The sequence below is a fragment of the Atractosteus spatula genome, chromosome 9 (genome assembly GCF_055471065.1).
Source record: "Atractosteus spatula isolate fAtrSpa1 chromosome 9, fAtrSpa1.hap1, whole genome shotgun sequence".
In the NCBI taxonomy this organism is placed as follows: domain Eukaryota; kingdom Metazoa; phylum Chordata; class Actinopteri; order Semionotiformes; family Lepisosteidae; genus Atractosteus; species Atractosteus spatula.
The window spans coordinates 29694377-29755324 of record NC_142714.1 but is presented as its reverse complement, the minus strand read 5'-3'; the positions used below and the strand labels follow the sequence as shown (position 1 = coordinate 29755324).

General features: G+C 37.7%; 1 protein-coding gene across 3 annotated transcripts; it reads left to right on the top strand.

Moving 5' to 3' along the window:
* Window positions 1-21623: 21623 nt before the first annotated feature.
* Window positions 21624-44096, top strand: ercc6l (excision repair cross-complementation group 6-like). 3 transcript variants are annotated; one of them, XR_016091678.1, is made up of 4 exons: window positions 21624-21807; window positions 33199-33240; window positions 38527-42750; window positions 43875-44096. XR_016091678.1 is itself a non-coding variant. In XM_088925864.1 (4 exons), the coding sequence occupies exons 1-4, from the start codon at window positions 21740-21742 to the stop codon at window positions 43928-43930; spliced, it is 333 nt and encodes a 110-aa protein (XP_088781990.1). In that variant the 5' UTR covers window positions 21657-21739; the 3' UTR covers window positions 43931-44096. The 3 variants fall into 3 exon arrangements, 2 of the variants coding, with proteins under 2 accessions (XP_088781989.1, XP_088781990.1); XM_088925864.1 differs by having other exon boundaries at window positions 21657-21807; window positions 38527-38693; XM_088925863.1 differs by having other exon boundaries at window positions 38527-44096.
* Window positions 44097-60948: the final 16852 nt, after the last annotated feature.

The following is a 60948-nucleotide window of genomic DNA, read 5'->3' as shown; positions in this document are numbered from 1 at the left end:
TGCTCAACAAAACAACCTGGACAAAATGATGGTCTCCTGTTCAACCAGCTAGTCCCTCCTGGTTACGGGTTGTTTGGCTTCCCTCCTCTTTAAGGCAGAGGTGGGGGCATTATTGTTATTTATAATCTTCTTTACCATTTACATCCTATTACTGTACCTTTTCTTTCTTTTTTTGAATGTCTTGTGCAAGATGACCAGGGGAAGGGTCATTCATGGCAGGTATTTCCGGAATGATATACTTAATATACTCGACATAGACTTGAGCAAAATGGCAGCCAAGAAGAACCAGCTGACCCGCATATGGAAAGGGCCTATTCAGAAAAAACAAAGAGACATGGGTGAGCCTCATCAGGAAACAAAATGTAAATGCCCCAGAAGCGATGAACCAGGGCAGAAGCCAGTGAGGTGAATACGTTTTGGAGGAGATAGAGGAATTGAGTTGGTGTTTACAGAAGGATTGAAGAATAGCGGACTGACGAAAGAAAAAAGGATTATGGATTGTGGCTTGGATATGGCATGTATTAGTGTTGAATTATGGACTTTGCACCTCGGATAGAATAAGGATTGAGAGAACAGATTACGGACTGGGTTTGGAAGATAAACGGATGAAAGAAACGAAGAAGAACTCCTGTAAAATTAAGAAAGAAAAGTGTGGTGTGAGTAACTCATCTCATTTACATAAAGCTTTCCCCCGGCGACACCACACTTGTTTTAAATATCTCTGTTCCCAGCTCTACCATCATTGCCACAGTTTATAGACCACCCAAATCTAATGAAGCCTTTTTAGGTGAGTTTGCCAATTTACTTTCATTTTTATGCATTAGATTTTTGAGGATCCTAATTCTTGGGGACTTTAAATGCATATTGACTCACAGTCTTTCAGTTTAGTTAAGGATGTTGGGATGAGTTTGTTTTTAGTCCCACACATAACAAAGGAAACACCCTTGATTGAATGATTGCAAATGACTCTTTTGTTTCTCACTTCTCTTCCCTTGAACTAAGCCTCTGTGACCAGCAATTCTTCTCAATCTGGATTTACCTGTTTCTAACACTTCCTCCTCATGCTCCATAAATTTTCACAACTGGCGATCACCCAGGTTCACAAATTCTGTTCTATTCTCTTTATATTTGTTCTCTACCTCTGATCCTCTAGAGACGTGATTCTCAAACTGTGGTACTCGTACAACTGCTGGTATGCTGAGCACCCCCAGGTGGTATGCCAGATGACACCGGAAATTTGTTGTGTGCACTGAAAAATTTGGATGGGTTTTCATATTTTCTATTTTAATAAAATGAGTTTACGTGCCTACATATTACAATACAACGAGCGCTAATACTTGAGTGGACACAAGAGCTACTAATTAATTCTATACCATTGTATAGGAATGCATGCTACGAACATAAGTGGCCAATTTTATTTTAAAGAAAGTTATCTCCAGCAAATAGGGAGGTAGGAGAATGTGCGTGATTTTGGAACAATGCCAATCTTGTGAGCACAGGAAAGCATGATAGATGTGTGGAGAAAAAGCTGCTAAATAGCTCGACTTGCTGCCCTTTTCAAATGACACAGTCACTCGCAGAATAATTTATATGGCAGATGATGCCAAAAGTATGCTGGTAGAGCAACTCCGACCACAACACTGTGCTTCTCAGGCCGATTTACCAGCCGCTGTTCAAGAGGATCAAACCGGAGACAAGAACAATAAAAGACTGGGACTAGCACTGAATGGCTTCGGGATCGCTTTGACTGCACGCAATGGGACGTGTTTAAAAACACATCAGAGGACATTCACAAACTTTCTGTTGTGGTATCAGATTATATTTCTTTCTGTGTCGACTCTATCATCCCTATCAAAAGCTTTAAAGCTTTTCCCAATAACAAACCCTGGGTTACAAAAAGCCTTAATCATGTCCTCCTAAAAAAGAAACAAACTTTTTCTCAAGAGGACATCCAGCTCATGAAGGAAGTGCAGAGAGGTGAAAAGGGAGATCAGGAAACCTAAGGAACAGTATAGGGTAAAAATAGAGAACAGGGGGCTTTGAGTTCAAATCTACAACCACCTCAACTCATAGTGATATTCACCCTGTATCTGGAGAGGTTTTCTTTAAAATTGACACAGCTTAGGTATGCAGACGTTTTAGGAAAAGTGCAGATCCAGGTAATGTGTGTGGTAGGGTCCTACAATCTTGTGCAGATCAGCTTTGCAATATTTTTAGTTTTCTCTTCCAGATGTCCTTAAACTTACAGATCATTTACTCTCTGTGGAAGAAATCCATCATTATTCCTATTCCTAAAGCTGCCAAGCCTAGTGGCCTTAACAGCTATAGGCCCGTATCCCTCACATCTCTCCCAACGAAAACTCTTGAGAGAATAGTGAAGCAACACATCACAAAGAGCACACAAGCCCTCATCGACCCCCTGCAGTTTGCATACAGGGAAAGGAGAGGAGTAGACGATGCAATACACACATTGTTAAATTTGGTCTATCAACATCTGGACCAACCAGGGACCTTTGTAAGGATTTTATTTGCTGACTTCTCCTCTACTTTCAACACAATACAATCATTGTTGCTTGCACAGAAACTCTCAAAATACTTCAATCTGAATGAGAACTTGATAAGGTGGGTGCTAGACTTCCTAACTAACAGGTCTCAACAGGTCAAATTGGGGAAGTGCTTATCTGACATTCGCTGAACATCAATTGGATACGGGGTTGTGTCTTGTCCCCTCTGCTGTACAGTTTGTACACTAATGATTGCATAAGCAAACACACAGAAAGACATCACATTAAGTTTGCTGGTGACACAGCCCTGGTCAGTTTATTAAAGGACACAGAATACCATCATGGGCCCATTAATTATTTTACTAATGGATGCAACAAGTTCTCCCTAAAGTTAAATGTTTCAAAAACAAAGGAACTGATTATTGATTTTAGGGAAAATACCACACACCCTCAACCCACTACAATTGATGGTCAGCCTGTTGAAGTTGTTGATGACTATAAGTACTTGGGACTGGTCATTGACAAAAACCTAAAATGGGACAAATGTTGTGACACTATCTATAAAAAAGGCCAACAGAGACTCTTCTTTCTTAGAAAACTCGGGTACTTTAAGGTAGATAAAACTACCCTTACACTTTTCTACAAATCATTCATTGAAAGTGTCTTAACATACTGCTTCACTTGTTGGTTTGGCAACATAAGTACTGGTAATTGTAATAGGCTGGGTAAATTAGTAAATATAAGTGGCAAAATAATCGGGAATAATCAAATCAATTTAAGCATCCTTTACAAACAGAGGGTGACTGAGAAAGCCAAAAACATCAGGGCGTGTGTCATATCCCCTCTAGAGCAGTGGTTATCAAACTTTTTGTACCAAATACTACCCCTGATCAAACCAAAGCATCCAAGTACCACCTACAAGTCATCTTCTCATAGGAACCCCAGAAAATCTCAATAATAATAATTATAATAATAAATTCTTACACTTATATAGCGATTTTCTGGACACTCCACTCAAAGCGCTTTACAGGTAATGGGGACTCCCCTCCACCACCACAAATGTGCAGCATCAATGAGCAACATAAGCCCACGTGCGTGCACACACTCACATACACATATGTTAAATATTATAATAAACTTTATTTGATATAGTGCCTTTAAAGGAGGCTTCTCAAAGCACTTTACACAATGACAACAGGAAAAACAACAATTAAAAATAATAAAAAAGCACCTTTTCAGTGAGAGGGGTGAGCATGTTTAGTCGAACAAAGCAGATGTGAATTCATTGGTTGAGCCTTGATACAATTCAATTTAATTCAATTCAATTCATTTCAATTCAATTTATTTTTATACAGCGCCTTTCACAACAAGGTTGCCCCAAGGCGTTTAACAATGCAATTGACGAGACATTTTGTCAATACAGAACAGAAGACCAGAAGACAACGGAGGAGAGGAACCAAAAACTCCTTAGTAAGAAGAAAAAAAACGGTTCCAACTGGTTGCCCAACACCTTTGGGCATGCTAACATTATATAATTTAAAAAAAAAAGAAACGATGATGGTATTAATCCATCCATCCATCATGTCTTCTGTGTATTAGTACTCCATGCAGATCTCTGTAGACCAGTAAATTCCTCCTAAACGATAGCTATATCCACGATGTCCCTCTTGGATCCATGGCAGTGATGCAGCATCCAACTCAGATGGTACCCAGCCCGGGCACCATGTGGACATGTGGGGAGGAGAATAGAATAGTTTGGTCAGTGGTGGGCCTACATAGAGACACACAATGGCATGTACAGCAGCACCAGCAGCCATGGTTGCAGCAGCAGGTTGCATACAATTCACAACAGAGTCTAAGAGATTTTAAATCGTCAGGCATTTTCTTGACGGCCAAGGCCTCGCGGAGGATGCTGCAGTGCGTCCCTTCATATCTGGAGCAACTTCTCTTAATTCGTGCAACTACACTGCTGTGTTGGCTTGTCATCGCTCTAGCACCATCTGTAAAAACTCCAACGCATTTTATCCAGTCGATGCCATTCTCTTCAATACATTCGTTAAGAAGCTGAAATATGTGCTCTCCTGTAGTTCCTGTTGGTAGCAGTCTACAGAACAGAAAGTTCTCATGGGACATACCCATGTAAACAAGCAAATTGGCCAAATCAAAGGCATCTACAGACTCATCTGATTGCAGTGAAAAGCATCTGCACATCTTAATGCGCTCTATCAGTGTACTTTTGACATCATCTGCCATACCAATAATTCTACGAGTGACTGTGTCTTTCGAAGGGGGCAGCAGGTCAAGCTGTTAAGCAGCTTTTTCTCCACACATAATACGTGTCAGCTCTTTTGCCAACAGTAAACAAAGTTCTTCACAAGTAGTGTGGGGCTTACATGCTTTAGCAATCAACAAGGTTGCATTTTTCCCCTTTTCTGTTTCAGAAGTCTGTCTCAGAAGTTAAAAGAAGTTTTTATTTCATGCACATGGGAGCGAAACACAAAGACGCTCTGTGTATTTTTTTCAAATTAACCTAGAACACTCCTTTCATGTTTAAATATTTTTCTGTTATCTATCATGCTTTCCTGTGCTCACAAGATTGCCAGTGTTCCAAAACCATGCACATTCTCCTACCTTTCTATTTGCTGGAGATAACTTTTTTTTTAAATACAATTGGTCGTTTACATTATTAGCACGCATTCCTATAGAATGGTGTAGAATTACATAGTAGCTCTTGTGTGTACTCAAGTACTAGTGCGTGCTGTATCGTAGTACGTAGGCTGCGTATTCGACACAAACTAATTTTATTAAAATAGAAAATATGAAAACCCATCCCAATTTTTCAGTGCACACAACAAATTTCCAGGGTCATATGGCATACCGCCTGGCGGTGCTCCACGTACCATAGTTTGAGAACCACTGCTCTAGAGAACAAAATACATTTGCTTCATAATGCTCTTTTATCTACCTTTGACATCTTCACTCCTCTAAAAACTGCTCGAACCATCTCTTTTTCTCGCTCTGCCCTCTGGTACAACAACCATCTGTGATTAATGAAGACATTCTCCTAGAAACTTGAACGTAGTTGATATCACTCTGGCCTAAACATACATTATCATTCTTGGAAAGATTAATTGTCTGAATATAAGGATATAATAGAGTGTGCTAGATCATTAAAAAATAAGCATAACAACCCTAGACACCTTTTTTCCACTATTAACAGACTGCTAAAGCCAAGTTGCCCTACCACATTACCTGCCTCATCTCAACTTGCAACACATTTTTAGATTTCTTTAGCTCCATTAGCATCACATTCTCTCCACAACACATATAATTTCCACACCTCCTTGCCTCATTTCAGTCCTGTTTCACTTCTCTTTTTTTCTCCTTTGTCCTCAATATAATAAACGAATCCTTGAGCCCCATTAATTTTAGCCTCATCTCCAACTTACCCTTTCTTGAAAAAATTCTAGAACTCGCTGTTACAATTCAGTTAAATAACCATCTCATTGCAAATAATTATTCCAAACCCCTCCAATCTGGTTTCTGACAACTTCACAGCACAAAAACTGCCCTGGTGAAAGTCACTAATGATCTTCTAATAGCTTCTGATTCTCCTTCTCTTTCTACCCTAATTCTTCTTGATCTCAGTGCTGCTTTCAACACATTTTTACAGCTTTAGGTGACTTAGATGTGTCTCTTAGATTTTAGATAAACTTTGTGACAATGGGAAGAGTAAACACTTCAAATTTCAAAGGAAAGAGGATGTTTGCTGAGGGGTGAGGGGTTCCCTTGAGCAGAAACAATTGTAAAGTTTATCTTAGGTAAGTTGTGGGTTAATGATTGCAAAGGAGCAGGACAAAAACAGACTATATAAGATCACATTAAGAGCAAGGAGGGGAGAGGAAACGAGGAGAAACAGTGAGAAAAGAGAGAAGTCCAGAGGAGTTGGGACTTGAAGCTTGCGTCAGGCGAGTGTCCCAACTTCTTGATCATCCAAGCAGGACAGGGATAGGGATATAGGTTCCCATTTATTTTATGGCATCTGGATTGCAGAGAGAGAGATTTAACTGCAGGTTGCTTTGTATTTAGTTAGAAGGCAGCTCATCTCTTGTGTGGCCTCTAGACATATTAAGAGTGTAATGCTTAGTAGCAGTCTGGGGTTTTCTAGGTGACCAGAATGTTAGGCCTCTGAAACGCCTTGTTTGTAAATACTAAGATAAAGTATCTAAAGTATCTTGTGTGTTGTATGTTGTGTGTAGTGTAGTTTGTGTTTTGCAATAAATAATAAATAAATAACAGCATCCAGGTGGATGCTGCACATTGGTGGTGGTGGAGGGGAGTCCCCATTACCTGTAAAGCGCTTTGAGCGGAGTGTCCAGAAAAGCGCTATATAAGTGTAAGCAATTATTATTATTATTATTATTATTATTATTATTATTATTATTATTATATTTGTTTAACCAAGTGTGCCTGGATTATTACTCCTCTCAACAAAGCTGTGCCAGAGAATAAAGAATTAATGTGCCTCTAACTATACCAGCCGCTCGGGTATATTGCTAGAAATCACTTACAAGTTGGGGGTTATGAATAATTCACTGATTGACTGAACTGCTCAGTCTGATTTTCACCAGTTTCATAACCCCCCATTTGTAACTATATCTTACTTACTCGTCTTGAAACTGTGTTTGGAGTTTCTGATACTGCTCTCAGATGGTTCAGGTCTTACCTCACTGATCACTGTCACTCTGTGTCTCTTGGCAGATTTAAGTCTGAAATTGGACTCATTAAGTCTGTTGTTCCTCAAGGCTCGATACTACTTTTCAGCATTTAAATGTTTCCACTTGGTCAGCTTTTAAGATCACATGGCCTCAACTATCATTTCTATGCTGACGATACTCAAATCTACATCCGAACCAAAACCTAAACAGATGTGGCTGTCTCTATTCAAATTGCATTCATCTAAACTGTAACATCAGCAAGATTGACATCATGCTCATTGTCACCCCCATCAACTTTGTAAAGCCAATGCTGTAACCCTATCTGTGCATGACCCTGCATATGACCTTCAGTCTAAATTGAAAAACCTGGGGGTGATATTTGATTTAGGCTTGACCTTCAACCCATATATTGTGACAATCAACATAGTGTCAAAATATCTTTTTTTTTTAATCTCAGAAATATTGCTAAACTACATCCTATGTTAACTCTAACTGTGGCTGAAAAGCTGATCAACAAATTTGCCGAATCTACTCACTGGGGTTTCTAAATCCACATTGAGCAAACTCCAGTATGTCCAAAATTTGGCAGCCAGAATCCTGACCAGGTCTAGTGCAAGTGATCACATTACTCCTATCCTGAAGTCCTTGCACTGGTTTCCTGTCATGTTTTGTCGACTTCAAAATCCTCATGCTCACCTATAAGACTCTGCATGGCTTGGCACCTCAGTACCTATCTGAGCTACTATCATCGTACTCCCCAACTCGCAACCTTTGCTCTTCTAATTCTGGTCTCCAATCTGTCCCCCAAGCCCATCTACACTCTATGGGTGAGAGGGCCTTCTCCTGTTATTCCCCAAAGCTCTGTAACTCTATCCTCAAGGATGTCAGAGGACGTCCTTCTCTAAAGAAGAACAAGAGCCTTTACTTAAATGGTTCTGTTCTTTACCCCCCTGCTACTACTGTATTCAGTACCCCCATCTAATGTCTCCTCTCATTGTGTATTATCAATGTGTATATCTTGTATATTTTTTATTTTTGTTTTCGTCGTTCTATAAAGTGCTTTGAGAAGCCACCTTTAAAGCCACTATATAAAATAAAGTTAATTATTATTACTTTCCTCAGTTAAACAGCAGATGGACCAGCCTTGATGTAAGTAAACCTATGTGTGTAAGTAATAATAATAACTACTTACACTTATATAGCGCTTTTCTGCACACTCCATTCAAAGCGCTTTACAGGTAATGGGGACTCCCCTCCACCACCACCAATGTGCAGCATCCACCTGGATGATGCGATGGCAGCCATATTGTACCAAAACGATCACCACACATCAGCTGTCAGTGGGGAGGAGAGCAGAGTAATGAAGCCAATTCATAGATGGGGATTATTAGGAGGCCATGAGTGATAAGTACCAATGGGAAATTTGGCCAGGATGCAGGGGTTACACCCCTACTCTTTTTGAGAAACGCCCTGGGATTTTTAATGACAACAGAGAGTCAGGACCTCAGTTTTACATCTCATCCGAAGGATGGCGCCTGTTTACAGTATAGTTTCCCCGTCACTTTACTAGGAAATTCGGACCCACATGAACCGCAGGATGAGCACCCCCTGCTGGCCCCACTAACACTGACATCTAACACCTCTTCCAGCAGCAATCTTAGTTTTTCCTAGGAGGTCTTCTATCCAGTTACTGACCAGGCTTACACCTGCTTAGCTTCAGTGGGGTTCCCTGTTGTGAGTTGCAGAGTGATTAGGCTACTGGCTAGAATTCCACATTTAACACATCTATTAGCACTCAGAACTCCTCATGATAAAGTACCAGATTAATTAAACCTCAACTCAGTTGATCCCATTTTAGTCAGTCCGCTATTTGGCCAGGCATCTACTTGGTGTAATCCTTCCTTTATTCACGTTTATCTTTTTTTAGGTATTGTTTTGTTTCTTACTGTAACCCTCATTGCAGTTTGGCATTTTTGGTGACTGGTGACTGCAAATAGAAAAAGGGAGTGTCCTTTTAAGAGAAATGTGGCTGCAGTAATGAGTTAGCTGCTCTCATTTTCAGTCGTGATTCAGTTTTTGTTAATGCTGTAAAAGGTATTACTGGAGTATACTGTATAAGTAGAGAAGAAAGTGCATCAAAATGCAATGAGCTAAGTTGTTGCTAGGAGGCTGAGAGGTATTGTGCTAAAGTTGCTAGATTAAATAGAGAAACTATTCTGCCTTCATCTGCATGAATATGCCTAAATGATATTACAAATAAGTTAAGAATCTAGAACTGAGGATCATCCTCAATGTGTTGAGGAGGATAGAAAGGAAAGGGAGTTGGTAAACTGCCTTGTCACTGCATACTTTTTCAAGGTAAGGTAACAAGAATTTCGTTCAGCATGTGACTATCCTGTCTGTACGCCATACCCAAATTTGTATGGTAATGTGATGATGGGTGATATTGTTTGGATGGGCCAGTTAATTAAATTTAATTTCCTTTAACCACCTGCTGATCTCAAACAATTTCTCATATTTCTCTAACAATGCAGGATGCATATCTCCCTGAAAGCTGAAAGCTGACACATTTTTGTCAGTTCTTCTGCTAATTTGAGCCCTTTTCAGTTCTTTTTAGTTTCTTCTTCAGAGTATTTACATTTTTTTCTGATTAAGATTCAATGATATGATGTAATTCTTAAGCCCTAGTGGAAAGGTACATGAGTTACAGTGGGTGCTATGTGCTCTGGCATGGTGTGAATTCTTTGTGGGAAAAAATCCTGTTAGTTTATGATATTAACCTCTTGTCAATGCACAACAATGAGAAAATATATACAGATATAGAACAAAACTACAGAACCCTGTATATTATTATTATTATTATTATTATTATTATTGTTATTATTATTATCAATTTTATTGAGTTATTACAATATAACATTGTATAATTCCACAATAACTACTGCATTTTAACTATATAGCATTATGTTGTTTCACAGTAAGTATGTTTTAACAACATGTCATAGTATATAACAAAGGATGAATGCTTATCTCAAACACACCATTGAAAATAATCCATATCTGTCATTGCTTGACTTGTTTAACTGTTCAACAATAAAATGTTTAACATTTTCACAATGCATAAGTAGGCAACTTTCATATAACACTAGGAGTGGATTTGTTTTGAGATTTTGCAATGTTATGAAATTTTACAGAGATCGCACTGACTGGGATTTGTTCATACTCATATTCATGTATGTGCAAACCACCAGTTGCTTCTTCCTTAAAATTACACCTTCTAGGAATATGTCTTACAGTTACAGTCATTATTAATGTTCTATGTTAACTGCTTATACAATAATGTATCTGAACGGGTCTGCAGTTTCACATTAAGAATAAAATTTAAAGGTTACACTATCTACTTTTTGTGAAACTATTGGGGAAGGGTCCAAGACAAAAGTTGTCATCTGATCCAACTGCCTACAAAAGACTTTATCTACAAAGATATCAAAAAGGTCAATTCATTATCAAAAATTGCACATGAATGTGGACTAGCATATTCTTTTGTGAATATAATTGAGAAAGACAAAGAACAAATAGTGAAACACACCAAAGGGTCTGCCAATGAAAATAAGTTTCTGAACATCATTAACATTATTAATTTATGTATAGAAATATATAGCTGGTGGTGGCAGAATATTCCAATTTCTTCATAAAAGTTCTTTAACTGTGTCACTTGTGGTTATTTTGGAAATGTTCAGACAAACTTCTTTTAACAATCAATGGAATGTAAAATTTAACTAAGCCAAATCAAGTGACGCTTTTAGAATTTTTGCCTGTCACTTAGAAGATCCTTGGTTTGATTCCTAATGCACCAGTTTTACTTTTAACAAATAAAGACTTTCTCTAATTGTATATTAAATATTAAAATAATATTATTAATAAATGAATAACACGAATAAACATGAATGAGTTAAAAGAAAATACACACACAAAAACCTCAATTATCATTTCAGTTCTAGGGCTTCTTTAATTTTCTGGTTCCCTTACTCTCTGGTGGTCTGGTGTTCAAATGACTGGTATGGCTAGTTTTAGTTCAATTCCTGGGGTGCTATTTGCATCCAGTTTGCATGTTTTCCCTGTGTTTGAATGGGTTTCCTCTAGGTGCTCCCACAATCCAAAGGATCCTGGTATCAGTGAAGGAGTAGCATCCCATCCAGGTTGTACCCAGCTTTGCGCCCTCGCTTTCCCATTACCCTGTACTAGATTAAGTGGTTACAAAATGTATGGGTGGATGTGTAATTGTAAAACATTCCAATTCCATAACAATACAGAATATATTGTCTTCCAAATTTGTTTATTTAACAAATGAAAATGTTTTCAAATATTACTGAAGTCTGTATGTGTGATACTGTTGCAATTCCAATTTTGTGTTGCAGATGTTATTAACTACAAAGGTCAACTTTGTACATAGTGATCCAATTTCCTTGTAATTTTCAATGTTTATGTATTTGTTTTGTATAAAATAGTATACGAATGGTCTTTTTATGCAGGGATATGCTCATTCCAACCTTTTAAATACATAGCTTGAAAGCATCAGGAAAGCTACTTTCAATGGTACAAACTGGCACAAATGCAGTTCTAACACATGGGATCAGTTCAGTTCTCTGCACTCTTGTAGAGGTTCTGAGTGACTGCACACACACCCAGAAATAAAGTACTATATCTTGGGGATGAAAGGAGCTGGAAAACTACTTCAACAGCACAAACACGGACAAACTCAACACTAACAAATGCTCTCCTTTGCTGTTGTAGGGGACTGAGTGACTGCTGAACAGTAATTCTCACAGTATGAACCAATGATTCTGCAAAAACAAAAAGCTTTCTAAAAATGCCATTTTTAAATATGTAAATAAAATCTGTGAAAATAATCACAAATGGTGGTCTTTTAAATATCAGTGGTATAAAAGAAAGCAAAACCGCAGAAGCATCAATAAAGATGTCCAGTTTACACACACAGAACACAAATTTTATTGGTTTATTTTACAACACTAGAAAAAAACATGAGATATGAGATATCACTGAGATCCTTTTTCTTGATGTAATTTTGGTGATAAAGATCAAAAAAACAAATGAATCAGCCTGTAGCGGTAAACTAAATCAAAGTAACTTACAGAAATCCAAAGGTTTCATTCTAACATTACTAAAACACAATAAATAAATTAAATGTGCTCTTACAGTAACCATTTATGGATTTATTCAGATGTAAGTGAACCCTGGGGTAGTTTCTTGGGCCCAGACAAGAATGATTAGCATGTCTGTGCTGCTTGAAAGTTTGTGAAGCCCTACTATACTTCTTTAGATGTCATGGTTGCCATCATAGCTGCTAGAGGATGTGACACCACATACTGATTTATCATATCATACTTACTTTTGCACACAAGGAGTATGGAGTTTCTCTTAAATATTTTGTGTTTAATATGTAAAGAGACAATATATATTTTTGTGTGTGTCCATTATTCAGATAATCTTGATTAAATATTGGAGTTCAGATGGAAGGTTTTTAAAGATAATTTGTCTAGGACGTGAAAGATAGTTCACATAATTTCAAGCACCACTTTAATAATTCTGAAATTACAAATTGCTTCAAAATAGGAGTGATGAAGCCAGGGTGATTCATTAGTGGGAGCAGATTTTTTTTTGTTTATTGATAATTGGCGTAAATTTGCTGTAAATGTGCAAAAATTCGTGCCAATTCCGCCCTTTGGGGCCTGGTATCCTATTGTTGCTTTCCCTTTTGTTTACAGTCTGTCATTTTCCCTGCAGGATCATGGTGCGGACTGGATGGTCTTTCCCTGACCAGTGGTTTAATGTTTGACAGCAGTTTGTTGTTTGGTCTTAGAGCCTGAAGCAAATGACACTATGCAATATAGTTACAGCTCTATGTGGAAGGACTACACAGGTGTCAAAGGACACATGGTGCTGCTTGAACTTCTGTCCCAACTATTCTTTCCAAGGCTTAATGTTTTCACACCAATCTCACTCATTATTTGTTTGCTTTAGTACTTAATTTCTAATGTAATAACTAAAATGTTATTTGGAAAACTGGGAATCACCACTAGAAAAAAACAGTCCTAATTGGAAACAAGAAGTCTTCACAGTATGAAGAAAAATAACTCAATAAGAAATTTTCAGCATCTGTATCAGTATTCCTAATACAAGAAATTGTATATGGCCAATAAAATGATCTTATCTTAGAACTTACAGAGAGCTACATAAAATGTGAGTTAATTTATTCTAAGGCATAATCAGGCCCTAATTTAAACTAGACTAACAAAAATATAATATAGGGCTTTGTCCCTGACCTCTACAAGCAATACATTGATGACTGCTATAATGACCAGCTTAAGCACCTTCTACATAAGTTCACCAACTTCCACCCATCCTTCAAATATACGGTTAACATATCTTCCACTACTCTTCCGTTTCTAGACATCAACTTCTCCATTAACTACCCCCGACTCTCTACTTCAGTCTATTACAAACCCACTGATTCACGCAACTATCTCCTGTATAACTCATTTCACCCCAAACACACTAAAAACTCTCTCCCCTTTTCACAGTTCCTTCAGCTACAACGACTCTGCAGTGACGACATCGATTTCCAGAACAAAGCCCTCAAAATGTACTCTTTTTTCATCAACAGAGGATACCCTAACAGTGTTATTGACAGGACCCTTGCCCGAGCCAAAAAAAAACCCTTTGGACAATCAACTTGAGCAGGAACTCCCGCCGTAACAATCGCATGCCTTTGGTGCTTCCCCACCACCCCAACACATTTTCTAAACCTAGGACTATCAACAACAACTTTTCCATCCTTCAGGATTATCCCTCCATTGGGGCACTCTTTTCTGACCACCACATCATCTCATATTGCCGACCACCTAATCTGCATAACCTTCTTATTCGCAGCTCCATTGACCGTCCTCAGCAACCATCCACACCAGGCACTTTCCCTTGCAACAGAGCTTGCTGTATCACCTGCAAGTAGATATCTAACACCACACTCATTCAACGCCCCTCAGGACAATTCCGGATCACTCAGATGACATCTTGTACCTCCAGCAACCTTATTTACTGTATCTCTTGCAGTAAATGCCTAGGCATCTACATTGGGGAAACAGGAAGGAGACTTGGAGACTGCTTCAGAGACAAGTTAGGGCTGTGAAGATTAAAGATTTATCCAAGCCTATTGTTTCTCATTTCACCTCTGACAGCCATGATCACACTAATCTCTCTGTCTGTGTTCTCAAAGACGGTTTTCCTAAGTCCCACATTAGAAAGACAACAGAAACTAAAATTATTCTGCAGCTAAGATCACACCTTTCCCCTTCTCTCAATGACAGATTCATTTTCTTCTAAATTCTCTCTATTGATTGAAGGTTTCATTTCACACCTCTCTTCACCTATGCTGACTTTACAGTACCTGATTGGCCACTCTATCTGTCCCCTGCTCCTGCTTCCCGCCCCTCTTCTCTCCCAGCTTTTGTTCTCCTATGATACATTACCTTTGCTTACTGCCCTGTCTTTCTCATACCTGAAGAAGGCTCCACAGCCGAAACCTTTCTTTCTTCTCTTTTCAGAATGAAATAGACCTATTACTTATTCCGTAACAAAAATATATGTACAAATATCACAATATACAATAGTTACACTATGATACATATGTACTGTATTAACATCTGTGCATTCCAAAGTCTTAATCCATATACAGCTAGAAAATCCATAAATCTGTGCCTGTTACACAAATCCTGTCACAAACCGCACGCAGGCACGCAGGCACGCAGGCACCATCACATTCCCACGAGCACCCACTAACTAACTTCACACTCTTTGTCTATTTAAACTTCCACTCTGCAACTTGTCCTCGCTAACTATTGAGGTTTCATCAGCCTGAGCTGCGCATCTAGTTAGAGATTTTCCCTGACTTATCGTTTGTTCTTGTGACCCCCTGGATTTCTGACCTTCCGCTTCTGATCTCCAACCTCACTCTAGCCTCACGACTTGGATAACATTCGCCTAGGAATTCAGTTTTCTCTCTCACTCCCTGCAAAGGGTCTTTTCCTACCTATTCCCTCAGAGTATGTAACAAATCCAGGGCCAGCTCATCCGTATTGTCATATGCACAAGTGCAATTAAATGCTTATTTGCATGTATGCTCTTATACAAATACATCAAGGAAACACCAAAAACAAAAACACAGAACAGCAGCAACAACATCAAGTTAAATAACATAACATAGAGAAAAAAAAACATCAATGTGAGCCAGTGGTAGGGGTAGAGTTTAGTAATCTGACAGCGTGAGGGAAGAAGCTGTTTCTGAGTCTAAACGTTTGTGCCTTTATGGTCCTATAACTTACCAGAGGGAAGAGGGGAGAAAAGTGAGGAACCAGGATGACTGGTGTCCTTAACAATACTTCCAGCCTTCTTGAAGCAGCAAGTAGTAAAAATGTCTGAAATAGAGGGGAGCTGTACTCCAGTGATAGACTGGGCTAACCTGACTGTAATGCCTTCTGGTTAGATAATGAACTGCTGCCAAACCACACTGTAATTCCACATGTTAGCACACTCTCAGTAGTGCACTAGTAAAATGTGGTAAGGACAGTTGAAGGCAGTCCAATTTTTTTGAATTGTCTAAGGAAGTAAAGGCATTGTTGTGACTTCTTTTTAGCTCCAGTTACATGCTGGGACCACGTTAAGTCGTTAGCTATGAAGGTACTCAGGAACTTGAAGCTGCTAACTATCTCAACAGCCACGCCATTGACGTGAACAGGGATGTCGTCCCCACCCTGACCAGCTCTTTGGTTTTGCTGACACTGAGGCAGAGGTTATTGTCAAGGCACCATTCCACCAGGTTCCAGACTTCATCCCTGCAGGCTGTCTCATCATTAGCAGTGATTCGACCAATGATGGTAGTGTCATCAGCATATTTGAAGATGGAACTGGAGCTGTGTCTGACTTCACAATTGTGGGTAAACAAGGAGAAAAGCAGGGGGCTAAGCACACAGCCCTGGGGGGCACCTGTATTGATGGTCACCGTGGAATAAAGTTTTCAATCTACCCTCACAGAGAGGTGTTGATGCCCAGGTCATTCAGCTTCCTGACCAGCCTGGAAGGAACTATTGTGTTAAATGCGGAGCTGTAAGTCTTCGAAATGAGTCAGGGCAGTGTGAAGAGCCAGGGAAATAACGTCGTCAGTGGACCTGTTACGCCGGAATGCAAACTGCAGGGGATCTAAGCACTCAGGTACCATTGTGTTAATGAGCCCCAACACCACCCTTTCAAAGCATTTCATTATGGTGGATTTGAGCGCTGATGGTCTGTAATCATTAAAACAGGTCATAGTATTTTTCTTTGGGACTGGAATAATAGTTTTCTTAAAACACGTGGGAACAGAAGACTGTAAAAGTGAAAGGTTAAAAATATCCATGAAAACCATGGCCAGTTTTCTGGGCCAGTCACCTTCCGTGTGTTAACCAGTCTGAAAATTGCCCTGACTTCAGTCTGTGTGACAAACAAGACTGTATCAGCAGCAGCCGACGCCAGTTCTGTGATTTATCAAAGCGAGCGTAATAGGCATTCAGCTCATCTGGGAGAGAGAAATCACTACTGGTTTATGTAACACTGCTTATTTTGGCTTTATAGTTTGTAATTGTCCGAATACCCCGCCACATTTGGCGCACATCGGCAGAGGCAGCTTGTGTTTTAATTTCCTTTTAGAGTCCCGGATAGCTTTTCGCAGGTCATACCTTGCCTTCTTATAAAGATCCAGATCGCCAGATTTAAAGGTCTCCGATCGTGCCCACAGCTTATTTTGGATGTCGATGTAAGATGTCGATGTTAAACCATGGTTTCTGGTTGGGGAAAAAGCGAACTGTCTTTGTGGGCACGCAGTCATCCACACATTTCTTAATGAAATCAGTGACAGTTGTAGCATACTTGTTCAGTAGTGTTCGCTTTTAAACACGGCCATGTGAATTTTCACATTTGAACACCAAGAGTTGTTTATTATCAGACAAACAGCACTGCCTTTTTTCTTATTGGCCAAGCCAGAGTGATCCACACGATAGGTGGAGAATCCATCACAGCTGAGTCAGGTGTAGTGGGGGTTAGCCAGGTCTCTGTGAGACAGAGAATACACCAATCCCTGATGTCTCGCTGATGGCTTAACCTTCCTCTTAGCTCATCCATCTTGTTCTCCACGGGCTGCATGTTGGCCAGGAGGACACTCAGTGGGGTCTGGTAGCCACGGCGCTTCACTCTCGCTTGAAGTCCTCCCCATCTACCTCGCCAGCTCTGCGAGAAAGGGCAGCGTGCTGGTCCCGTTTCCGCACACCGAGATGGGCAGCCACTACATCCTGGTGGCGGTGGACTACTTTACGAAGTGGCCAGAGGCTTATGCCCTCCCGGATCAGAGCGCGTCCACTGTAGCTGATGCCCTGCTGGAGGGAATGGTTGTCAGGCTAGGGGTGCTGGAAGAGCTCCACAGCGACCAAGGGCGGAATTTCGAGTTCCAGGTGTTCGCAGGGGTGTGCCAGCGCCTGGGGATTAAGAAAACGAGGCCCACCCCACTGCATCCCCAGAGCAACGGGTTGGTGGAGCGTTTTAACTGGACACTCTACACTCAACTGGCCACCCTGGTCTCGTGGCACCAGCAGCATTGGGACTTCCACTTACCCCTCGCCCTCTGGGTGTACCGGACCATTGTGCAGGAGTCCACCGGGTGCACCCCACCCTCACTCATGCTGGGCCGGGAACTGCGCACCCCGGTGGATTTGGCATTCAGTTTGCCGCCTGGAGGAGTGCTGGCACAGCCAGCCGGGCCGGATTACGAGTGGGACCTGCAGCAGCTGATGCTGCGAGTACACAGCTTCGCCCGAAGCCACCTGACTCAGGCAGGGGTACGGCAGAAGCAGTACTACGATCTGCACTGCAGGGGGACCCCTTTTTGACCCAGGGACCTCGTCTGGGTCTACAACCCGAAGCTGGCTCCGGCCTGGGAAGGACAACGGGAAGGTCATGGAGGTTGTGGGGGAGATCTGCTTCCATGTCTGGTTCTGGAAGCGAGGGAGGGTGGTGGTCCTGCACTGAGACCACCTGGCTCCCTTCAGGACTCGGGAGGAGGTGCTGGAACGGGAGGGCGCGGAGTATCCTGGGAAGCAGTCAGCTCCAGATTTCACTGGGCCGGTAGGGGCTGATGGGGCGGACCGCCAGACTCCACCTCGATGCAGCGGGTGCACTCGCCGGGTGCCGCAGAGGCTGTAGGATTGTGTGCTGGACAATAGGCGGGCTATTTGATGCCAGCGGGACGCCAGATGTCTCAGGTGGGGGCAGTGTAGCGCATTCGCCTGGTGCTGTGGCTGAAGAGCGCTTGGCTGGGGTACGTGGCGAGGGGCAGGATGGGAGTAGTAATGGTCAGGGCTGGGACTAGGAAAGCCACTGACCAGTGCAGCTGACCCATTGCAAAACAGGCGTACAGTTTGGTGAAATCACCCAGATTCTTGTAAATAGTTCCCTGGTTTGGCAGCCCTGTTATACTTGTACCCAATTTCCACCCTATCCCTGTGTAACTACCCCAATAGACCCCAGTTTGTTGCTTTCTCTCTCGCTTTCTCTGGAGCTCGCTCGTTCTCTCTCACACTCTCTCTCTCTCTCTCTCTCTGGGGCGCGGGGGTGCTGTGCTGGCTGTGCCGAAAAATAAAGCGCCGTTTTTCAGTCAACGAGTGTCTGAGTCACTGTGTCCGTCCTCGCCGAATCCGAAAATACAACAATAATATATATATATTATAATAGCTATTATGCACGCAGATAAGGTAGGCCTAGTAGTAGATAATACAGTGGTGTGAAAAAGTGTTTGCCCCCTTCCTGATTTCTTATTTTTTTGCATGTTTGTCACACTGAAATGTTTCAGATCATCAAACAAATTGAAATATTAGACAAAGATAACACAAGTAAACACAAAATGCAGTTTTTAAATGAAGGTTTTTATTATTAAAGTAAAAAAAAATCCAAACCTACATGGCCCTGTGTGAAAAAGTGATTGCCCCCTCTGTTAAAACATAAATCAACTGTGGTTTATCACATCTTTGGAAAGCTGAGTTCAATTTCTCTAGCCACACCCAGGCCTGATTACTGCCACACCTGTTCTCAATCAAGAAATCACTTAAATAGGACCTGCCTGACAAAGTGAAGTAGACCAAAAGATCCTCAAAAGCTAGACATCATGCTGCGATCCAAAGAAATTCAGGAACAAATGAGAAACAGAGTAATTGAGATTTATCAGTCTGGAAAAGGTTATAAAGCCATTTCTAAAGCTTTGGGACTCCAGCGAACCACAGAGAGAGCCGATATCCACAAATAGCGAAAACATGGTACAGTGGTGAACCTTCCCAGGAGTGGCCGGCCGACCAAAATTACCCCAAGAGCGCAGCGACGACTCATCCAAGAGGTCACAAAAAACCCCACAACAACATCCAAAGAACTGCACACTTCACTTGCCTCAGTTAAGGTCAGTGTTCATGACTCCACTATAAGAAAGAGACTGGGCAAAAATGGCCTGCATGGCAGAGTTCCAAGACGAAAACCACTGCTGAGCAAAAAGAACATAAAGGCTCGTCTCAGTTTAGCCAGAAAACATCTTAATGATCCCCAAGACTTTTGGGAAAATACTCTGTGGACTGACGAGACAAAAGTTGAACTTTTTGGAAGGTGTGTGTCCCATTACATCTGGCGTAAAAGTAACACAGCATTTCAGAAAAGGAACATCATACCAACAGTAAAATATGGTGGTGGTAGTGTGATGGTCTGGGGCTGTTTTGCTGCTTCAGGACCTGGAAGACTTGCTGTGGTAAATGGAACCATGAATTCTGCTGTTTACCAAAAAATCCTGAAGGAGAATGTCCGGCCATCTGTTCGTGACCTCAAGCTGAAGTGCACTTGGGTTCTGCAGCAGGACAATGATCCAAAACACACCAGCAAGTCCACCTCTGAATGGCTTAAGAAAAACAAAATGAAGACTGTGGAGTGGCCTTGTCAAAGTCCTGACCTGAATCCAATTGAGATGTTGTGGCATGACCTTAAAAAAGCGGTTAAGGCTCGAAAACCCTCCAATGTGGCTGAATTACAACAATTCTGCAAAGATGAGTGGGCCAAAATTCCTCCACAGCGCTGTAAAAGACTCATTGCCAGTTATCACAAACGCTTGATTGCAGTTGTTGCTGCTAAGGGTGGCCCAACCAGTTATTAGGTTTAGGGGGCAATCACTTTTTCACACAGGGCCATGTAGGTTTGGATTTTTTTTCCCTTAATAATAAAAACCTTCATTTAAAAACTGCATTTTGTGTTTACTTGTGTTATCTTTGTCTAATATTTCAATTTGTTTGATGATCTGAAACATTTCAGTGTGACAAACATGCAAAAAAATAAGAAATCAGGAAGGGGGCAAACGCTTTTTCACACCACTGTATATGCGGCCCATGAGACTTGCTTTTAGCCACGGCTGCGGTACAGTTGATAAAAAGGTTGAGAACCACTGGTCTAAGGGGTTTTAGTGTGAGCCTCACCCTGTGCATTGTGAATTTAGACTCCTCACAGTTGAAGGATGCCTCTCTGTCCCCATGTGTAATAGTAATAGACTAATAAAAGTTTTATCCCCTCTACAATAATAATCCAACAGTGTAAAATATCTTTCTTACTTCTTACTCTTTCTCACTATTGTTGCAGATGTGCCATAGGACAAAACCATTATATTTCAATTAAATACACCTGTACCTTTTAGGAAAAAGTGAAATTGTTTTGGAGCAGTGCTTTTAAATACTGGGATAAAGGCCTTAGGACTGTAAAAATTAGAACATCTATATTGAACAATATTTTGACTCCTTTTCCCTAGAATTTGTACAATTGTTATTTTAGGTAATAGGCAGAAATGAATAAAAATAGGCCAGTGTAAGAAATAATAAAATCTGTTCAGTTATTGTCTGTGTCTAGTCTTTCCGGGTTTACCCCCTCCCATCAAAATGTTTTTTTAAAGTTTTACAATCAGACGAGTTTCGCAATTTTTTTAATGTTGCCAGCTAGAATAGACTGTTTAACAGGGTATTTAATACATTACAATGAAACTGGCTCCCAGTTCATCATTGTATAATTAATGAAATAGAAATACGCGTGTCAAATATAATTCCATGGTTTGTAACAAAGTCAAACTACATAAGCGGATACTCAGATAACAAAGGCCTGCTTCCTTGTTTGAGCGAGAAAGTCATTGGACGTTTCACTGCATAGTTTCTTCAAATTTCAAAGGCAGGAACTTTGATTGGCTACAGCTTTTGACATTGAGGCTGGCGCGCTCAGAGTGACTTCTTTTGATATTCTGCTTTTATGGCGGGGAGAGCTAGTAGAAGCTGTGTAGTGTGGAACTTGAATCTTTGGCCTTGTTTGCTTTTTTTGCGTTTTGTGTAAAAGTGATACCAGACCAATAAAATGGAGTTAGTCCAGTGTAGTGAAATGTGCGCATCTACATTGGATGAGTTGGCAGCAAAATGTGAGAAGTAAGTGCAAACTGATTTGTATTTGCTATAGTGAATGACAACATATGTATTCTTTCTCTTCAGTTTCGTTTTAATATTCTATTCGCTTGCAGTTTTTTAGCCGCATATTTTGTCCTCTTGCGTTTTGTGACGATGTGCATCGGTATTAATAATGTTAACTTTACATTGCTCTGGTTTTTACGTATTGAACGTACACTGCTAAGGGCCTCACTGGAGAAACAAACCGGCGCTGAAAGAAACAAATGAAAATGCAGTACATTACATCAGTCGAATATAGACAACCTAAAACATTGAATGTACTACTGCAAGCTACAAGCCAATCGCTTGAAAACATCGATTAATTACGGTAAACCACACTTCTGTATTGCTTTAAAAAACCCCACTCCCGTTTTGAACCTAACATTCCTTATCACGGTAACTTATTACAATATTATATACCGTATACATTAGTGATAATGACAAAGGTTGAATAGATCAAGAGAAACTTTTAAGAGCTTTATTGTTTGTAAACTATTGCAGACGTCATATAATCCTTTTTCTAACTTCTTTATTGCAATTGCTCAGACCCATTTTAGCTAGGTTTTCGCAGTCCCAGTGTACGCTTTATTGCAGAGTATTAAGACAACTCGTTGAGATCTGCTGTATAACCGTACGTTTTAAGTCTTCGCTCTGTGTAATCCTTATCTGTCGGCAGCGTGCATATTAATTTGATGAAAGACTCAGTTATTAGAATGTTAAAAGTCCTGCAATGGTATGGAATCCAGGTACTGAGCTTGAAATAAATATCAGGTGGGCTGGGCTGGGGTCAGTGTTGGGATAAGAGATGTAAGGATATTAACACAATTCCTTCCCAAAATCACATAGTGTGGTAATAGGACACTAAACCTCTACCATACTGTAGGAGGTGCTGCCCTTTGAAAAAGATATAAAAGTGAGATAATGGTTACTTGACCTGGTGTCCAGAATCTCTCTTCCATTTGTCTGCCATTTAGTGTGGTTGTTATAAGCCAGCTAGCCCGAGTACTGCACTGCGGTGGTTGATCAAGTGGGTTCCCATGTCTGTGTGGATTATATTTGGGTTGACAAGTGTTCTGTAAAATTCAGTTTTACATTACATTAAGAACTAAAATTTTCCATAATGTGCAAAGTTGTGGCCTTGGTAACTACTATACACAAAGCATTGGGTGGAGTAAATGGAGTAAGTTATTCAGCCATGTTGAAGCCAGTAAGCCAATCCTGGTTTCTTTCAAGAAGCAGTTGTACCAGACCTTCGGTATGCTAGCTAGTGCCCTCTTAAAAAATAGGTTAGATGGCCCATATGGCCTCATTGTGTTTGTATTTTTTCTTATGTTCTAAAACACTACCTTAGTCTTAATAAACATAATAAGAAATTTAGTTTTTAAAGTGTTAATAGAAAAATCATTTTTGTTTAAATTGGATCTCAAAGCTTTATATAAAGGATTTAACTGACTCCTGAAAGTACTTAAAAAAATGTTTGTGTGCAATATGAAGTTAAATATAATCTTCAATGTGATTTACAATAGTAATCTTGGGATATATTAAGCATGTTAAATATCCATTGTCTCTCTTGTTACTTTTAGGGATATTTTCAGATATTTTAAGATTTTTAAATCTTAGTTCAGGTGTTTGGTAGGACTGCTGTGTTAACCTTTACAGAGTCTTTTAAATGGCTGGCCGTGGTAAGCATACTAAGACCGTTTGTATTGTTACAAATAGTGGATTACGTAAATTGTGAATATTAGGAATTGACAGAGTGGTTTAGGCAATAAGTAAAATAAATATTCATAACCCCCAATTTGTAAGTGATTCTCCAGAATATACCAGAGCGGCTGGTATAATTAGAGGCATGTGAATTTTTTTTGGTGAATTCAGGCACACTTGGTTAAAAAAAAAAAATTAATTTTGACAATACACAGAGTATACACGACAAAACATACAACACATGAGCTACTATATTTACAGTATGTACAAACAAATCATTCCAGAGGTCTAATGTTCAAATCACCCAGAAAACCACCCAGAATTCTATTAAGTACCAATCTCTTTAAAAAAAATGCCTGCAGAGGCCAAATAAGATATAAGCTGCCTTTCTTAATAAATGGAATACGACTTGCAGTTGAATCTGTCTGGAAACCCGAGTGCCACAAAATAAATGGGAGCCTATCTCCCTATTCTTTAAATGCACCCTAAGCAGGAAAGACGTCTCTAACCAAGGTGTTTTTGACCGAGGAAACCCAAGTTCCCTAAAAACACAGAACAGCAAGCTCTCTATAGCAAGGTTCAAACGCTTACAGTAGCTCCAGTCAGAGTTTGTTTGGATGATCATGAAGTAGGGGCTCCTGCCTGGCGCAAGCTCCAACTCTTCCTGACTCCTCTCTTGTGGTCTGACCTTCTTTCTCCTCTTTTCCTCTCATCCTGTTCTTTTTCTTCTTTTCTTTGTGGTCTTAATGTGATCTTATGTGGTGTATTTCCAAACTGCCAAAAAATGCTGACTGAGATTGTATTTTTTAAACACTGCATATATAGCCTTTTTTCCAACCTCTGTGAAAAAGTATTTTGCTGTCCATTCTTTGTTGAACACTCTCCATTCACTGTCAACTTTCCGCTTCTTCAATCCGCTCATTTTGGCGCAGGTTCCCTCACAGTAAGATGGACCCACTCTACTTGGTGAATTAAATTGGTAAAGCAGGGGTTCCCAAACTTTTTTGGTCCGTGCCTCCCTTGACCTGTCAAATTTTCCACATGCATCCCCTTTCTCAAAAATAAGTTCTATGGCAGTGAGATATTTTACAAAAGATTATAAATTTGAAAAGGAAATGATGGGTCAAAATAAAAACAGTTGATCCTTTTTTATTTATTTTTAATCATTTTCAAAACCAAAATACTTTTTGGTTAATAATGACTTTAAAAAAATAGTCAACATCTTTGTAAAATGCAAAAGTAAAAGTTTTACATGAATGTTTTTATAGAAGGGGGAGAAATACAATGTCTTTTTGTTTGTGCCTCTTAATGTGTAGGTGGGCTTGTTTAATAAATTATTAACGTAATTCACCAAAAATACTGGATATTCTCAACATTGACTTTTGATCTGAACTTGGATTTGATAACCGCAAGTGCTGAAAACTCAGCCTCACAAAAGCAGAAAATTGCAAAGGGAAGCAGAACTCAGAGCTGTGTTGCTTATTCCTTGGTACTCCAATAGTATGAGGTTTTTTGCATTGTGCTACTCGGTACGCAACTTTCTATGATGAAAGAAGAACTTTGCTAGGGAGCTTGGTTAGAAAAAGCAGCTTTCTGTTCATTTAGCTTGCGTGAAAAATTCTCACGAGGCTTACTTATCAAACTACTGTGAACAGTTTCCAAATTACGTTTCAGTTTATGGGGAAGCATGCTCTTGGCAGACAACACACTGAGGACATTCTTCAGTGCCCACAATTGTGCACGTGAAACAGAAATTCAAGAAACTCGTCATATTTTCTGTATTTGGTTTCCGTTTCTCTTTAGAACTAGGCTCCATGTCCTTCACGCTTTTTGCTCATATTTAAAAACCTCTAAATAGCGATTTTGTAACAAAAAAACTCACAAAATGACCACTCATAGAAACACCTGCTTATAGACTTAAGACTCTCGTGGCCAGTGTCATGTGACACAATCTAGTATCTTCAAATCCATTAGGTAGCCTGCTACTCATACATTGTGTGCATGAACAACGGGTTTTGCTCGTAATAAATTTTTCTTCGACTGGCGATACCTGCGACACCCCTGACCGACAATGGTGCCTCCCCAAGGTGGCGCGATGCAAAGTTTGGAACCACTGTGGTAAAGCGTTCATGTGCCATCTAACGGCACAAATAATGAAATGTAAGAAAAAACAGCATCATACAAACTGGAATATGGCGAACATTGACTCATTTATTTTTTACCTCAAGGGCTGGTTACAACTGGCCCTCAGGCTGTACTTTGCCCACACTTGTCTTAGAGACACTTCTTGTCACCTATAGCTGTAACAGTATTTTGTCTGTAAAATCAGAAATGCCAAATACCCATTACTTATGATGGGTAAAGTTTTGTATGCTTTAATTTTATACAATATATTTCAGACACATGAAATAAAGACCTTGTATACTTACAATAAAAATTTTCATTCATTGTGATGATTTAATTTGTTAAAATTTAAGTCAAAATATCCAGAAATGATTATACAGTGCTTTAGTGTTTGGGGGCTGAAAAAAAATTTATTTTGTGATTTATTGGACAAGCCTCCCCCCATTAATTTGTTAAGCTGAGGGTTCGAATGTATTTATAAAACATAAAGTGATTATAATTTTTTTCAACTTTAATAAAGGCACATTTTAAGGATATCATAGTCTTTGTCTGCTAAGTGTTTTTAGTGTTTTCGTTTTAGTACACTTAAACCCCCTTTAATGTGGAATATTTGTATGTTTATTGTTGTGATGCTATATGCATTAAGGAAACTCCCCTTTTTAGAATATAATAGAGGACAGGTTAAGGCTTGGACAGCATGGTTAGTATTGCTGCCTCACAAAGGTGGGGTCCTGGGTTCAATTCTGAGGGTTTTATCTGCATGGAGTTGTGTATTCATGCTACAGCATCCCCCATGACTCTATTGGAAAAAACGGTTAGGAAATGGATGGGTTTTAAGGCTCATATATATCTAGAACTTTTCAAGTGATTTTCATTTTCATTCACCTGTCAGTGATTACTAGAACTGGTGTAAGAATTTCCAAGTATTGTGCAGCCTGAAGTGATGTATGTTTTCATCGATTTAACTATGTGGACTAGATTTTGTAAGAAAGGCCAATAATTTTATATTCAGTGTTGTGTTGAATATAAAAGGCACTTTTGCACATCATGTATTAATAACAAACTGAATATAAATTCATTTTCCCTGGACAAACACCTACAAGCTTACTAATTTATTACAGCAGAAACATGAACAAATTAAATAAACGTAATTATGTAAAATTGGCAACTGAACCTTTTTTCTGAACAAAACGAGACTATAAACAACCTTCAATATATTTTCCTCTTTAAACATTGCCATCTTGGTGAAGTAATTTTTGTTGTGTTTTGGCATGTTATGCCGTGCCTAGTTAAAAATTAATTTGTGGACAACTGAGTGTTTTCTCTTTGAAATGCAATTAGGTATAATTTGAGGGTGCGTTGTCTTGCTACATCAAGGTTTAATGTCTAGTTTCATTCATCAGATTAAATCATGTTTGTAATATTTTCAGACCTGTTACACTGGATCCAGAGGTGGTGGAGAGCAATCAGTTATGTTAATTTAACATTTATATATACAGAATGTAGAACATTCTAACAATGTGTTATTACAGTAATTAATACTAGATATTTTTGTGCATATGTGTTAAACCAAATTAGAACAAAAATGATTTGGTTTTCATTCAGACCCCATTTGCAGGTCATCATAAGTATTTCAACAAATTAAAGTAGATTAAATTGGTGTTAAGTTAGTATTTGATTGCATAAAGCTTACATGCAATTACTTCAAGTCTGCAACCCATTGGCATCACCACATTCTTGATATGTTCCCTTTAAATGGTTTGCCAAACGTTAGCCATTTGTAGTTGTTGTCTGTTTGTGGAATTTAGTTTTCTCTTCAACAAGTATAGTGAATCCACAATAGGATTCAGGTCAGGTGCACAGTATGTTGCAATATTTTCAGCCCTGCACTCTGGAAATTGTTTTTTCTTCACAGATCCAAACTTTTCTGACATCAGTTGTTGTTGTCTTTCGTGAATGACCTGGTCTTTGACAATTTCTTACTCCTCCAATATTTTTCTTTTTCAAAACATTGCATATTGCTGATTTTACCCAGTCTCTCTACAGTGGTTTCAATTGAATTTTCTTTGCTTCCGTCTTCACAATTGTTTGCAATGCCTAAGTAATAGAAATATGTGTTAACCTTTTAGTCCCAATACTTACAGTATGCTCACTTGAAGTGGGGGGATTGATATTGTTCTAATGTGGTTAAACATGTATGCAAACAAGTACCCAAAAACAAAAGATGAAACTCTATAGCCTCATTAATCTTTTGGTCTGGAATATAAATTTTATTAGTATATAAATAAGAATAAGTCCCAATGATTTTCCCTTTTGCTGTATTTATTATATATGGGTGATGGGCTTCACTGGGATATTGCTATTGACCATATTAGTAGTTTTAACTAGAACATAACATTAAGTTAGATTTATATGGAAATTAGTTTTTAAATAATTCAAATGAACTTTATCTGTACAGTTAATATTGATTTCATGAAACACTCAGATTATTATCAGATATTATCATTTTTCCTTTTATTTTGATGTGAACCTTAGGGAAAGCATTGTTGTACAATGGAACAGGCAAAGGTTTGCAGCCTTTGCAGTTTATGTATGCTTCCACAGGTACTGTATGTACTCAGATTGCTATACAATGCTTGGTATAGAATTGCAATTCGCAAATGTCAATGAAAGTACCTTTTGTAAGTGAAACAAAAAGATCTGTTTTGTGTAATATAAATATTCACAAAGCAGTCTTATTTACTTCAAAGGAACAAGTAAAGGTTTATTCCATGCTGAAAGAAAAGAAAAGAAATGCAATGTTTTCGGCTGTGGAACCTTCTTCAGGTGTGTGAAAGGGCTGAGTTAGTAACAAGATCTAGATTAGTGGAAGTAGTGGGTGTGTTGATGTTTTTTTATCCTTATCTGCAGTGAGGAACTGGTTAAGTTTGGAGTTGACGGATCCGATGAGACTTAGTTATATAGGGAAGATGGAAAAAATACTTGGGGGGGGGAACTTTATATACAAGTATGAAATCATTAACGGAAGCAAAATAGATTATTAGCATGGATTCATACAATGTCTTTGTATAAGTGCTTCTGACAATTTTAACAGAATAAATATTTTCTTAGAAACACATTATACATTTTATTATACAAATAAACTGACTAAAATGTTTTTGTCACATAAAAATGAGACTATAGTCAAAACTTAAAGTGAGTGACTAGAAATTAGTAGACATTTTATCTTGTAGTCGGGAGGTATCCCTCTCTGCCTGGAGTAGCAAAAGAGGAGCTAGTGCTGTTGGCTTGCATCATCAGGTACTGCCTTTGTGCCTAAATTCAAGTACTACTTTTCAGTTTTAATTCAGCGATCGAATAGATAGAGGCTGTTAAAGCTCATTATTTGTTGAGTGGAGTGCAGGGAAGCAGGGCTGTGCAGTTAGAGCTGGAGGGGGTGGAAATGAGCCCTGTGGTGGAGGCCAACTAAGCAAGAGGCCCAAGTTGCTGAGATTGTGGAAGGTAGGGCCATCTACAACTGAGCAATCCTGGGAGGCATGGAGCAGTTGGGAAACAGGCTTAGGATGGCTGCACTGGGGCTAACCCACCCTACACACACAACAATTCCCTAATAAGTGTGCCAGATGCCTACAGTTGATAAACGGCAGAGTGGGTGAAGGTGCCTGCCAGTTTCATATGTGGTGGGTCTGTGCAGCTGAAATCCTTGGTTGACACTGGCTCCACCATCTTGCAATTGAGCCATGAAGGTCTGTTTGTGTTGCTGCGAGACTGCAAGGTCATGTGGAAAGAGACTGTTTGGTGGCTGTGTGCAGTGACAGGCTGCACAGAAGCCATGTTATGGTGGTGGGTGCTGCCTGTGAAAGTGGGAGATCACACCTGTCACCAAGAGTTCTTGTTAGCCCCATGTGGGATTCCTGCATTCTGGGCCTGGACCTTCTTCAGCATGCAGGAGCAACCTCTCCCAAAACCTGATGAGACCTTAGGGATCCCCTAATGTGGTCTCTGTTTCTGCTCCTTGGACCCCTACAATGGCTGTTGGTAGCTGGAGCTGGCTCCAGACTGGCGGGCTGAAGACTTTATTTTCCCTGGGGAGGGGGCTGTGGCAGTTTCAGGTTATGCCCTTTGACCTGCGTAATGTCCTGGTGACCTTTGAGACGCTGTTGGAAAGAGTGCTGGCATAGGTGCCATTGTAAATGCATGTATGTAATCTACTTGGACGATGTCCTGGTCCATGTGTCCAATTTTGATAAAGACATGGCAAACCTGTGGCTCGTGTTCTAGTGTATCTGGGAAGCAGGGATGGGGCTGAATCTAAAGAAGTGCAGTCTCCTGCGGGCAAGGGCACTGTTCTTGTGACATGTGGTGAGTCACCAAGGGGTTTCCATTGACTTGAAGAAGACAAAGGCTAGCACAGTGGAGAATGTTCGAGGGTTTCTAGGCCTGATGTCCTATTACTGCTGGTTTGACTTGAAACCTGATAGGAAGCCAGTACAAAGACCCGAAGACAGGCATAATGTAATTGCTTGCTTGTGACCCGAGGAATGAGGAATTGGTCAGTGGTGTTTCTCCAGTATCTGTTGTCACCCTAAGAAGCTTGACCAGACTTCAGTTCTGTGGAGGTTGGCCAAGAAATCTTGGAAGAGGAGGCCAAAGAAGTGGAGCTAGAGCCAACTAGGAGAGATGCCCTCCCTGGTGAGGCCATAATGTGGCGACTGCCTTAGACGACCACTTGTCCAGTGCATTGTTGTCTGTACCCAGACCAGTCAGGAAAAGACACCTGCCAAAGACACTTAGAGAGTGGGAGGGGGCAGTGTAGCAATTTCCCTTGGTGATGTTTGGCAGGAAGACACCCTTGGGGTAGGGCTATTACGTCTTTAGGAGAGGCGGGGTATTTGTATGGATACCTAGGAAATGAAGGGACACAAGGAGACGTAGTACTGTGTGTTCTTGCCAGAACTGACCTGCAGCTAAGAAGTCTTGAACTTCTTGTTTTATTTTCAAGTTACAAGTTCAGTTTGGGAATAGCCCTGTTTGTACATTAAAATGACATCAATAAAATAGTTCTTTCAATATCACAATGTCAGACTCAGTCACTCATATTATACTCGTATATTAATATCATACTCATCCAGTTTTGAACCCTGCTTGCTATGACTACAAATCTGGCAAATTTACCTACATCATTCTCTGTGTCTGTCCTAGCTTGCTATTGCACTGCATTGCCTGCAGCTTCCCTCTTCTGTTTTTTCTCTCTCAACCAACATGTGGGTTCACTTTACATCTCATAGCCCCAGCTTAGTGCCACCTTAAGTAGCAATTATGACAACCTTTGCACATGCCAAGCTCATTCATAAATCCATTTTTAAACAATTCCTTTTGGAATACCATTTGGTACCTATAATTTGAAGGGTTTAGAAAAAAAAATTACAATTTGTAAGTGATTTCTCTAGAATATACCTGAGCGGTTGGTATAATTAGAGGCATATGAATTCTTTATTCTTGGGCAAAGCTTTGTAGAAAAGAGCAATAATCTAGGCACGTTTGCTTCAACAAATGTTTATTAACAGTGACAAGACAAACAAAACTACAAATAACAAAACATACAACACACAAGTTACTACAGGGGTGCTCAACCTTTTTTAATGTAAGATCTACTTTTTCATTTGCCAGTCCGGTGTGATCTACTAGAGTGAATTTGGAGCTCTGATATAGGATCAACAGACTGTGGGCACATCGGTACAATAACGATACGCATCATTAAAATGACAGCAAATAAAAACAAGTGACTCAAGCTACAGTGAACAAGTAATGTTCCTCATTTTAGAAAAAAGTATCCTACCTTAATGTAAGCATTGGCACTGAGAAGCTTACTTATGAACACTTGTAATTTTTTTTTGAACGTGTTGACACTGCTGATCATGTCAATGACATTTTTATTTTGTCCCTGCAGCTCGACATTCAGCTCATTTAGCAGTTCAGTCAAGTCGGTGAGGAATGCTAAATCTAGAAGCCACTGGTCATCCTCTAATTGGGCATTTTCATCATGTTTAGACGACTTGAGAAACTCTTTGATTTCAGGCAAAAGCTGTCTGAACCTTGCTAAAAATGTTTGTTTTTGAAATCTCCAAACAGCAAGTCAGCAGCCTCCACAAACGCTTTTTTATTATTTCTCGATCCCTGAATGACTTTTTGTGTTTAGCAAGGACATGGCTCACACGGAATGATGCAATGATTGCTGCTTTCCCTCTTGTATTAGAGGGAAAACCGACTACTGCTAGTTGATTTTAATTTTTCCACTTTTCTTTTCCATAACTCACTTTTAGTGGGAAAGTCCACATCATACGTTTTGTGTGCAGTTTTGAAATGTTGTTCTATAATTCCTTTTTTTGCGTAGACGCTAGCATTGCAGATTTGAATCCGAAAGTACACAAAAATAATCATGCTCCCATTCCTTGTGGTAACTGTAAGTCTCTTTGCTTCATCATTTTTGCTCAAACTCTACAACTATCAAATAGGCAATCAAACTTATCAAACTTTTGTCGAATTTGTCACGGCCAGTCTGTTTCGTTCCACTATGCACTGTAGCAAATGTGGGCTTCGTGCGGCAATAACCAAGAGAACGTTCTTGGGTAGAACACACAACACTATTTACAGAGCTCCTGTAGCCTTTTTTTCAGTGTCAGCCAGCACTCTGGGAAGAGACTTTTACAACACATTTGACAAGAGTTAAACACGTACAAGGGCAGCAAAATGTATGACATTACATGCACAGATCTGAATGAATTTTTAGGCTATCGAAAAGTAAATAGTCAGATAGCCCATTTATTTTTTGCCAAAAATTCTTGCAAAACATTTTTTGCATTATGTACAAACAAGGCGTCCGAGAGGCCTAATGTTCTAGTCACCAAGAAAACCCTCCAGACTGCTCCTAAGTACTAATCTCTTAAATAATGCCCTCAGAGGCCAAATAGGAGAGAAGCAATACAACCTGCAGTTAAATCTCTCTGCAAACCCAGGTGCCACAAAATATTGGTAACCCTAAGCAGGAAAGACGTCTCTAACCGAAGTATGTTTTACCCAGGAAACCCAAGTTCCTTAAAAACAGAACACAAAGCTCTCTCTAGCAAGGTTCAGATACCTGGTTCCAGTCAGGTTTTGCTTGGATGAATGTGAAGTAGGGGCTCTCGCCTGGCACAAGCTTCAAGTTCTATGTCCTCCGGAATCCTCTCTCTTCTCTCCTCTCCCTCTCCTCTTCTTCTCCTTTCTACTTTTCTTTTGTCTAAATGTGATCTGATAAGGTGTTTTTCTGGACAGCTCATTGACAATCATTAACACACAACTTAATTACCTAGGTAGACCAAGGTAAACTTTACAATTGTTTTTGATTTGGAACCCCCCACATCTCAACAAACATCCCCTCTGCTTTGCAGCTAGAAGTGTTTACACTGCCAGGTGTCACAAACTTTATCTAAACTCTAAGAGGCTTCCTAGTCACCTAAATCTTGCTTAAGCATTTTGTAATAATCTGATTTCTGTTTGTTCTAGATCAATGACACTGGATCCAGAGGTAGTGGACAATTATCAGAGGTATGTTCATTTGCATAAAGTTAACCTTTTGGTTGCTTCCCCATGTACCGTGTAAAAGTAAAAGGCCTTGTAAAAGTATTCAGACCCTTTAACATTTTTCAAACGTTGCTGGATTATAAATGATACGTCTTTTTCCAGTCAGTATTTTTATTGTAAACCCACATGCTCAAACAGATTTTTTTAAAGATAAAATTAGTCAGCAGGTATTTAAATAAAATCAAAAACTGAAATATGCTGCTTACCCGAGTATTCAGACCCAACAAATTAATATTTGGTACAGCCAACTTTTACCTCAATAACATCTTTTATTATTTTGGGATAGGTGTCTATCAACTTTGCACACAGGTTAGGAGTGATGTTCATCCAGCTCTTGAAGTAGTTGACTGATGCACCCTTACCTTTCTATCGGTAAGGGAACGCTCCAGGTCTTTGAAAAAATGAGTTGAAAAACTGTGGCTTATCTCCTCCATGTTCGGCTGGTTTTTGAGGAATGGCCTTTTAAGGCAGCTTCCACTTATTGGTTTATTGAGCTATCAGTGCTTACTAGATATCTTTCATATTTTTTGTACCTTTTTACTAATCTATGCATTTTTATCAGCTTATCTCTAGCTTTCTTAGGGTGCTCTTTAGACTTCAGTTTCATACCTTTCCTTCAGTTTTACTGCCTGACCAATAATCCCTAAACAGACTTTTTTCCTAGTAAATGTGACTCTTAAGTGGTGCACAAGCAGAGGCCAATGGTGAGCCCTCTATGTCCTCATTACTGCAATTTCTTTCACCTGTGTGAATCTTGAGCTACTGAAGCATAGGGGTCCAGATACTTATACAACAACATATTTCACCTTTTGACTTTGTCAGAAGATAACTTATTTGTCTTTAAAAATTGTTTGAACATTTGAGTTTGCAATAGAATTACAGACTGGAAAAAGACGCTGACGCTGTTTACAAATAATACTTACATTTTAATACTTTTAAAGGGTCTGAATACTTTTGCAAGGCACTGTATATACAGATATATACAGAATGTAGAATATTAGAACTGTCATAACTGTAATTCATAATACAATAAACTAATACAGAAATGCATCACATTTTTCCAAGAATGCATTCCAGGAAAGGGATCTGTGTGAGTCGTCACTAATAGAGACAATGGACATGGTTGCTGTTTCTGTACTGGGATAGTGAAGAAATTAGTCATTTTTGCTGCGTATTATTAACTTTTTAAATATATTTTGAGATTAAAAGATAAAAATGAGGGAAAGTAAAGACATTTTCATATACATATTTTTTATAGAATATAGAAAGCTTTTGTTTTGGAATAATATTGTGCATATGTATTAGAACAAAAAATGTTTTCATGTTCGATAACCCCCACTTTTAGGTTAGCATAGCATAAGTATTGGGACAAATTAAGTTAAATTAAACTCTAAATTAGTATTTGGCTGCATACACCTTACGCTGATTTCAAATCTGTGACCCATTGATATCATCAGACTATTAATGTTTCTTTTAAATGATCTGCAAATCCTTAGCTCCAGTGACTTTCAGTTTTTGTCTGTTTATGGGTTTTCTGACTTCTGACTTTCTGAGTTTCTTCTTCAAGTAAAAATCATGCTCAATATAATTTAGTTCAAGAGTCTTCTGCTTGAAGTGTGTTTAGATATTTTCAACCTTGTACTTTAGAAATTGTCTTCAAACTGTTTGGCTGTTATTTTAGGGTTTCTTCACAGCTCTAATGCTTTTTTTCTGAAATTTTGCTGTTGCCTTTCTTGGAATACCTGGTTTTGAGTCGTCCATTAGTTTATGTTTTTCAAGATATTCCATATTGTTGATTTTGCTAATCTCTCTGCAGTGGTTGTTGGCTGGGCAAACGATTTTTTAAATTTTTAAAAAAGAAATAAAAAATAAGATACAATGATGTGTTCCTGGTAAACTTAGACATTGCATGACTTTTAAAGCTATAAAAACAGATTTAAATAGTTAATAACCACTTTTTATGCGTGGAAAATGGGTGATTTTTCTTCCTCATGATCATCTTAGAATCTTTGTGTAAGCTGCAAGTTTTTTACTTCTTAGTTAAATGTTTAAAATACTTGAATTTTATAAACACAAACATAAACACATTTTTTGTACAGAAAAAATCACATTTTTTTCTCTTCCTGTTATGCAGGACAGATCAGCAGGTCTTTTTTTCCCCAGTCAGAGGCTCTGAAAATGGCGTAGCGCCCACTGCACTCCGTCAGAGGGGGAGGCGCTGACCTTAGTATTGCACAACAGCCATTCTATAGCATGGAGTGCTAATGGCACCAATTGCGTCTGCATTCATAACTTAGTGTATGAAATTAAACAACGTAAATCATTTTCTTTGACTTCTAAGTCCCATAATTATCATTAAGCACAGCTTTCTCATCACTTAAATTATTTTTTGATGCCATCGTTAGACAAAGCAGGGACTTGTTGTATTTTCTAATGACATTACATGTGGAAAGATTACTGATTTTAAATGTCTTTAATTTTGTTATACATTTTAGAAAAGTTTCATTTATACAAACGCCACAAAACTATTCTCGATTGTATTTCCGAATGTAATGTCACACTTAGTTCATTGTTTTAAATACATCTAATTAAGAAAGTTAGGTACTAGCACAAACTATTAGTTATCAATAATATTAAATTTAGCACTGCAATAAATTGTTGCACTTTTCCCTGCATCTTTTAAAAATATATTTTCATTGTTCAAATATACATAAAATCTGACTATCTGAAAATAAGTTAAATACGAAATTAAAGAAAAAATAGGGTAAAATCTTAATCAAAATATTTTGCTAACAATGTTAACTGTTTAGAAAAATTAAATGTATTAACTTAAGGAATAGGATGGCACTGTTGTTAGCATGCTTTTTGTATGTTTTTTTTTCGTAAATACAACATTAGTACCAGATGTCTGAGTGGCTTTCAAAATTAAAAATCCTCAAACACTGCTTGTGTTTATTTGTTTAAATCACAAATATCAGATGTAAATGCCGGCCATGTTGACTGCGCATTGTGGAATAATAGTTTCTTTTAAAGGGAACTAGGGAAACTAGGAACTAGAGAAATCAAGAAAGGTGTTTGTTCTAGACTAAACTACTAGTTTGTCTCTCTTCTCATACCCTCTTTGCTAAATGGCTTTGCATACTAATCTGATCAATATAAGTACCTGTTTTCTGTCCTTTCTCTATCCTGCTAGATTTATAATTATTCTGAAAATCTTCTTGAAATGAGTCATTTCTAAATACCTGTTTTTACTTGTTAACATCTTGCAGTTTAACACTCTGTGACAAAATATACACTTAGCTCAACCTGACAGTTCATCCTGCTACCAACATTGAATTAAATATTTTATAGATATCTTTGTCTTTATTTAGTGGCTTCATTAGTGACAAAGGCTCAACTGTCTTGGAAAATGTATTTTATGTGTTCCCAAAAACGGACTTACTTTAACAAATTATATTTCAAAATCCTTTTGCCTGGAAATCTACCTGAATGCCCAACTATCTGAGAAGCCCTCCATGAAGCCATCTTTGCTATTAATTCATGTAAGGCTCCCTGACAGAATTGCTGTTTTTTATGTGTGCCAGTTTTCTGACTCTATCCCATCAAACCTTCATACTCTCCCTGCCAGAAATGCACCTGATTATTCAAGCCCCTCACTATCTGCCAAATCTATTTCATGTTTGCATGTTCTTTTGTAACACACACCTTTCTGTGATGTTTTTTGGATATCTATGCTTTTGCAAGTGTTCCTACATCCCTCTTCTGCACTATGTCTTGTCACGTCTTTTTTCTGTTTGCTTATTTCAAAGTAACACGTGCTCCTAAAATATTTTGCTCATGTGCATTTTTGTATTTTTACATTTATTTACACCTCTAGCACTTTAACGTCCTAAATTTTCGTTTGCCTTCATTTCTTAACTTTAGTTTTAGCCTTAAAGCTCTATCTTTTGTTTCTTGTCCTACAACTGTTATTATTAATCACTGAATTATTGCACTTGACATGACTTCTTTCATTCACCCTTTCCTGAACATCTATGGGAAGCATTGTGCTGTCTCTGGGGCGATACTTTGCAGCTGAAATTTCTTTGTTTAAACAATAAGAAATTAGATTGCACATAAATCTAATAAATTATTCTACATAAACAATGTAATTGCTCTCTGAAAAGGCTCTTTTTCTTGCTTGTTTTGGAGACCTGGACGTCTTCCCACCTCCATAACTAAAATGCCAAATAGGAGTGGCTTAAGCAACATACACAGTCGTGTAACTGACAGTTTGAGGTAGCCTATCGTGTGAATTTCGCTTTGTTGCTGATAGGTTAAGCTTTTGAAACTCAGCCCTAAATTCATGTGACTGATTTTTTGCCCCGTTTCGTTGTTTAAACACTAAGATCACAAGCACTGCCATGTTAACAGGGATGTGTAGTTTTTTATTCACTTTGAATTATAACTGTACGTACTGTCTTTGTATTCGGCTAGGGCTTTAAAGAGAGGGCGTGCCAAAAAATTTTCGATGGCGTTGTCTCCGCTTTAAAGGCACCCCCCTCGTGGAAGAATTTGACCTCGAACGTTTACCCAGCATACTTAAAAGTTTTTATTTTGCTCGTCTTCACAATTGCTTTTGTGCTACAGACTCTAGTATTTATCTTGATTTATACCTTCTAACTCTAGCTCTTTCATGTTTTTAATATTAGTGTAATATTGAGCACCTGAATAAGCGGCACAAACCTGTCCCAATACTTGTTCTCTCTTGAAATAAGGAGGGTAGAATGCAAGTTATATTATTTTAATGTACTTAAATATGTAGACAAAATAATACCCAGAAACAAAAACTGAAAATTCTATCCTTTTGCCTCATTAATTTTTTTAATCTGAAATACAAATCATTAATACATAGTAAAACATCATTTTGCTTCATTCTTTGAATACTTATCCTGATGTTAATGAAAACATTATTTCCATATTAATTTTACATGTGTCCATACATTAAATGTAGATATCATGGAACTCTCATTAGTTGAGTAGAGCATGCACATAATTTTTCATTAACTCTTTTCCTTTGCTAAGCAAGGTATTTCAAGTTCAAGTTCAAGTTTGTCATTACACTCATATACATGGTATATGGTATAACGTCCTGTATGTAATCAGCTATTATCCTTAATATATAATTTATAAATGTTTAGTTTTAAGTTTGTTTGGTTAAAGATCTGTTTGATATAAATGTTTTAATATGCTAAATATGGATATTTTTAGGTATGTGAGAGAAGGCAAAGATGAAGCCAAAAATGGAAACATGACAAAATCTTTAGAACTTTTCACATTGGCTCATGAAATTCACCCAAGTGAAAAATTGAAAACCAGAATCAAGAAGATAAAAGAAGCCATAGAAGAAATTGCACGTCAAGGATCGGAAAGTGAAGGTGAAGATGAGTTTGTTGATGTTAATAACAGTGGTCTAATGCTTTTCAAAGAGCTACATGATAAACTATATGATCATCAAAAAGAAGGAATTGCTTTTTTGTTTGGCTTGCATAAAGATGGTAAAAAAGGTGGCATTTTAGCCGATGACATGGGATTGGGGAAAACAATCCAGATCATTGCTTTTCTTTCTGGAATGTATGATTCTGAATTGGTCAAGCACACTCTTCTTATCATGCCAACAACCCTCATTGGGAACTGGGCCAAAGAATTTGCTAAATGGACACCAGGCATGAGAGTTAAAGAATTTCATGGTACTAACAAAGCAGCACGAAATAAAAATTTACAGAAAGTTCAAAGAACTAGAGGTGTCATCCTTACCACATACCAAATGATCATCAGCAACTGGCAGCTTCTCTCTAGTTTCAACAATCTTGAGTTTAGATGGGATTATGTTATTTTAGACGAGGCTCACAAGATAAAATCTTCTTCAACCAAAACTGCAAAAAGTGTTCATACCATACCTGCTAAACATCGAATCCTTCTCACTGGCACCCCTGTACAGAACAATCTGCGGGAAATGTGGGCACTGTTTGATTTTGCATGTCAAGGTTCTCTGCTTGGTACAGCAAAAACCTTTAAAATGGAGTATGAAAACCCCATAACTCGAGCACGAGAAAAAGATGCAACTCCAGGTGAAAAAGCTCTGGGTCTCAAGATTTCTGAAAATTTAATGACGATAATAAACCCCTACTTTTTAAGAAGAACAAAGCAGGATGTGCAAAACAAAAGGCATAATGTAACAAATGAACATGGAATAAATTCAGAAGACAAAGAGACCCAAGCCATCATTGCCAGTGCTGCGATGCCATCTCTTACAAGAAAGAATGACCTGATTGTTTGGACGTACCTTAGCCAAGTTCAACAAGACATCTACAGCCAATTCATATCTTTAGATCACATCAAAGAACTACTGACAACAACACGCTCACCCTTGGCTGAGCTGACAGTTTTAAAGAAGTTATGTGACCACCCAAGGCTTCTGTCTTCCCGAGCTATCGCCCAGTTAGGCCTTGAGGAAGGAATGGACCAGAATCTGGAGCTAGATGACCAGACTGCGGGCGGAATTGACCATGTACCTGATGAAGTACTTGTATTGGAATCTGGGAAACTAAAATTCCTTGTCGGACTCCTGGAAAGACTCGTTGAAGAAGGCCATCGCACTCTTCTATTTTCCCAGTCAAGGAAAATGTTAGACATTATCCAGCGTATTTTAGTTAACAGAGGTTTCAAACTCATGAGAATTGATGGTACTATAACTCATCTAGCGGAACGAGAGAAACGCATTGCAATTTTTCAGACCAATAAGGAATATTCTGTATTTCTCCTTACCACCCAAGTGGGAGGCGTAGGAATTACTCTGACTGCTGCCAACAGAGTTGTGATTTTTGATCCCAGCTGGAATCCAGCAACGGATGCCCAAGCTGTGGACAGAGCCTACAGGATTGGGCAAAAGGAAAATGTTGTGATTTACAGGCTAGTGACCTGTGGGACAGTGGAGGAAAAGATCTATAGACGTCAAGTCTTTAAAGATTCCTTGATCAGACAAAGCACTGGAGACAAAAAGAACCCCTTCAGGTATTTCAGTCGACAAGAGTTGAAGGAACTTTTCAAACTTGAGGACACTAAAATTTCCACAACACAACTTCAGCTTCAGTCACTCCACGCGAGACAAAGACGCACTGATCCTCAGCTTGATGAGCATATAGCATATTTGCATTCTTTGGAAATGTTTGGAATCTCAGATCATGACCTGATGTTTTCACATGATGCAGCATCAACTGATGATGAGACTGGGGACCACGTGGCTGATCAGTACATTGAAAGTAGAGTTCTGAAAGCTCAGGAGTTGATGAAAGCTGAATCTGAACTGCACCAACAAGTGATGGCAAACATGGATTACACTACTGAACCAACATGGCTTCGAAACCTGGAGCCACCTAAAAGATTTGACAAGAAACAAGGCAAAACTGAGCATAGCATCTCTACTGTCAGTGAAAATGATGATGGAGTTACAGAGGCATTGGTAGTACTCACTGAAGAGTCTAAACCTGATGAGGCAGTCCACAAGATTAGTGCTAAAATTACTGATCTTGTGCTAGATAATAGCCTTGAAGAAGCTCGAGAGCATAATATTGAATATGATGTGACAAAAGAGAATGAATTTGCAAATCATTCTAAAAATGACATTCTTTTGGATCACTCTCTGCTTGATGTTTCTTTTGAGGGCAAAAAGGATGTGTTGAGTACTGCATCTGAGTCTGATGAAACTCCTGTTAAAACAGCACCATCCCTAGATGAAAAATGCTTATCTGTTGATCTTAGTTTAGAAGAGGAAGCTTTTCCCTTTCTTCAAAATAAAAATTTAAATCAAATCAATCCTCAGAACATTGAGAAGTCTGCAGAATTTTGGCACGTGCCATTAATCCATGACAATTCAATGAATGATGAAGGACTGCTCCCCGTCACTTTACCCAACAATGCAAGATTATCTAGTTTTCAGAAATTGGACTTTGAACATGAATACTATTACAATGACGCAGATTCAAAGCTAAGTTTGCAGTGTGATTTCAATCTCCAGCTGGAAGAGAGCACTGGTGATATTTTGGAGGAGAATAATTCTCCCAGCAAAAATGAAACTGGCTGGCAGCTTCACTCAGAAATCACCTCAAACACACATAGACCATCTGAGTCTGAGGATCTGCAAGTCAACCTTTCAAAGAACTTCTCAAACTTTTCTTGCATCAGTGATGATAACCCAGTGTCAGATGATTCCTTTATTCATACAGGAAAGAAAAAGAAAAAAACACAAGTACTGTATGACAGTGAAGAAGAACAAAATTCAGACAATGTGATAGAAGCCAGAGAGAGGTCCTATTTTGAAAAACGTTGTTCTGTCAGTAGCCCTTTTGGTGAGCCCTTCAAGGAAATTGGTGCCTCCACTCCAAAGCCAACCAGATCTCAGAGTCCTTTTGCTTTGATTACTTCTCACAGAAAAAGCTTAGGTGGAAACACGTCTGTGGCATCCAGAAGGTGTTTTGTGGAGGCAGTTGTGGAAAGCCTAGAGGAGGAGGAAGATGATGTAGTTGAAATGGAAAACTCCAAATATTTATGCACCTTAGGAGATGAGGAAGAATCAGATTTTTCTGTTTCTGAGGAGAAACTTTTTGGTGAAACATTAGGAACAGAAGATGAGGAGGGGGAAGAGGAGTCTGAAAAAGGAGAAAATGACAGTGTCCTGGAGGAATCTACTAGTGATGCTGAACTGAGATCCAGTGAACAAATGGACTTGTGTGCACATGAAAGTCTGATCCCTCCCCCCACTGAGTCTAATTCTGATGCACAGGACTTAGTTAACAAATCAAGTGACTATGAAAATCTAATTAAAATAGGAAAAGACCTTTATAAAGCAGAAAATTTTAAAGAAGCTTTACATTTCTTTTTGCAAGCTCTTGATATTAAGAGTGGTGATCCTGAAGTTCAGTTGATAACTATACAACTATATCGGAAGCTCAGTGAATGCTAATGTTACAGTTAACTGCAGCATGCATATTTAAAATCATATATCGCATGTATGTAGCCCTCGTACTGTATTTTTCTCTGATTATAATTAATCTAATTTGGCAAAGATGTTAAATGGCATTTTATGTAGTCCTATATCAGTTTCTAATCGAAAAGTGTCAAAAGATCCAGCAGGGCTCTAGGCCTTATGCTGATGTTGCCAATTTCTGATGTAAACCATATTTCTGTGCCATACTAAATGGATACCCTATTTATATTTACAATATTATAATTTGCATCACAATACAAATGGGTGTTTACTTAGATTTTGAAGCTGGTGATAGCCCACAGGGAACTGACAATTGTTTTTTCAACCTAATTTTTCATGGTTCCATTCATTTTATAGGACTTTTACATTTACAATGGAATGCAAAACAAATTACTTGTATTTTGGAACTAAAGGCCATTAAGGTATGCTTGTGCAACTAGATTTTTTAGGTAAGTCACACTAGATGCATCCTTTGCCAATACTTATGTTTTTCCACACAGAATAGCACAGTGATACAAAGTTAACTATTATCAATACATGCAGTTGGTGATACTACTAGTGTTGCCTATGTACTTATTTACATTATTTTAAACATTAAAATCAGTGCAAGTCTTAGGGTGTAGTGTAATAAGTATCAGCTTATTAAGTTACACACTAGGTTCTTACAATCCTAGAAACTAATTTTGGATGGCTTGTAGAAATTAATCATGAAGATGAAGAATTCATAGTCAATATTATGTCACACTTTATAAGTTATTTTGATTCACTGTAAAAATGTTTTTCACTGTAAGCCATATCAAGCAAATACCATTAATTGTAAAGATAAATGAGAAAATTAGTTCTGGTGAATGCCATGTCTAGTTTAGTAGTTTTTCCCCCATTTTTCAGGTCCCTAATTTATAAAAACATCAGTTCGAAAAAAATACTGATCTACTCATCTGTGTCAAAGTTAAAACTGGATTGGTTGTTAATTTCAAAATTTAAGGCTTATCGCATATTTAAATACCCTTTGTCAAACACCAGTGACATATCTGTGTAAATACAGAATGAGTGCCAATCTTGAGATGTGTGTGCCCCATGTTTAATAAATTGGAAGCTTTTGTGCATATTATGTGTCTGTTTTTTGTAACGCTATCAGTACTTTTGTAAAGATAAAGCTGTTCATTTGGAAAATCTTTTGAAGCTGAACAAGACTGATAACAGTTGTTTATTTTACTGATGTAGGTAGCACATGCATTAAGGTTTTTGAAACCCAACAAGTGGTAAGGATCGAGGGTTAATGTAACTTAAATGTATCCAAATTAAATTTATGCACACATTCAAATGTCGTTTACAGAAAAAATAACTTACTTAGCTAAGAGATTTAAGATTGTTTAAATGGCATTCTAAGTACACCACTAAAAGCAGATACACTTATTACACTTGTACATACCTTTTGTCATACTTATATATATATATATCATCCTTGTGTGTTATGTTTTTAGTATTAATTTAACACACCTTAAAGGCAGCCTCTGTTGTTTTTTTTCCAAAATTACGTGAGTTTATGGTTGTCTTGTGTAACACCTTGCAGAATTGTTTGCTGTTTTTCAAACCATCTCCAGACACCCCAAGAACACCAACAAGTAAGAAGTCATAAAAGTAGTCTTATTGATTGGCTTTGTTGTCCTTTTTAATCCTCACCCATGCAAACTTGTACTTTGTTCTGTTATTCCTTTCTTTATTCATTCTGTTCAGATGCTAGCAAGTACATCATTTGTATGAATAATAAAAGTGCATGTTTTCCACAACGACATTCTTTGATCTGTTTTTTTATGTGTTGTAAGATGTCAATTAAGGATTAAAAGGCACTGACAAGCTGTGTATTCTTCTTTAAAAATTAACTTCCATAGCATTGTTAACGGTGTAGCTATGCAAAATAATCCTTTATTAAAGATAATTGAATCAGGTGGCAGATGAGTATATCAGTCTTTTACAGATTCATCGGTCAAACAGATTGATGTTTTCATATTTGAACAGACCAAAAAGTGTCATACACAGAGGTGTAACACCAAGATGTTGCTTATGGTATATGCGTTCCAGTTGTGCAACCCTTATTATTCTCTCCTGTAATAGAATTTCTTCTACATTATATGTATTACTGCATACTACAATTAATGGGTTTGTCACATAATTGTAGCATGATTATAGATTTGTTACAGCACTTAATTTATATGCTTATAAAACTTATTTTTAATTGTATTGTGGATCAAGATTTGTTCCCTGTGTTCAAAAGCGGGGACATGTACAGCTTTTGCATCACTTTAATCAATAATGGCATGAGGGAAAGGAAAGTAGCTTCATAATTTTGTTTCCTGCTAATTTAAAAGTTTACTACAGCATCATTATTTTGAGAGCCAATCTGTGCTGTGTCAGAGTAGCTATTCACATGACTTGTGCCTTTGCTCCAGTAGTACAATCATTTTGTTTGTGGAACTTATAACAGTAAAAAGAAGAGCACTACAACATTTGATATATTAAATTTATAATAATTAATTTATTTTGTTTGAGCCTCATGTGGAGCTTGAGTTTTGTGAACGTTAATTGTGGAGTTTAGGGAAATGTTACCGGTAGGCTGAAGCAAAATAACCCTTTTAAGTTGAAAAGATTATAACTTGACCTCATATGTTCAAAATCCATAATGACATTGACAGAGTTAATCCAGTTCATTTCTTCAGAATGAAAAGTGAAATACAAATGGGTGTAAGTGGAAACAATGGATAAGTGCATTTAAAGCTAAGAACATGACGCACTTGTAGAAGTATGAAACAAGCTGCCCAGCTATGTTATTCATGTCTTCTCATATCTAACTTTGATTTTTATCTATAAGCAGCAACAGGGTTAAGAGATACAATGGCAATATTCCACATGCTCAGACATTTAAAATGCAACTATTTTTTGGAGGCTTCAGAAGGGAATCAATATAGTTATAGTACATTATTATTATGGATAAAATTAATTATGATATACTATTTTTCTTTTTAATTTTACATCATATGAAAGAAGGGAATAATATGACTTTCCTTACAATACAAGCAATGTATGTAGCACGAAACCAGGATTGATTATTTCCATATTTTCTCCAAAATGGGTAATGAAATCCTGTAGATTTCTCAATCTTATAAGGAGGCATGTTAATTCTACTATTGTCATGTTCCACATTGGATTCAAAGCAAAGTCCAAACCCTTATTGCTAGTTTATACAAAATGCTTTTTTTCAAAATTGCTGACTAGGTGTATTAGATGATCCTTTGATAACACACTACAGACTAATAAACTTGTGATAACAAAAACCTTATTAATGGTTTTATTTTTTATTAAGTAGAAATGTTACCATGTGTATTTTTAACACTTTGACACTTTTAACATTTTTAAAAACATTTTAAACACAGAGTGAAGCTTATTAAATTTAGTTTAAGGACTTGACAAATGCATATTTAAAAAGGAGTTGTGGTCTTCTGCATTTATTTTCATTCCCTGACATTGAGTCCATTTAATATTTTTATGCCTGCTAAATGTTTTCTCATTTGCAAGGGAGAATCCTGTTAACTGCACTGAGAATCTACAAATCTTAAAACCATTTGATGTTTAAACACTTTGATAAACTAAAAAAGCATTGTATGCATAGAATATATACTCCAATATATTATTTAATTCAATTAGTTCTTTGCATTTTCTAACAAAACATCTTAAAAGGATGAGGTACACCAAATGAGTCATGTTCTTCTTACACCAGAAATAAAGATATTAGTTTAATTATCCTCAGAATATAAATTGAAATTGTGATAAATTCACTTCTTGGGGTAGATTAATATGAATATGAATGAATCAAGTTGTTAAATCTGATTGCCACCAATTGCTTAGATGCTTCATAGCTACAAATATTTGTTGACCCTCTAAGAGGCAAGTTCCAGAATAAATAAGTTGGCTCTGAGATGATTTATTCTGATCTAGATTAATGATATTTTTTTAGCATTAGGCATTATTTTGTGTTATGCATGTAATGACAAAAAATATTGCCTAAACTACAGTAGGCTTTCTAAAATAGTATTTAAATAGAGCAAGCTAATGGCATTTTGGAGGTCGCTGAGTGAAATGTGTACATTGCTTATGTCCTCTTTTGGCAGAAATAATGCAACATTGCTAGTAATAATATGTATATTACATTGCAAAGCATCAATGTTTTCATTGCTATAGTGCCACTACCTTGAAGCTCATGAGCTCTGTGTTAATTCTTTACTGGGACATCTGTATGAAATTTTCAGTTTTCCTTATGTTTGCATGGGTTTTCTCTGGATGCTCTTGTTAAGTTCCACCTCCTATTGAAGACAACTAAGTCTTCACTCGGGTTATGAGATTGTCAAGCACAGAGCACAGACATAGCACAGAAAAAGGTATTCCCCTAGGTCTCAGTACGTATGCTCGCTCGATTGAAGTTACACCTTTTCTTTTATACATTAAATGTAGGCGAGACTTTAACATATTAAAGGATCACACAAGGTACAGGACATTTACATAAGTCTTTCAAACACAAACAAAACAGGAAAGGAACATTCCATTTGGCATCCTGCAATCTGTTTTATTTCTCTGATAAAACACACGGATGTGAAAAATCACAGGCTTTAGTTGCAGAAAGACAGTTGTCTTAGGTGCAAACAGAAAACCTCTCCTGAGCATAGTCACAGTCTTGACCCTTCTCAAGAGTTCATCTCATTTAGTCTTCCACACTCCCAAAGACTAGCTAAGTTACTTGGTATCTCTAAATTAAGAGATCTACGAAACCCTGCTTCTGGATCCCAGTCCAGTTAGTCTTATACTTCATCTGTTTTCAAAAATCAGAAAGGTTATGGGTTAATCCTTGAATATAACATATTAATTAAATAATGGAGTAATCTGTTCTATTAAGACAGCTCTTGTCCTTGAAAGTAGCAGTACTAGTAGACTCTAATTATATTTGTAAATCATGTACTTTAAACACAATTAAATTGCTCAAAGCCTTCAGAAATTCATGTTTTAATGATGACTTGAAATACATTGGGTGACAGCTGTCTAGGAATAAGGTTGGAGGAATTAATCAGAGGGTGTATTTTTCAAAATTTAATCAAAGATGTTTAATCCATCTCTGGCTATTAAAAGATACAGTTCAAAAGTAGCCAACACATAAGATAAATCTCATCATATTTTCACAAAACAGATAATGTACAATGTTTACATATTTGAGGACAAAATGGTGGGTTACAACTGTAGTTTTGGGTTTAAATTAGATGACTGAACAGTGTTCCACAGAATTCCAGGATGTCGCAGTGGAATCATGCATTCCATCATGGTAAAATTTAAACACTCCCAACTAACATTACATAAAATGTTACTTTGTTCATGCAAAAAAACAAATTAAATAGTGTTAGCCAGTCATACCCTTTGCAGTTTTGCAAAAATTGTGAAAATGTCTTAGATTTGCATCTTTACACTGTAGAGAAATTTAGAACTGTATTTTTTTATGTTAAAACATGGCCCAGCCAACAAATAGGGCTAAATATAGGTTGGTGTGATATCCTATTGTTCCAAATGTGGGATTATGAAAATGGTGAAAATCAAGATTTAACTGAGCCGTTATGTCAATAAAATAAATGTTCATAACCCCCAACTTGTAAGTGATTTTCCAGAATATACCCAAGTGGTTGGTATAATTAGAGGCAGGTGAATTATTTGTTCTCTGGCACAGCTTTGGTGAGAGGAGTAATAATCCAGGCACACTTGTTTAAACAAATATTTATTACAATGATAAGACACAAACAACACTACACACAAGAAAACACACAAGTTACTCTATGTACATTATTTAATGCTTGCTGCAATCAGAATTCTGACAGTTTCTTCTGTTTTATTATAAATTTATCTTTAATTTAAGACCAAACAAGTGATATCTATGGAACAAGTAATAGGTTTATGCCATGTTGAAAAAAGAAGAGAGAAAACACAACTTTGGTTTTATGTCTGTGTCTGTGCAGCTCTTATCTTTCCTTGAGAGAGAAGTTCACAGTTCAGTTCTTGTAACCTTTGTGGAACCATGAGGTATAACAAGTCCCTCATTATTCAGAGATTCAGGCATGAGGACTTATTTGTTAGGGAGAACAGAGTACAAATACACCCTAACATCAAATAATATGACTTACACTTTCTACAGTGGCTTGTGTCTAGCAAGTCCCTGAGCAGATCAATAGCAATTTTCTCATTTTTGCGGTTTACAGTATATTGCACTCACAACTAAGACCATGAAATCTTTCAGGTTCAATATCTTCTCAAGTGTAGCAAACGTGTGAAAACTCTAATAGAGGGTTTAAAGAAAACTAGTTATACCAGTCATTTGACCACCAGAGAGTAACCATGTTGTGAATTACCCTGTGTAGATTTACATATTATGCTATACTTCTCTATATCCTTTTTTTAAGCTTTTATCACCTTGATGTTGTAATGATAAGTATTATTATTACAAGTAGTAATGACTATGCAAACTGTAATAGTTTTTATTTTGTTTTTACAATTGTGTATTCCTCTGCAAACACCAGGGAAGACAAACCTGTTTATAGAAGCAGTAGCTGCAGAGTCCAGCAAAATCTTATCCTGCAACCCTTGAAAGTCTACTGTTAGATCACATAAGGGATAAGGCCTTGTTCAAGGTGGTGAATGAGGTCAAATGGTGTGGCATTGCTGAATTAGGTTTTCCCTTTGGTGGGTGACAGTGTGGTGAAATGTGTGGCATGTGAGTTGTTCAGAATTGTTCAGTGGCCCTCAAATGTTGCACATTCCCCCCTTTTGGAGCATCCTCTTCTACCAGATAAGGGAACACCTAAACAGATCCCTAACAATGGTTTGAGATGTTTTCCTTTATTTCCTCTTATAAGAATAAGGGAGAATAATTTATCGAGTGGCATTGAGGCTTAGGCTTTCAAAGACTGTCAATATTCTTGTGGGGTGGCAGCAAGCCCAAGAAATCCTCAAGGAACAGAAGGAATTCTATATGAAGCTCCAGTTGAGAGCAGTTTACAAATGCAATATCCTTGAAACCATTCAGCTCAAAGTAAAACAAAGCCACCTGGATAGAATGAAGCCTTAGAGGAATTTCTTAAAGGGTGGATGCTCTGAGATTAATTAAGTGAGGAACAAAAACACTGGTCTGATAGTTTGAAATAAATAAAGAAGCCAAAAATCTTATCAAAATGCAATTTGTAGTCCAAAGATGGGATCCATATTTCATTCAGAGCATAATGTCCAGTGAGTCCAAGATCCAATGAAAGCTAAGGATGAAAACTAGGACCAGGCCAGTCCAAACATTCCAGTAACTAAGAGAAAAAGTTGCCAGGTCAGCAGTGAGTCAGAGGCAGCAGAAATTAAACTTCATTTTCCTTGTTTCCAAACAAAAAAGAAAAGTGAAGTGGCACATTCCATTTGATAGATTTGGCATGCTATCTCACCAAAAACCTTTTTGACATTTTTGGTGATGGAATTCCATCCTGGTAAGGGCATGTTTTTTTGGCTCACATACAACATGCAATGCACTGCTATCCCTCTGTCAGACTGGTCAAGTTAATGTTTGGTTGAAGCAGCAATAGCCTGTATCATTAGGAATTTTGACTCTCATTTATCACTCTTTCACCAGAACTGTGACATAGAATCTAAAGAACTCACATGCCACACATTTCCTTTTCAGCCATGGAGAAATGGCTTTTTTAAATTTTGAATGGCCATTCACTTTTTTATTTTTTGTCTCCTCCAATATTGTAATCACTGGTTCTTTTCCAACAAATATCGTACCAGCACGTTAGTGCATCTGTAACAGGCCATCTGCTTTTGTTTTCACCATGCTAGCCCAGAGCACCACTGAAGGAGCCTGTAGAACAGGTGGGCAGCTCTTACCAGTTGCACTGTGAAATCGCTGTTGGCTGGCAAACTACTGGGATTGTTATGTCAGATACCCTGGCTGACTGGTACCCACACAGCTTCTGAACAATTGCAGGGAACAGTAATCAAAACTTCAGACTGCTGCTAAGTCCTCCTGCATATGTGATTTATATTCAAGCAACTATTCTACAGATACAATTCTCTCCCAATGTACTAATATCCTTGATGAAAAAGGAATATTAAATATCAGATAAAATAAAGATTTACAGAATGGATAATGTTTCTTGTTTAAAAAATTCTAAAAATTCTAAAAATGTTGAACAATAATACCATTGAACAAGGAAAAGTCATATTTGTAAAAAAAAATCCAGAAAACCCAAGTGTCTCATTCACACGCATTTCAAATTCTTTATCAATACTATAGGACCTACATTTATTAGTAATACTGATGACTTCTTTATTTTATAATTAGAACATGAGATGTAGGTCTATTGTATTGAGGTTGGAATACAATTTTAGTTGAATATAACAATACCTTTCACAGTGATTGATGCTTATAGTCAATTTGTATTAAAAATATTTTTTTCAGTAATAAGTTACTGCTGCATTTTGGAACTTTTCCTTGTGACCTAGGTTCCACTTGGAATATTACTGAATTGCTTAATCCAGTGGTTCTCAAACTTTTTGGACAGAGTACCACCCCTGATCAAACCAAAGCATCCAAGTACCACCTCATAGGCTCATAGGAACCCCAGAAAATCTCAATGACCAACATGAGTGCGTGTGCATGCACACACTCACATACACATATAATAAATATTATAATAAACTTTATTTGATATAGCACCTTTAAAGGTGGCTTCTCAAAGTGCTTTACAAAATGACAACAGGAACAACAATTAAAAATAAAGAATAAAAAACACACCATTTCAGTGAGAGGGGTGAGCCTGTTTAGTCAAGCAAAGCAGATGTGAATTCATTTGTCGAGCCTTGATACAATTCACAACAGAGTCTAACAGATTTTAAATCCTCAGGCATTTTCTTGATGGGCAAGGCCTCGCGGTGGATGCTGCAGTGCGTCCACTTCATATCTTAGCAACCTCTCTAATTCGTGCAACTACACCACTGTGTCGGCTTGTCATCGCTTTAGCAACGTCTGTACAAACTCCAACGCACTTTTTCCAGTCAATGCCATTCTCTTCGATAAATTCATTCAGAAGCTGAAATATGTGCTCTCCTGTAGTTCCTGTTGGTAGCGGCTTACAGAACAGAAAGTCCTCATGGGACATTCCCTTAAACTCGTATCGAACATAAATGTGAAAATTGGCCAAATCAACGACATTTATAGACTCATCTAATTGCAGTGAAAAGCATCTGCTCATCTTAACGTGCTCTATCAGCGTACTTTTGACATCATCTGCCACATCAATAATTCTACGAGTGACTGTGTCTTTTGGAGGGGCAGCAGGTCGAGCTGTTTAGCAGCTTTTTCTTCACACATAATACGTGTCAGCTCTTTTGCCAACAGTAAACAAAGTTCTTCACAAATAGTGAGGGGCTTACCTGCTTTAGCAATCCACAGGCTTGCATTTTTCCCCGTTTCCATTTCAGGAGTTTGTCTCAGAAGTTAAAAGAAGTTTTTATTTCATGCACATGGGAGGGTAACATAGAGGTATATTTTTCTCAAATTAACCTAGAACAGTTCTTAAATATTTTTCTGCTCACAAGATTGCCAGCGTTCGTAGTATGCATTTCTATGCTTTCCTGTGCTTACATCATTGGCATTGTTCCAAAATCCCGCCCATTCTCCTACCTCCCTATTTGCTGGAGATAACTTTTCTTAAATACAATTGGCCGTTTTTCGTTCGTAGCACGCATTCCTATACAATGGTATAATAAGGGTCATATGGTGTACCGCTTGGTGGTGCTACGTGTACTACAGTTTGAGAACCACTGGCTTAATCTATAACAAGAGTTGTGCTAACTTAGTACCGTATTTTAGTATATTCTAGAGGACAGCAGCTGTTACTTTGGGGTTTTTGCAATTAACAACATTTTTAGTATGGAGCAGGAAACAAATTTCAGCAACCACGTTTGTTGCAGTTGGTATTAACATACGGAACTGCATACTTACCACAGGATCATACCTATTCAGTATGTTGCTTTTTGTACATTGCAATTGACCCTATAGATACAGCCACTCACAGTGCATGTTAACGTTCATTGCTGCATTAGACATAGTACATTACAGTGTGGCATACTATGCTGGCCAAAGACAATCAATAGGTGGCACTTGTGGAGCACATCTTTAAATCCACTTATGGAATATTAATATGTAACTAAAGGGAAATTTTGGTACCTAAAAATAAAAACACACATCTCTGAACGTCATAAACAATATTATCATCTATCTGCTACACAGAGCTAACTCTCACCTGGAGAAGACGGGGAGCATTGTGAGAGTTATGTTCTTTGATTTCTTCATTGCCTTTAACACCATCCATCCCCCATTACTGAGAGATAAGCTAAGGGCGGTGCAAGTGGACACTCCCCTGGTGTCCTGGATTATAGACTATCTGACCTGCAAGCCACAATATGTATGGCTACAGAGTTGTGTGTCCGAAGAAGTTGTTAGCAGTACTGGGGCTCCACAGGGGACTGTCCTTGCTCCATTCCTGTTCACTTTTTACGCCTCTGACTTCAAGTACAACTCTGAGGCATGTCATCTGCAGAAGTTTTCAGATGACTCTGCAATTGTGGGGTGTATTAGTGAGGGGAGGGAGGAGGAATATAGGAGCTTGATTACCAACTTTGTGGAGTGGTGTCATCATAACCATCTCCAGCTAAACACCAGCAAGACTAAAGAGTCATGGACTTTCGAAGGAATAAGTCTCCGCTGAACCCTGTTTCCATCCAGGGTGAGGACATAGAGGTGGTGCAGTCCTACAAGTACTTAGGGGTACACCTAGATGATAAACTGGAGTGGACTGTTAACACTGACGCCCTGTACAAGAAAGGTCAGAGCCGACTCTATTTACTTAGGAGGCTCAGGTCCTTTGGTATATGTGGAACACTGCTACACATTTTTTATGAATTAGTGGTGGCAGCACCCATCTTCTATGGTGTTGTGTGCTGTGGCAGCAGCATCATGACAAGAGATGTAAATAGGCTCAATAAACTCATCAAGAAGGCTGGCTCTGTGTTGGGGCTGAGCCTTGACCCCCTGGAGGTGGTGGCTGAGAGGAGAATGCTGACCAAGCTCACAGCCATCATGAACAACGCCTCTCATCCACTACATGGGACTGTAATTAGGCTGAGGAGCACTTTTAGTAACAGACTGCTCCAGCTACGGTGTTCAAGGGAAAGTTTCTGCAGGTCCTTCCTCCTGGTGGCTATCAGGCTGTATAACGCTGCCCTAGGCTAGGACTGTTAGCCCTTCATCTGCTCGTCTATGGACAGCATGTTGCACTATTGTACTTTTTCGACACTCAATCTGTATATACCTGTGCACATTTTGCACATATTTTATTGTTTTTACAGTGACTATGAGCATATTTTGCACACACCTAACTTTGTATTTATTTTATATTTATTTTGTATTACTGTACCTATTTTAATTTTTCATCTTCTGATGTCTATTTTTGCTTGTCTTGGGCTATGCGATTAGTATTCCGCCTTCTTCATAAACATTTTCTGTCAGTCACTTGCCATAGTTATTTTGGGAAGGTTTAGATGCGCTCATCTAACTAGATAAACTTGATATACTTTATAAAAAGCTATAATATTTTAAACTTTTCTATGAATACTTGCTGTCATTATTGTAAAAAAGCTGTAAAATCCACTTGATAGGGAATATTAATATGGAATCATGTAACTAAATGGAAATTTTGATAGTTAAAAAATAACTAAAGTATAATAATGTCTCTGAATGTTTTTTAAAATGATAATAATGTGCATGAAATAATAATGAAATGAAAAATAATATAAATGTATAGCAGGCAGTGGTAGCTAGAAATAAACAATTTGGTACACATCAGTATCCCACCTGCTTCAAAAACATTTTCTGCATCAACATCTTTAACTCAGTCTTTTGCCGTGGTTATTATGGCAAGGTGTTGAAGTGCTCCTTTAGCTACATCTGTTGTAGTGGAAAATCAAATGCCAATCAGAGCAAGGCATTGGTGGCTCAGTGGTAGGATTCTGCTCCATCAAATGTCTGAGTTCAATTCCAGCCAAAACCTGAGTTTAACAAATTCTCCCTTGGGCATAATAAAGACTTCTTCTCACAATAAAATATGCAAACTATATTCACATTTCTGATAATTGTATATCACAGTGTACCAAATATGAAAAAAGATTAATGCTAAAATAATAATATGAATAATCAAAACCTCCAGGTTTATCAGAGATCTCCAGGACTCTCGGAAAGAGCAAGGGAATTTAAAGATGCCCTTAAACAGAAATTCATTTTAAATACAAATTTTAATGACAATATGTATATTTTAAATGATAATATTTACGATATAAATATAAAGATGTTTTATACATGCTTTTTCTTCTTAATAGTTGATATAATTATATCAGTTATATGTGATAGGTGAGTGTACGTAATGGTACATGGTACCTATATTTTTCTGTTGTAACACTGGTGGAAATGTTTTGTGCCTTGGTGGTGCTTTGTCTCCTCGCAGTGGTGGTGGAGACTGGGAGTGGCCTTTTTATTTTCATTTTCCACCTTCAATACACATTCCCAGTAGTCACTGATGCAGCTTTAGCCTAGAAACTCCAACTCCCATGAACCCCACTAGACAACTTCCGGGCATCGTCTTTGTCTCTTGGTTACTAATGCTCCTTACCATAAGGCAAGTTACAGAATGCAACAAATTCATTCAAATCACTACTCCAAAGCTTGTTTTAATCTGTCCTTTTAAAAACAAAGATATTTAAAGTAAAAAGTAAAGGTTTATTCCATGCTGTAAAGAAGAAAACAATGTTTCATCTGTGGAGATTTTAAAGTGACTATGTCTAATAAATTGTTACAAATGGGGGGTGACGAAAATAGTGAAAATCAGGAATTGTCCAAGCGGTTTAGTCAATAAGTAAAATAATTATTCATAACCCCCAATTTGTAAGTAATTTTTAGCAATATACCTGAGCATTTGGTATAATTGGAGTGAATTATTTGTTCTCTGGCACAGCTTTGTTGAGAGGAGTAATAATCCAGACACACTTGGTTAAACAAATATTTATTACAATGACAAAACACAAACTACAATACACACAACATACAACACACAAGTTACTTTATGTACAGTATTTACAAACCAGGTGTTTCAGAGGTCTAATATTCTGGTCACCCAGAAAAGCCCAGACTGATACTAAGCATTAAACTCTTAATATGCCTACAGAGGCCACAGAAGAGATGAGCTGCCTTCTAACTAAATACAATGCAGTTAATACACTCTCTCTCTGCAATCCAGATGCCATAAAATGAATGGGAGCCTATATCCCTATCAATAAAAATGCACCCTAAGCAGGAAAGATGTTTCTAACTGAGGTATCTTTTACTGAGGAAACCCAAGTTCCCTAAAACACAGAATAGCTTGCTCTCTCTAACAAGGCTCAAATACTCCAACCAGGTTTGGTTTGGATGATCATGAAATAGGGGCTCTCGCCTGGTGCAAGTTTCAATTCCCAGCTCCTCAGGATTCCTCTCTCTTCTTTATGTGCCCTGCTTCTTGTTTCTTTTCTCTCTCTGTGCTCTTAATGTTATCATATATTGTTAGTTTCTGTCCTGCTCCTTTACAATCATTAACCCACAACTTACTGTACCTAGGTATACTACGGTAAACTTTACAATTGTTTCTCCTCAAGGGATCCCCAGAACTCAGCGAATAATCCTCCTTCCTTTGAAGCTAGAAGTGTTGTGACAAGTGTCACAAACTTTATCTAAAATCCAAGAGACACTTATCGGTCTCCCAAAGGCGTAACAACAATATTTTAATAATTAATATTTTACAAGTCTAATATATAACTTAGATTATATAATTAGATTATATCATTAATTTAATCTAATAATTAAATTCTTATTTATGTACACTATATTGATGTTTTCTTTTTTTATATCACATTATGTTAAATATTCAATTAACATTCATAAGTTAACTCATAACAGTACAGGTAACATAGCAATACTCATAACCTACCCGATATCCTGCCACAAGGAAAATATAAAAAATAAAACTATAAAATTATAATTGTAACAAATTATGTCAACTTTCAAGATTTTTATAACAATTATGACATTCCTAAAACATTAACCTTCTTAATTTATGAAGTATTCACTATCACATTAAAATGTTTATCTTAAATTGCAAAAAGGAACAGGTAAACATGTATTCCATGCTGAAAGGAAAAGACCATTTCAGCTCTGGAGCCTTCTTCAGGTGTAAGGGAGAGAGGGAAACCCTCAGTTAATAAATCTTTGTTTATATAACTTTTAATAATACTATTAAATGCTGGTTTTCCCTCTCTCCTTCACACCCGAAGAAGGCTCCACAACCAAAATGTTGTCTCTTTTTGTTTCCTTTCAGCATGGAATAAACCTGTACCTTTGCAACCTATGCATGCTGATGTACCTACCTACTTGAACTACTTAAATTATTTTAATTTTAAAATTTAAATAAAATCAGCAACATTGATATATTAAATTTAAAGATGAAATAGTGGTGTCATTATTATAATATAGCAAATATAATATTAAAATATAATATAGCAACTTCACAGAGTGATGCCACACCCCAAAAAATAAGGTGCTATAACTCGGGAACGAAATGTGGTGGGTGTCATTTTTTTGTGCTGCCCTTGAGTACAATTCCTGTTGTGTTATCTGTGTGGAGTTTGCATGTCCTCTCTGTGTTTGCGTGACATTCCTCCCACAGTTCAAAAACATTCCAGTAGATTATAGAATGTTTCTGGACATGGGTGCTGCCTGTCCAGGGTGGATCCTGGTTTGCGCTTGTTTCTTGCCACAACTCTGTAAATGATAAAGAGATTAGAAAATGGATGGACTGTTGAATTTATAATAGTAAAAGCATTCCAATTCAAATGCAATGTGAAAGATATTGGTTTTAAGTAAACTTAGTACAAAATGTTTTTTAAATACATGGCTCAACAGACAGATTGAAACTTAAAATGTTCTTTGAATTGCCTAGTTATTTAAAAAGGATTAAACGAAAAACTGGTTAGAACCATCTTCAATTTAAAAAAAATCGACACAGCTACAACGTAATATGACAATTTCTAGTTAAAGCCTTTTATAAGAAAATGTAATTGTTTTCTAATTTTTCCTTTTTAAGGCTGAAATGCTAACTATTGTGATTTTTGAAGAGAGTTTTATTTTACTGTTCACACAAACACAGAAAACTTACTAACGTTTTCTGATTGAGTAAATCAATCTCCTTATCCCCTAGTCCTCATTTAATCTTCCTCAGTATAATGAAAACAAACACCCGCTGTGCACACTGTGATTGCACATGGAGGTGTGAAATACAGTAGGGTTAATAACTTCTGTTTTATAAGATTTCAGATTTGTTGTATTAACAAGTAATATTTGTATTAATATTTGCAAGTAAATATTGCAAATATGGCAATATGGCAATGGCAAATATAATTGCAATTCTACTGTTTATCACCTAATATTGCGTGTCATACATGTGAGTTATTGGTTGGCTGTACACTGTTACTTGCAGGTTCAGTCTTAGCATTTTCACATTGAAAAAAATATGCATTGCTGTGTTGATGTTACTGATTAGCCTTTTCTATTACTTACTCATCATCATTACTTCATCATTTGGCACTTCCTCAAAGACTGTATGTAGAAGACACTAAAACAAAGCACAAACAGAGCACAAAGCAAAACTCATAGCAATTAACAGATTTGGATAAGTAATAATTGTATTAACAGACTTTTCTGTGTTCTCTTGAAGATTGTAAAACACAGATGAGGACATTCAGAAAAGTAATTTCACAAATGCATTTGTTCTGTCTTAAATTGTCAGATTGTAAAACAATAAAACAATTTAACTTAACACTGGAGTGTGATGTTAATAAAAAATAGATTAAATAACATGAATCCGACACTGCCTGTTTCTTGATAATGTCCAATAATACTGTAGATATATATTTTGTAAAATGAGTATAAACAATACAACATATATACTGCAAACGAACAAGTAATAGGTTTATTCCATGTTGAAAAAAGAAGAGAGAAAACACATTTTGGCTGTGGAGCCTTCTTCAGGTGAACCACAACATATATAATGTTGGTATGTGCTGGAAATGTCTGTAAATGTGATAATTGTATATGCTTTTGCCAACACATTTGTTTTCAGAAAATTGCTCATGTAATCAGCACATTGGAGATCTTATTTAGATTGCAAGCTTAGTTTAAAATAGCACTTGTTTAGCTGGTCTGTTTGACTCTCAGTACCTGCTGAAAAAAAAACAAATAGTAGTCTGTTTTACATGAGAAGTTTGAAAGATCTGTGCACTCTCTGCAGCATAACAGTTACTGGCAGCAGAAACGTTACTTTCTACAGCATATTTTTGTGTGATTAAAGGTGGTCGAACTCAATTTTTATTGAAAGATGGTATGGTCTCTTTCCTTCACAATGTGTGTACTGGACTGTAGTTTTAAAACGTCGGCCATGTGAATCAAATACATAAACAAAGACTACAATTCCTAACGGCCCACACACATGCAAATCAAATGAAGTCATATCCCTAGATATGCTGAAACAATAGTGTACAATGAACTGTAGTATGATTGGCATACTGTATACATATACTGTATATACAGTAAATGCAGTATGATACTGTAGGGTTATAAACCACTACAGTACATTATGTGTGAAATCTTTTTCAAAATCAAAATCCTAAGTAAAATTGTTCCCTAATTACTAACATTAGCATTAAGTGCAACAAACATAGCATATCAAAGAGCATAAGGCTTAATTTTATAAAATTGAGTACATATATATACAGCCAGCAGTCATATCACCCTGGAACTCACAACTGGCAACCCACTGAAGCTAAGCAGGTGTGAGCCTGGTCAGTACCTGGATGGGGAGACTTCCTGGGAAAAACTAAGGTTGCTGCTTGAAGAGGTGTTAGTGGGGCCAGCAGGGGGTACTCACCCTGTAGTCCATGTGGGTCATAATGCCCCAGTATAGTGATGGGGACACTATACTGTAAACAGGCACCGTCCTTTGGATGAGATGTAAAACCTGACTCTCTGTGGTCATTAAAAATCCCAGGGTGTGTCTCGAAAAGAGTAGGGGTGTAACCCTGGTGTCCTGGCCAAATTTCCAATTGGCCCTTACCAATTATGGCCTCCTAATAGTCCTCATCTATGAATTAGCTTCATTAGTCTGCTCTCCTCCCCTCTGATAGCTGATGTGTGGTGAGCGCTCTGGCACACTATGGCTGCTGTCGCATCATCCAGGTGGATGCTGCACATTGGTGGTGGTGGAGGAGAGTCTCCATTACCTGTAAAGCGCTTTGAGTGGAGTGTCCAGAAAAGCGCTATATAAGTGTAAGCAATAATTATTATTATGTAAATGTAGCATATAAAAAAGAAATGCTAATGTGTTCACTTAAGCATCTAACGTATCGTCTAAAATTAAAACAACAATAATACACCACATTTTTTCATTACAATTGAGCACACAGCTCAACTAGTATGAAATATAGTATACAGCTCCATGCTAAATCCACAGAACACATTCATTGCAATTCTGTACGTTTTTTCTATAAATTCACAGTACATAAATTCATATTAATTAGTATATATAACTTTAATTTTGATATATAAAAATAGTCTAGACCGTGTTTCTAATTATGATTGATATGAACTATTTCTAGTCAATATATAATTAGATTTGTGCTTACAATTGTCTTTAAACATGAAACAACACTAGAGGGCATTGTGTCCTTACCATATTGTATAATGAAGTTCAGTTACTCTTTCCAAAAGTTAAATTGATGTCTACAATATTTTTTGTTTACCAACTTTTATTGCGAGAGTAAGAAGAGGACAACTCAACGACTCAGACCTCGCAGCCATCATAATCAACTTAAAATATGACATGCTGTATTACTTTGTTTTTGTATTAAATCATGGTCTTTTATTGTAAATTTCCCAATCTTGTATCCTTTATATTTACATAAATTATACTAATTAAAAGTCTCTTAAACATTGTGAAGTTTGGGGAAATATTAACTTCATATCTTATTCACTAATTCAATTTGCAAGTAACCAATACACTTATGGATTTTTTTTTCCATCTGCAACAGTGAGAAAGAGAGAAAGATGGTATAATAGAGTGTGTTCCAATTCCCGCATCTGAAGTTTTGCTGCTCTTGTGCAAGGCAGAATAGAAGTAGATGAAGGGCTTTTTTCACAAGACTAAGAAGCAGAAGCCTAGTATAAGCATTCTGAGTCAGACTGGCACACCTCTGAGAATGCAGCACTATAACCAGGCCAGACAAAACAGCCTTTGTTAGTATTCTCCTTGTGCCTGGGTAAAGAAGGTTGGTGCCTTAGCTGTGAATTCTGTTCAGCCTGAATAAAAATAACATGTTTGCTGGTTTCCTATGAATCCAGAGAATACTGTTTCAACAGCTGAAGCTAGCTAATGCATTTAAAA

Bases quoted from the DNA above. Each gene is read 5' to 3' on its own strand.
- ercc6l (XM_088925863.1), top strand. From the start codon at position 21,740: ATGGAGTTAGTCCAGTGTAGTGAAATGTGCGCATCTACATTGGATGAG. The intron at 21,808-33,198 runs GTAAGTGCAAAC...TGTTTGTTCTAG, and splicing joins TTGGCAGCAAAATGTGAGAA to ATCAATGACACTGGATCCAG. The intron at 33,241-38,526 runs GTATGTTCATTT...GGATATTTTTAG, and splicing joins GTAGTGGACAATTATCAGAG to GTATGTGAGAGAAGGCAAAG.